Source organism: Heterodontus francisci, chromosome 15 (genome assembly GCF_036365525.1).
Source record: "Heterodontus francisci isolate sHetFra1 chromosome 15, sHetFra1.hap1, whole genome shotgun sequence".
NCBI classification, from domain to species: Eukaryota; Metazoa; Chordata; class Chondrichthyes; order Heterodontiformes; family Heterodontidae; genus Heterodontus; species Heterodontus francisci.
Window position 1 is genome coordinate 53,540,706 of NC_090385.1, and position 72,089 is coordinate 53,612,794.

The 72,089-nt window shown below is 41.9% G+C and overlaps 1 long non-coding RNA gene across 1 annotated transcript; it reads right to left on the reverse strand.

Annotated features, from left to right (window-relative positions):
• Positions 1-8,194: 8,194 nt before the first annotated feature.
• Positions 8,195-42,728, reverse strand: LOC137377889 (uncharacterized). The gene is made up of 3 exons (XR_010976506.1): positions 42,470-42,728; positions 26,542-26,707; positions 8,195-8,900 (listed from the first exon to the last, which is right to left on the reverse strand). It is a non-coding gene; the product is annotated as an uncharacterized lncRNA (long non-coding RNA).
• Positions 42,729-72,089: the final 29,361 nt, after the last annotated feature.

The window sequence follows — 72,089 nt, forward strand, 5'->3', positions numbered from 1 at the left end:
TGGCCACCACAATTTGCATTGTTACAACCGAGGCGGCAGGAGTGCACTGTTTATTCTAGTTTCACTTCTCCACAGGTCACAACATATATTTAAATTTTTTCCCACTTACCGATATAGTCAATCATAGACTCTATTTTTATTCCAGAATAAAAACACACCAACCAGGTGTCTTTAATAAACAACAAAATTATCATAAAACAAGTCTCAACCATTAATGAAGCAAAGCATAAAACACACAGATCAAAATATAAAAGTTCCCTTTTTACCACAGACACACTCACACCAGTTAACTGATTTACTCTTTAGAGCTCTTAAAAAACAGAAAAGAATACATTGGTCGAATACTTGCTAATTCTTGAAGAAAAAAACAGAAGATATGAAAAGACGGCAGAGTCCTTTTTGAGTTTGGCATCCAAAATACATATAGATGGCTGTCACTGGGATCTTCCTAGAACTGTTCTTGTCAGGCGATGTTGAAGATCAGTTTAGGCAAGGTTCTCAGAGAAAATGCAGTAACTGGGGTTTCAGGAAGTTTCTTACACTTGCTTCTCAGCTTCCCAAGAGATGGAAAACTGACAGGTTTTTTTAAAGTGCTGGAACAGACTGATCTGGGTGTTGCTGTCTTGGCAAGTTTTCTTCAACTGTCTTTTCAAACCATTGTCCATATCCCAACTCACTGTCCAAAGCGAAACCAAAAACGATGTCACAAGAGTCAAACCTCCTGACTGACCCCTATAAATCCTGACCTGATACTTCTTTGTACCATCTTTCCCCATGTCAAAAACCATCTCTGCTAGGTAAATATTTGAAGACAGGTCCTCCAGACAGGTCTTCCAAACCTCTCAGTGACCCTTGTAAAAAAAAATCCATGGACTCCTTTTCAGTTTTAAAACACAAATCTTACAAAATGTAACAAAAAAGGAATCACTCGTAACAGCATTGAACTACTTCACATTCCAGGCCATCAAATTGGAGACGCATGTCTAATGAGGTCCCATCCAGGACAATGCCTCATGAATTTGGAATCAGCTAACAGCTTCACATCTAATGGCAAAACATTCAAAGCCATCTTGGAACATTAACTGTGAAGAGAGATTGAGAATTCCTTGAAACTAATTAAATTGCAAATGAGGACACTGGACAATCATGTGACTGCCTCCCCAACTGTGAAGAACGAGCTGCTTTTTGCTACAAGGACACAAGCTGGTGAGACTTTGAAGAAAGGAGAACCCACAGAGGAATATCTCTCTCTCTCTCTCTCTCTCTCTCCAGGTGACCTTGGGGGGTGGGGTGGGGGGTTGCATTCGAAGCTTGTCTGCTGGCTGGAAAAGATCTAAGACAAAGACCCCTGGGAAGAAGACCACCTGCTCGACTGTCTCCAAAACCAAGAACTTCAGAACTCCAGATTCATCTGGAAGACAATTGAATTAACAGACCACCACAGACTGTATATTATCTTTATTTGTTCTGGCCTCTAATCCAACCCAAACTAATCCTTAGCACTCTGTAATCTATTTGTATATGTGATTCTCGTGTCTGTGTGTGTGACAGAGAGAAAGTGTAGCACAGTTTATTGTTTTATTTAGACCAGGTTTTTGGTTAAGTACAATAAACTCATCTCTTGTTTAACCTCAAGAAAACCTGTCCGATTGGTTCTTTTACGATCACAACAAATGTAAAAGGTTAAGCACTCACTGAAGTGGTAAGCACATCCACTGTTTAAAAAGGAATAAACCCTGCTGCGGTCAAACAAGGAGAAGGACAAGAGGGGAGACTTGTGACCCCTCCTCACCAGATTGTAACAATATTCGAAAGTAAAACATCTATCTATATCATTAAAAGTCTTATATCAAGACAGGATTTTGCATTTTGGGTCAACATCCCGAAGTCGGGTTCAAAAGGGGATCCCAACCCCACATTCTGTTAGAAGCAATCACCTGGCAGTGATTTTCCCTTGACTGGCCAGTTAATCACTAGAGAGTATGCTTGCCGTCCAGTTAAGGTCAGTGGGCAGGCTGTTGAAGCTAAAGGACCAATAGGAACCCCTGCAGCATGAAAGGAGCTGCAGCCTGCCATTGCAGGTTAACGTAAAACATAGAAAAATAGGAGCAGGAGTAGGCCATTTGGCCCTTCGAGCCTGCTGCGCCATTCAATACGATCATGGCTGATCATCCAAACTCAGTAACCTGTTCCCGCTTTCTCCCCGTATCCCTTGATCCCATTAGCCCTAAGAACTATATCTCTTTCTTGAATATATTTAATGATTTGGCCTCAACTGCTTTCCATGGTAGAGAATTCCACAGATTTACCACTCTCTGGGTAAAGAAATCTCTCCTCATCTCAGTCCTGAACGGCTTACCCCTTATCCTTAGACTGTGACCCCTGGTCTTGGACTCCCCCGCCATTGGGAACATCCTTCCTGCATCTAGTCTGTCCAGTCCTGTTAGAATTTTGTAGGTTTCTATGAGATCCCCTCTCATTCTTCGAAACTCTAGTGAATACAAGCCTAATCGACTCAATCTCTCATCATACGTCAGTCCCGTCATCCCAGGAATCAGTCTGGTGAACCTTCGCTGCACTCCCTCCATAGCAAGAACATCCTTCCTCAGATAAGGAGACCAAAACTGCACACAATACTCCAGATGTGATCTCATCAAGGCCTTGTATAGTTGCAGCAAGACGTCCTTGCTCCTGTACTCGAATCCTCTCGCTATGAAGGCCAACATACCATTTGCCTTTTTAACTGCCTGCTGCACCTGCATGCTTACTTTCAGCGACTGGTGCACAAGGACACCCAGTTCTCACGGCACCTCCCTCTTTCTCAATCTGTCGCCGTTCAGATAACAATCTGCCTTTCTGTTTTTGCCACCAAAGTGGATAATCTCACATTTATCCACATTATACTGCATCTGCCATGCATTTGCCCATTCACTCAACCTGTCCAAATCACACTGGAGCTTCTCTGCATCCTCCTCACAGCTCACACTCCCACCCAGCTTTGTTTGTCTGCAAACTTGGATATATTACATTTAATTCCCTCATCTATATCATTAATATATATTGTGAATAGCTGGGGTCCTAGCACTGATCCCTGCGGGACCCCACTTGTCACTGCCTGCCACTCGGAAAAATACCCGTTTATTCCTACTCTTTGTTTCCTGTCTGCCAACCAGTCCTCTATCCATGTCAGTATCTTACCCCCAATCCCATTGGCTTTAATTTTGTGCGCCAATCTCTTATGTGAGACCTTATCAAAAGCCTTCTGAAAGTCTAAATAAACCACATCCACAGGTTCTCCCTTATCTATTCTACTAGTTACATCCTCAAAAAATTCCAGTAGATTAGTCAAGCATGATGTCCCTTTCATAAATCCATGTTGACTTTGTCTGATCCTATCATTGTTTTCCAAGTGCTCTGCTATTACATCTTTTATAATGGACTCTAGCATTTTCCCCACTACTAATGTCAGGCTAACTGGTCTATAATTCCCTGTTTTCTCTCTACCTCCTTTTTCAAATAGTGGGGTTATATTAGTTACCCTCCAATCTGTTGGAACCGTTCCAGAGTCTCTAGAATTTTGAAAATTGACCAGCAATACATCTACTATTTCGAGGGCCATTTCATTAAGTACTCTGGGATGTAGATTATCAGGCCCTGGGGATTTATCGGCCTTCAATCCCATCAATTTCCCTAACACCATTTCCTTACTAATACTGATTTTATATAGTTCCTCCTTCTTACTAGACCCTATGTATTTCTGGGAGGTAATTTGTGTCCTCCTTTGTGAAGACAGAACCAAAGTATGTATTTAATTGGTCTGCCATTTCTTTGTTCCCCATTATAAATTCCCCTGTTTCTGACTGTAAGGGACCCACATTTGTCTTCACTAATCTTTTTCTTTCACATATCTATAGAAGCTTTTACAGTCAGTTTTTATGTTCTCTGCAAGCTTACTCTCATACTCTATTTTCCCCTTCCTAATCAATCCCTTTGTCCTCCTTTGCTGAATTCTAAACTGCTCCCAATTCTCAGGTTTCTCCTCCCTGGATCTAACACTATCCCTAATTTCTTTTGTAAGCCACATTTGTGCCACCCTTCCTGTTTTATTTTTGTACCGGACAGAAATGAACAATTGCTGTAATTCTTCTATGCGTTCTTTAAATGCTATCCATTGCCTATCCACTGTCAACCCTTTAAGTACCGTTCCCCAATCTATCATAGCCAACTCGTGCCTCATACCTTCATAGTTTCCTTTATTTAGATTCAGGACCCTTGTCTCGGAATCAACGCTTTCACTCTCTATCTTAATGAAGAATTCTATCATGTTATGGTCGCTCTTCCCCAAGGGACCCCGCACAGCAAGATTGTTAACTAATCCTCTCATTTACACAATACCCAGTCTAGGATAGCCTGTTCTCTAGTTGGTACCTCAATGTATTGGTCCAAAAAACCATCATGTACGCACTCCAGGAATTCCTCTACAGTATTATTGCTAATTTGGTTTGCCCAATCTATATGTAGATTAAAGTAACCCATAATTACAGTTGCACCCTTATTGCATATGTCTCTAATTTCCTGTTTAATGCTATCCTCTACATCACCACTGCTGTTTGGGAGTCTATATACAACCCCACCAATGTTTTCTGCCCCTTGGTGCTAAAGGGAGATGGTAGCCCATCTTGAAATGCTCTCTCAGCAACTTTAAAAAAACTAGAATAAAAAATGGCCACAGCTGCTGAGCTGCCATTATGGAGGGGAAACCCTTCCATGGGCAGCCTGTGACCAGAGCTGGGCTGTTCCCAACGCTGCAGGAGGCACCCCCAGACTGACTGTAAAATTCCAGTCGGCATCTGATAATTGGTCTTAACTGGCAATAAGCTTACTTTATGCAGCTACCGGCCACTTGTGCGTGGGTTGCTCTTCCATCCCCGATCCCGCCTCCAGGAAAATGGCTCGGGGGCGGGATAGAGCCGGCACACCGGTACGTCGGCTGGCGGCGCAAAATTATGCACCCGCCTAGCTTCGTTCTTGCCTCTATATGGGGGTGAAAACTCTGCCCCAGTGTCTCACTTTTCTCATCTACTGAAATAAACAACTTAACCATATTGAATTAAAGAACTATAGATCAGCAAAGATTCCACAGAACCCACATAAAGGCAACTACTGGAAAGGCTGTAGTTTCAGTCATGGCATTGTTGTTATTTTTTCGAAGTGGTTCCAGTCAGCAATTATATATCTAACCCAGCTGAATGTATAATTGTAAAAATAACAAATCTACATTAAAATAGTACAATTCCTCTCTAAGCATGAACTTTTCCCATACATCTGCCTCAATGGTATTTCACATTCCTATAACACTGTTCTTCCCAGAGACCTACTTATGTCTTAAGGGACCCAAGACTCACTTTTCCTCCCTATCTACATGCCTACTTGATTTCTTCCCTGGCCGTTGTTCCAGTTTTTTTCCCTTACAGTGGGCCCAACACACATGCCCAATTAGACTGAATCTTGGGCACTTTTCACTAATGTGTTCTTCCTGGCCCCAAAAAAACACGCTTGCCAGCTCAGAATCACTCTCCTCCACTTTACCTCCTCCTCACACATATGAGCCAGCTTAGTGTTGCAGCCAGCCAGAATCCATCAAGTCTTGACTAGCAAGCTGCATGGCAATCCCCAATTGGCATCTGGAACTCAGCAGTTTAATTCAAACGAGGCCTGATGTCAAATTTTAATCAGACCTTAGGATGGCATGGACCAGCACTCAAAATGAGCAGCTGCTGTCTGTTTTTGCTGCAAGTCCCATTTCCTGGCCCTCATGCCTGTATGCTATTTGGCATTTCCATCAACTCGAAGATCTCATTCCATTCCAAGGATTTAAAGAAACGCACACTTGTAATAAAATGATGAAGATGCCTACTTTACAGCCCTGGGTAAATGTACCATTTGGTATGCTACTGAGACTGACAGATCGAGAAGGTCTCAGGTTAAAACCCAGTTCTATGCTAACTCTTATTGTATGCTAACAATTATAAGGCAAAGAAATTAGCACAAACAGGCTTCCTTAGCTTTAAAGAAGAAAAGTGAAATTTATTAACTCTAATTCGGTTATTGCCTATGGAGACACGCCGTGCCCCACGCTAGCATGCACACGCGATACGCACATGCAAATAGAGACAGAAAAGAGCAGAAGAAAAATAAAGTGAAACGGTTTGAGGCATTCTGTGAAGGGGGTTTGTTACTGTGCTTCGAGCTCACTGTAGAGTCCTTGATTGTAGGTAGATCTTGCTTTTCGTTGGGGCCCAATATTCTTCTTAAACCTTGTTCATTGGAGGAGACTTTTCTCTCTTGGGGTTCATGTGTCTTCAGTGAGTCTTCAGTTCCATGAGAAAGAGATGGAAGCAGACAGGAGAGCGATGTTCTCAATCCAGGAGTCAGGAGCTTTCTATCTGCCAGTTTAAAACTCTATGGCAAGTTCAAATTAAAAAAACTCCTACAGTCAGTTAGTCATGCGACTAAACTGGTCTGACCATGTTTGTTTGTGTATTGGGGCAAACACTGTCTGTTAGTATATTTTTTAAAAAGTCTTTCCAGCCAGGGGCTTTTTTTTTCTTCCCAACAATAATTTTAAAATTTCATGTCTATGTGGCGAAATATATGTGCCACATTCTTGGCAGATGGGGGCCTGCATGACAATAATGAAAGTAATGTTTGGCCATGTACTTGCAATCTTTGAAAGCAGTTGTAATCATTGGAATATTCCACTTTTAGTGAATTACGTGTTGGAGAATCTTACAAGTTAGAGGATGATTATTGGTCACCTCTGCCTTTATTGATTTTCTTTTCCTTCAAAATGGAATAGTGTAGGTCAGATGGTTTCACAGGTCGGCGCAACATCGAGGGCTGAAGAGCCTGTACTGCGCTGTAATGTTCTATGTTCTATGTTCTTCACATTTGGAGAAACAATTGGTCTGAGGAAATTGCCCTGTGATGCAAAACAGTTCTATTCTCACTATGGGTGAAACAGCAGTTTCAGAGCATGGAATAGGCTGGTATAGTATGCTTCCTTCTGCTACTTCCTGTCTCTTAATGTGAGCGCAAAAAGAGAAAACAGAAATTTGAAGAGTCAGACCACAAAGCAGAAGGATGGGGAACAGACAGGTAATGCAGAAGAGGAATAAGAGGGAGAAATCATGTACGAAAGGGAAAGGGATGTTATTCAGCAGATTACAAATTAGCTTTGAATGAACAAGATCAATGGCACTTTTAATCTCATTCTTCCAGGGTAGTGTATGCCCGTTACAGCATCTGAGGGTTTCTTAAATATTTGGGACCAGTGTTTTGACCTCAACCACCTTTCCTGCTAACATGATCTAATCACATTGGAATGGATTCCTGTAATCATTTTTATAATTATCACATTGCAGTGAGGACAGTGCTGTGATGGAGGGCAGAGATGAGTAGTAAGCTCGCTGGCTGTGCCACAGGAGGCCAGGAGAGATTGTACATTTACAGATATAACTATGAAGGTCAGAGGTAAATCTCCTGCTCGATTTTAACAGTTAAAACACCTCCCCCACTTTAAAAAAAAATTCCAATAGATAAATCTTCCTTGAGGCTGAAACACCATGTTAAAACATTGCCCTTTAGTTCTGTGACCTGGGGGAAAAAAAAATCCAGCCCAGAGTTAGGTGAAAGATTTTCTCTCTCTCTCTCATTATGTACAAAGAGCAATAGTTGATGCAACACTGTCTTTTGTAACCTGGAATCAAATTTAGTCTCTCAATAGAAGTTCTCTGGTCTTTCTCTCATGTTCACATTAGGAGCTGAGCTATATCCTTTTTATAAAACACTGTCTTTTCTGCCTCTAAACTGTGATCTGCTTTAGCCCAAACAGAAAGGGATGAAGATTTCCTTCTTTCTCTCTGACCTCTGACAGTGGTTCACAGACATAAGCTAATGGAAACTGGCAACCTGATCTGCGTGCATTTTATGCGATTCACTGCTCCATGCACATTCATCACCTTTTTAAAAAAAATCCCTGAACTGTTGCCAACACTCAGCCCAGCACACACAAGAACTGCTGCCAAATGCAAAGCCCCTCGAACACATTGAACTGTGAGAACAACTAACTGTTGAGGAAAGTTATAGAAAAAAAATTCAGATACATGCAATCAGGCACCAAGGCTTTCTTCCATTTTCTTAAATAATTATATTCTTGTTTTATTTTCACAGGACTTGGGAGCCTCCCCTCCAAGGACAATATATTAGCAGCACGACTCCTTAATATAATAAAGTGAAGCATTTTATTTTAACAATTATTTCTAAGCCTTTTTTTTTTACAATAATTAGGATTAATTTGCACAACACAATCTTTATAAGAATAGACAAAACAGCTTATGCCACAAGCTACAGAAGAAATGTAATGTTCCAAAGAGCTAAGCATAAATTTATAATTTAGTAACAAAAATTAAAGTATTTACAGAATATCTTAAGAATTAGAATCTTTCTTGGCCCTACAGAATAATAATACATTTTCCAAATTTAATACATACGTATCAGCACATTTTTTGCATGTTTTTGTTTAACACCCTGAGATAGATGTGCTCTCCCAAAAGACACAACTGTGTTGTGTTAAGATAATATCTATGTGGACAGGCCCTTGAATCACGTGTTGCACAGTGCAGGGAGTGTCTGACAAGGTCGCAGGTCAGCCAAGCAAATGAAGTCCTGTTCCTTTTCACTTCTGGGAGACATTTGTCTTCATTGTAGACACGAAGATGCTTGTAAATGGAGACGTTGCTATGGTGAGGCGTGGGTGCTCCGCTTCTAGGGGCGGACTGGGTGACCTTGAGGTTTCAAAGGTAGAGGTGAGCTTGAAAGGAAAGAGAATTTCAGGATACCTGGGGGAAAAAAAAATCACAAGGCAAAACATAATGTTAATGAATTGAAGGATGTGGTATTTCATTTTTTTTTTGTTATTTCCTTCTTTAGGTCTGGTTTCCTTGTGCCTAATTGCATTTCCTGCCTGGCAGGATTGTCAGAACAACTGTCCCTATGCCACTGACAATGTTCCTCTGTACCAGAACAGCCCTAGTTGCCTTGTCCTCCAATTTCTCCATTCTTCTTAAAGTATACATAGAATTACGTACAATTTCATAGCACAGAAACAGGCCATTTGGCCCAACGGGTCTATGCTGGTGTTTATGCTCAGCAGCCTCCTTCCGCCCCTCTTCATCTAACCCTATAATCATATTCATTAATTCCCTTCTCCCTCATGTACCTACCTAGCTTTCCTTTAAATATATCTATGCTATTCACCTCAACTGCTCCATGTGGTATCAAGCTGCAAATTCTAACTATTCTCTGGGCAAAGACATTTCTCCATTATTTTAAGAAGACGGGAACATGAGCTTTAGCACAGTCTGCTGTGAGCATGGCAGTGCCAAGCATCAAACTGTTCCTTTTCTCCCATATCAGCCTGACTGTCCTTGAAGTCCGGCTGCTCTCTTATTTTGACTAGCACATTCCCCAGGCTGGTTTCTTCCTGCATGCAAACATCTCACCTTTGCTTGTAGCCACCCATGGCTGAGATAGAGAATATGTTGGCTACTGAATGTGTCATATAGACTCTAACCAGCCACTGTGTGGCACTGTCCATTCAAACACCAATGTTTGGAGCCGATAGGCAATATAACACTTCACATTGTTTCAGTGAGATAAAATTCCCTTTTGCTAAATATCATTTTAAACCAAGGATTAAAAAGTTTATTGATCCTTACTTCAATTTATATAGGGTTGATACCTTTTAAAAGGTCCAAATTGAAACAAAGGAGCAAAGTGGGCGGTACAGTGGCACAGTGGTTAGCACTGCAGCCTCACAGCTCCAGGGACTCGGGTTCGATTCTGGGTACTGCCTGTGCGGAGTTTGCAAGTTCTCCCTGTGACCGTGTGGGTTTTCGCCGGGTGCTCCGGTTTCCTCCCACCGCCAAAGACTTGCAGGTGCTAGGTAAATTGGCTGTTGTAAATTGCCCCTAGTGTAGGTAGGTGGTAGGGAATATGGGATTACTGTAGGGTTAGTATAAATGGGTGGTTGTTGGTCGGCACAGACTCGGTGGGCCGAAGGGCCTGTTTCAGTGCTGTATCTCTAAATAAAAAAAAAATAAGGACAGGACAGGAGGCATCAAGGCTTGAGTTCTGATATTTGCTTTTTAATTATAAAAACAGTTGAAACCTTAACAGCTATTGGGATAAATTTTAATCTTCACTGCCTGGGCAGTGGATTCTGCCTTTTATAGAACCAGCCTGATTTTATTCCCTTAAATTTCAATGGGCAGGTTTTATAAAGGACAAGTGATCTGTTCTGCCTGATTACTGTCTAGGCAGTGAAGATGAAAATCTACTATAAAGTGTCTACACCAGAAGATAAAGATGTAAGCGAAAAGCATAGACATCTACTTTAAAAAAAAATGCTGATGTGATTTTTTTGGGGGGAGATATTTCCAAACATTACAGTCAAAGACCAGATATAAAACCAGACAAAGCCACCCCATTGTCTCTTAGATTGGCCTACATGTATGTAATGGATACTTATTAAAGACTCTCCAAAAACCCTACTGTACAGACAGTTCAGATATTTTGAAAGCTGTAGAGCACTTTCTGAAACCAAGGGTTAACATGAAAGGAACAGAACAGCAAACAGTACAGGACTGACTCATAAAAGTATGTCACCAGCTCCTCCGCAAACTAAAATCAATTTTTTCTCTGGCAGCTTAAGCAGTCAGGTGCTTGACTCTAATCCAAATGGTCTTGAGTTGAAAACTTAAGGCTGCCTGTGTTAATCGTGACTGCTTCAGTCAGGTAAGTATCACCGTTACCCAACCTGCTTGCCAGGAAAAGCACTGCAGGTAAGCAAGATGCTCAATCGCAGGGATAAAAGTGAGGGAATCAAAATCGCCTGGCACACCCTGCCTGGGTCAGACTTCTTTCCTGCTAATCAAAGAACAGCATTTAATTTGGTCATGGGAACCATGCTATTCTCCCAGCTGAGAGCAAGGTCCCTGCCAAGAAAATAATGGAGGGAAAAAAAGGAACAAAAGGGGAAAAGGAAAGAGAATGGTATTTGGCTTTACTGTAGGATAACAAAATAGGAATGCAAACTAATCCTTAAAATATTGACTTCTCATTAGAATACATGTAAGGCTGCCTGTTGTGGTATAGTCTCCCATGAATGCCAGGCATAAATTACTGTTCATTTTTAATAAAGTGAAACTAAGTTCCCAGTCCAAGTTATTTATGTATATATATTCATAAATTCAAATATTCATTTTTCACTTTCTTCTACAAATGTTTTAAATGATATGAAATTAAATTTGATTTATACTTTGACGTTGGTGATTAAATAATCTGGAAAATATCTTGAGGTTGTTCTTGCCACGCCACTGTAGCAGATATTTGGAAGTCTGTGTGTGAGAGAAAACCTTGCTCTGAAGCCCCATTCCATCATCCGACAATACAGTGCTATACTATAATCCATTAGGTGATCATCAGGAGGAAAATGTTATCATCTCTTTCACGTGAATTGTATTTATGAGGTGAAAGAACAATGATCTAACTCATTATGGTTCCCATTTCTGCATCAGAGAAAAGAGCTTCATTATTTCTGTCCAAGTTGAATTTGAACCCACTGTTCTCAGTTGAAATGGCACTGTTATAATGTGGTTTCCCTCTGGCCTTCTAGTTTCCCATGTTGGGGCAGGTTCCAATTTTCAGAGCTAAGAGCCAGAATTTAATCACACTGGGTCACCCAGCTTAACATTAAATCAGCTTGATGAGAGTTCTTGTGTTGCCATTTTTAAAAGTTTAAAAGAGTTTGGATTTACCGAAGGAATATGGTTAAATTTTATATTTATTTATTTATTTTTAAAAGGGCCAGGCCATTTGGTATTGGTGCCAAATTGGCAGCTGTTAAGCTTTAATTTTGGCAGTTTGCTTAGCCCTAGATATGTTGTGATAGCTGGCATTGTTACCATGTAGTTTTATCACTTTCCAAGCATGTGGGAAGACATGCCTTGTGCATGGAGAGTGAAACCAGGAGTGCTAAAAGCAGCTCCAGTGATTAAACAACAGTAAGCAATTAAGTTCATACTCCTGTCTGCTAATAAGGCAGATTCCAGATATTATAAGAAAGCATGGAGAGAGGGGCAGGGCCAATACATATGATGTATCCAATCAACCAACTAAGCAAGAGAAACAAGATTAATTTGAAAGTATAGAAATTGAAGAGGGGGAACTTAACACTGCGTAGACATCAAATAAAAAGAGGGAGGGTTGTAGGAATGATGCTTGAATAAAAATGTCTGATGAGAGCTATGCACATGGTTAACACATTTCCAGTGCAAGTGATGAAGCTGCTCACCTCTAGACTAAGTGTTAAAAGGTTTAGGTGTTTTTGTTTGCAAGTTAATGGGAACAGGTTGGGATATATTTATGACATTAAACAGATGCTATTAAAGCAGTGTATACATTTTAAAGGAATTAATAGAAAATGGTCTGATGTTGTGAAATTCTGTTATAATCACATTTCAGTGCACCACTATAAAAATGAAATGTCCTATAAATAAGTTAAGCTTGTTATTTTAGATATTGGAATCTTTGTGACTGGAGGTTTGATATTTTTCAGCAAACACTTGTTTAAAAACAGCAGCCACCAATGTTGAGCACAACGCTGTCAATTAAGCAAGGCTAGATCCTCTGTTTCTCAGTTACAGAGTGCCAGATAGTTGGCATAATGGTGATTGACAGTATGGTGGTTGCTCAATGAACATAAAGCATGTGCGTCAGACATGGATTTTGGATACAAAAATGGATCAACTAACATAAATGAAAGAATCAATGAATATTGAATGTTTTCTTATGAAGTTGATCTTAAAAGAAAGTACTAAAAATTCAGTAGGATTAAGGACTACGGACCAAATGCAGAAAGGTGGGATTAGAATGGGTAGATGGTTTTTCGGCTGGCACAGGCACGATAGGCCAAGTGGCCTCTTTCTGTGCCTTAAACCTGCTACGATTCTATTAAAATTTCACCAGGAACTGTTTTCTTCAGTAAAACACTTTTAGCATTTCCTCCTTGGTAAATTGGACTTCTGAGACTTCAGTTATGTTTTGGACATATTTCCTTGACAAATATTGCTGCATAACCTTTCTTAAATTTGCTCTCCTTTCCTGAAAGCTGCCATTTTCAACAGGAAATGGCCCCACAGGTGCCGGTAGCCCTCTGTATCTCACTCAAGTACCCATTCTTTACATGAGTGCTGCCAGTGTCACCAGACTACTATGACAAGTGGATCAAACTGCAGCCAAGACCAATTCAGCTCTCTTTCCAGCTGTCCCTGGATAACAATTAGAAATGAGAAATTTGGCTATTTTCTTTCTCTCCTTCCTCAGCCTTGGGGTGCTGAAGCTAATTGTAGTGACCCATTTGTTGCCCAGCTGGGAATGGCTAAATCAGCACTATGTAACGTCTATTGGGATAGACTGTCACGGTAGCCTAAAGAATTAAATAAAATGGGATGTTATGAAGACATAACTTCAGCCTATAAAGCCATATTAATGATTTGAACCCTTTGGGGTTCCAACAGATTTGTGTGTGTCCAAGAATAACAAGATTAAAACGCTTAATATTTTTGCTTTTACAGGGTTCTGTTATACAGAACATGCTGGGCTTTTCAGAATGCCCTTGTAGAAAAAAAACAGAATGATGGACAGCACAGCTGTTTGTGAATCATTCTGTTAACAAGTTGCCAGTGTTGGAGACGTGTTGTTTGAAACATATCCCTGCTAGCCATAGATCTGGAAACATTTACTTTCCATAAAGTGGAATGTATGTCATTTTGATTTGTGTTTGGTGCATATTATCCCATGAAGATGTACAGAGCCTTGGCAGATAAGTGAAAAGTCACTTTAGTTTAATTTTCTTCATATGTTACAGACAAACGTATAATAAAAGAACAAACCTTAGCCTATATGGTGGATTATTGGGGAATAGTTCTTCACAGCAGCTAACTAAGCTGGAAAAGGGCCAGACTACAGTTAGCCCTGCAAGTAAGCTGTTGATCTAATAATAGGCAATTACCTGTCACACAGCTAGTGTTAGAAAAGCTGCCTCTGCATGAATTTGTAATGGGTTTAAACTTGTCAAAGTAGTATTATACCAGTGTGTCCAAATGACAGTATTTGAAAAACTAGAGCATTTTACTTGGACTTCTCCCAAAGTCCCAGTTCTGACATTTAGTTTCTACTTTTATTTGTAGTTATCTGTCATTTACGGAGTTTCATCTGAGTGAGCTGTTGTCCTCATCAGTCGCAATCATGCATTCATGTGCAGATACACATGTTGTACCAATGAACTTAAAGTCCTTAATCCCATAAACGGGTATAACTCCAATGCATTCTCTATTGTTCTTGACGTTTTACTATCTATTGCAAATTACGAAACTACATCCTCTAAGAGTGGAATCGGAGGTTAAATAACAGTGCGAAGTAGGACTGGGCAATAGTACTGAACAGAATCAGAAACACTGGGCTGAATTTTATAGAGCCCTCAACGTCGGGAACGGTGGTGGTGGGGGGGTGGTGGGGGGGTGGGCATGAAGATTGCCTCGGATGAGGCCCGCCACCAACCTTGTGCCGACAGAGCCCAGTCCGATCTCAACGGAGGCAGACAGGCCTCATCGTGGCCCCCCTGCCGCTCGACGACGGGACCACGATTTACATATTTAAATAAATTAACTGTCCTGAATTAATGAAGTTCCTGTTGCCTCCTAATTTGCCACTGTGATCTTCATCATGGCAGCCGGCAATGCCAGACCTTTGAATCACCATTTGGGGAAAACGAGGCACGACACCTGTGGGGGGGTGGGGGGAGGTACTTTTCCCAGTGCGGGAGGCAGGGGAGCGGGATCAAACCTACCTGATTGGTTGAGGGGGGGGGGGTGATGGGAAGGGGTAAAGGACAAAGATTGTAAACTTTGTGGGGGGAGGGGGTGGGATGGTAATATATTCAAAGTAGGTATTCCGGGGTGTTGGGGGGGGAGTGGGTGGGGCGTTGTTGCTGGTGGGAGGGGGGCTGGAAAGATTTTTCTAATTATTAATAATTTTTAATGTACTTTACCTTTAAAAATTTCAATTGTCATTTAGGGCTCTAACCCCTTTAAAAATAGCGCCGGCGCAGTGGTGCCGGACGCCATTGGCAGTGACAGACAGGCCGCACCCTCCATGTGAGCGGGGAGGGCAGCCTGCTGTGGCTATTTAAATGAGCCGCTGTGCTTGGGCATCGCAGCAGCCCTTTGGCGTGCATCCCAGGTGTGCGGGCCGCTATTTCTCTTGTCCGCCGCTAATTTCGGCAGCGGGCCTATAGAATCCAGCCCATTATTCACATGCTAGTTATTTTTCTTCTAAGTCTTTAATTCTTTTTGGTAAAATATATTTGAAAAACATTGGAAATTTAAAACAACTTTTTTTTCAGGGCAGCTCCAGCATCTTCCAAGAGTTTTAACTTTGTTCTGAATGTTTCCACTTTACTAAAGTTGTTAAAGAGAGAGGCACTTGTTCAAGTGAATGTGAACGATCACGTTGCCTATTCAAAAAAAAAAATGCAAGGACTTAGCCAATATTCTGCACTCAACTAAAAAATAGATTAAACAGTCAGTCATTCATCCTACTGCTGCTTGTGGGTTTTGAACGGCTGGTGTGTTTTGCCTACAGTAGTCATTGCACTTCAAAATAATTCAGTGTGTGAAGCGCTTTGCAAAGTTTCAATTCAAGTACGATATAAATTCATGCTTTTTGTGTACTTAAAAAGGATATTTTGTTTTGTTGTGTGTTTCTCCTTTATTTTGTGGCAATTAAACATTGTCCTAGTTTTATCCGGTGCATTATGTCCTCTGCATTACTCCTGAACCTTATTGGAGCATGCGACAGCTGTTTGACATGTCAGCTGAAGCTAGGCCTCAGAATCAATAACTTTGATTTAGACCTCAAAATTCTGATTCCTTGAAGCTAAAGTCCAGAAGACTCCATTAAAAATCAAGACTTATAATGTACCATTAAATTCAATATAAAAAGGTATCATGAATGAACCAGAGTTCTATCCCACTACTTGATGCAACATCAAGTTGAACTGACTTTTCACATTTTATCTGGTAATTCAAAATGTGGCACATATGTATGTGAAGAAAATGGCAAAATTGTGCCATGTAACAGAGAGGTTTCTTAAAATGATAATAGCCTGTAGTCAGTCAACTGATCTTAGCCAGGCTGCAGTATCCTTATTGGATGAGTACACCTGGGATAAGGAAGGAAAAACCATTAACCAGGTTTCCTGCTTGTGATTGTTATACTGTGATCCTTATGTGTCAGCATAAAATGTGAGAGCAAAGTGGGACTCAGCTATGATAACCCCTCTTCTCCCTTGCTTAAGTAATCTTAATACTCATTGTGAAGGTTTAAACAGGAGGAATGGACACTTAAGGCTGCTGGCACCGAATGAACCATACTTCAGTTTGAGTTATTGGCTTCAGCAGAAAAGAATAGCAAATCGGCATTAAGAATATTTTGGATGCATTTTTCACCAGGCGACTGGTCAAATTGAAAAAGTGTCTGGCAGCTGGATGGGAAAACCAGTGGCAGGAGGCCATGGCCATAGAGGTTCGAGGATGGTCCCTGGAAATCAGAAAGAGAATAGACCAGTGGTAGGGGCTTGAGATGTGGAAGAGATGGGCAAGACAGGACATCGAAGCATTTGGATGGGTGAGGTCAGCAATGAGGAGGTTGCAGGGAGGTGGGTGGTGATGGTGCGAGGCTGAAGGCTTCCTCGAGTTGCTAGGGAGTACTCCTGCTTCTCCTGGCCCACAAGGAGTGCTGGAAAAGGTAGTTATTTTGCGGAGCTTGCAGCTTCTGCCTTGCTATCACTGCTGGGCTTCCCTGCTCCGGGAAACTAGTGCAGCATCAGTGAATATTAAAAAATCAGTCTTCCAATTACACCATAGAGTCCCGATTTAAATATGTTAATGAAGCTTCACCCCTTTCTACGATAGGAAACCCGATCACCTCGAAACCCACCACTGCAAATATGGCAATGGGAGCATGCACGGCAGGTTAGGGTTGCATATAACATATATTTATTTGATGGCTGAACCAGCCCCATCAACTCTCTCCCACTCGTTCTGAGGGTCTAATAGTGGGTCCAATGGTTCTTTGCGGTGTGAGCCAATTACAATGATACCAGAGTATCAACGAAATCTTTCAGCCCTTAAAACTGAACCCAAATGCATTTACAAAGAATGCCTTCCCTTAAACAGTATATTAGATCCTATCTAACCTAAAGAAAGTGATTACAGTATGCTATTCAAGACTACAAGCATTGGCTGTGAATCAAAACATCTTTTGTTCCAAAGCCATTGTTCAGTGGGAAATAAAAATATTAAATACAAGTGATGTTGGAACCTGATGTTGGAGCAGTATGAATCCATTCAACATTCAAAATATCTAAATAGTTCAATAATAATAAACTAAATTAAACTTTTGAAGAGGCATACCTCCATCATAGGTGGTATTCTCAGCATTTATAGAACTTCCTGTCTGGATAACTTCCAAATTATATTGGAACATTTGGTGAATAGCCAAGACAATAATACAGAGCAACACCAAGGTTGTAAAGAATATAAAATAAGAAGGTGGTAAAAGAAGTAATGATTAAATGGTGAAAACTTGCATTTTAATAACCTTAGGTTGTAGAGGGAGCTAGAGTTTTGAAGACCTGGGGAAGGCTAAAAAGAAATTCCTGAGCCTGGTGGGAAAAATATATTTGAACAATGATATGTAATTTTTACAGGATTAATGCTCCCATTTGACCCACTAAGCATGATGGAACATCACAACCAGATTGAATTTGAATCATTTGGAAATAAATAGAGCAATGAAATAAATCCATGTATTTATATAACACCTTGTATCATGGAAATACTTCTAAGCACTTCACTCAATCTACTACTAATGGAGTGCAATGATGTGCCATGTAGGAGAAAGGAGAAAAAGCAAAACTAGTCAAAACTGCTAACATTCCATGGAAAATTTATGTTATCAGCAGAATATATTGGTGGGTAATGCAAAATAAAAAAAGTGTGATCTTTTTGGCCTACTCGCTCAATGAATGTGTTTTCATTCAGTTATTTGATGCCCACATTGCATTGTATATTAGTATGTGCACAAATTGACATTGTATATTACTGTCAGCACTGATTGATGTTCTATATCAGCATGTATATTACTGTCTGCAACAATTCCAACGTGACACTGTTCAGCAAACAATTACAAAAAATTATATTAAGCACCAAAGGATTGGTTTGACTTGGGATGATTTGGGTTAATCATTTATCATTTATACGTGGTATGAACGTGCAAAATAAAAAACATGTGAACAGGTCAGTACCATCTCAGATTTAGAACAAGGATGTTGCAGCTAAAATCTAAACCCTAAAACCTGGAAGCTGGGGGAAAAAACTACACACAAATATAAAAAACTAAATCAAATTTCATAAATTCAAAAATTGGAATTCCAAAACAGATTCTGAATTCTCCTTCACCGTAATATCTATTTCCAGTAAAGTTACCTTCAAATCTAGAACAGACTTATAGATAATATAGGAATCCATCAGAAAATCCTGGGAAAATCTCATACTTTTACAAACGCTTTCACATGATATTTAGGACAGATGACAAGAAGCTCTTCACACAAAAACTCCTGTGCAAGGTAAGGCAATAGAGGCAAAAACTCTGAGGAATGGTTAGATACCATAGTAATTGAGTATTTATTTGTGTTCAGGTGGTGGGTATTAACTGAGGATTTGTTTGTGTTCCTATATATAGCAACAGACTGAAATTGTGATGGCGAGGTTAGGAATTGTAATGTGTATCTCTAAATAAAAGCGAATAAGTGTGTAACGATTAGGCTGCATTTCTATCCTTTGCTGCCTGACTTTATGGAATATAACATGATAACAGAATGGTTGCCTAAAAGTGAAGGTTGGAAACTAAGAAAAATGTTTCAGGCAGAAAGCTCAAATCCTAGTGACCATTATGGAAAATGGCAGAAAGGAAGTTTAAATTGTTTGGACATGATTATCCTCCAATGTTCTGGGAGTCTGAACTGTATGGCCAATGGAAGAATGAACTGGATATGTGGACATGGGTTACAACCCTATCAAAAAGAAAACAAAGTATGGACTTAGCATTGTCATTTCCTACAAGAAGTAATATCAAATATTTTGTGAGATGAATGCCCATCAGTTGGATAGTGAAGGAGGTTTGGACCTTCTATTAGAGTTTCTGGATGAAATCTACAAGAAAGATGATCTGTTAAATGCCTATGAAGCATGAGCAGAATCTGAAATTTCGGAAAAGAGATGAGCATTCCATGGAAGACTATAACATGGATTTTAATATTGTATAAAAGGTTGAAAAAGTTCAATTTGGGGATCCCTGGATCAGTACCAATGCTCAAATTACTGAATTGTGCTAATATGTATCATATGGACAGGGAACTGGTTCCTCTTATTGGTCAGCTCTCAGAGAAGGAGACTTTGTTGAATCAGATGTCTGCTACCTTGAAAGAATTCCTGGAGAAACACAATAGTTTCCTTATTCCTTCATGGAACAAATGAGACCTTCCACTGTGGCACAAAGAACAGAAGACTCAATAATCACCAGAATACAAAATAGTCCAGATACCAGATGCAGGCACCAATACAATGGAAGGATTAAAGATAGGCAGAATGAGGATGAAACCACCTTTAGCAGATCTGGCTATTACAGAAGACAAAAAATTGGAGCAATAATAATGGGCAAATGAATGCCAGAATCCCAGGAATACCTAAGAAATAGTTATGCGGTGAACTACCCAAAGCAAAGAGGCAGGGTCCTCAAAATGACACATGTAGAGAATTCCGAGGAAGATAACAATGAATCAGAACAAATTATACTGGTCACAAACAGTTTTAGTCCTGTGCTGAATGTGTTAGTCATAGACTCATTTAATTGTGCAGTATTACATAGTGCTTGTACTTCAACAGTATGTGGGTCAGGTTGGCTAAAATGTTGTTATCTGGAGTCACTAAATAGTTTTTCTTTTTTTTAAATTTGTACATGGGATGTGAGTGTTGCTGGCAAGGCCAACAATTATTGACCATCCCTAATTGCCTTTGAGAAGGTGGTGGGGAGCTGCCTTCTTGAACCGCTGCAGCCCATGTGGTGTAGGTACACCCACAGTGCTGTTAGGGAGGGAGTTCCAATATTTTGACCCAGTGACAGTGAAGGGAGGGGTGGTATTCCCAAGTGCCCGCTGCCCTTGTCCTTCTAGGTGGTAGAGGTCGCAGGCTTGGAAGATACTATCAAAGGAGCCTTGGCGAGTTGCTGCACTGCATTTTGTAGATGGTACACACTGCTGCCACTGTGCCAGTGGTGAAGGGAGTGAATATTTAAGGTGATGGATTGGGTGTTGATCAAGTGATGTGCTTTGTCCTGGATGATGTTGAGCTTCTTGAATGTTGTTGGAATTGCACTCATCCAGGCAAGTGGGGAGCATTCCATCACACTCATTAGCAAATGCAACTCCATTGTCAGTCAGAAACGTCACTAGTGTCCCAAGTCCAGTTAAGTGAGGAATGATGCAAGGATAAGGAATGTAAATGTATTACCTGCTTTAGGTTTGATGACAGCACATTGGAGGTCGCTAAAGGAAGTTGTAATTCTATGCAAAATAGCTGGAGTAAACCACTTTATCAGTACTCATGTTGTCTCTAGTGAGATACCTAAGCTGTTGAATAAACCTCTGAAAAAGGCACAAATGAAACTTGTGTTCAGAGATAGGTGTGAAACCGTGAATATGATGGTCATAAATACAGCAGCTGAGAATCATTTTAGTAATGGGCTTAGTGAAAGGAATCATGATGTGATCAATGAAATGGTGCTTAAAATTTTAGCTGATCAACCAGACTATAAATTGACAACCTCCCTGGCATGGGCAGTTCGTGCAAAGAATTCTCTCCAGATGATTGGAAGATGTAGCCTTCTATGGGTGAAATCCAAAATTGCCTTCGCTTCTTTGTGACATTCTTCCTGTTGTAGAATTATTTCTTATTTTTTCTACAACATTTTTGAATGCTTTGCATGCAGGGATATAGGCTTTTATCAAGGCTGAGATCTCAAAAAATTTGTGGATCACGGAGACAATGTATTGGACTATCTGAGACAGAGTTCAATTCAGGAGATTTGGTACATTATAAAAGAATAAACTAATAAGAGAGGCAAACTAAAAGGAGCTAGTTGGGGAGAGTTTGGACTTTATTTTGGAGGTACCAGATAAGGGTAACCAGCCTGGTCACATAAGTGGATTTGTACTGAAAGAGTCCTTGCAGATCTGACTTGTAAAGGCTAAGGTAATGCTAGTTGCTACAGGTTTTGAAAAGTGATTGGATGATACAAATGTTACAGTGGACTCTCCTACAGCTGGAAAAGCAATCATAAAAATCTTTTTAGCTCTTTTGGCCACATGTTCATAGGAGTATTGGACAAATCGACATAAAAGCCACATTTCTGCAGGAAGATTCTTTTCAGAGAGACGGGTTTATGAAACTGCCTAAAGAGATAACAGATGCAGAAGGAAAACTATGGAAACTAAACAAATGCATCTATGGCTGAATGATGCTTCCAGAATATGGTATCTTTTGGTGAGATCTGTTTTGCTGAAAATAGGTTGCATTCAACGAAAAGCAGATCCCGCAATATTTTATTGGTACCATACAGGAACAATTTCAGGCATCATGATGCATGTTGATGATTTCTTAGGGGGTGGTACTGTGGAAGTTGAAAAATGTGCTATTAATAAGCTTAGAGTGGAATTTAAGATTGGGAGTTAGGTTTAGAGGGCTTTTAAATATATTGTTTTAGATATTAAGCAAAGTAGGTCTGGAATAAACTTTAAATCAACAATCCTATTTAGGGAGAGCGTTACTCCCATCCTGGCTAACCGTACTAGGCCATCACAGAAAGATGATGTTATACTTGGAGCAATTGCAAAGCTTGAATTGTCTGTTGAACTGGTTCTGCACTCAGACTAGACCAGATGTAAGTTTTGACGTGTTGAAGTTAAGCACTACGGTGAAAGGCCCTAAAGTAGAAAATGTTTTAAGTGGAACTAAAACATTAAGAAAATTAAATCTGAATCAATGCATATTTAAATTCTCATCCTTAGCTGACCCAAAGAACATGAAGCTATTCATTGTTAGCAATGCTTCATATGATAATCTTCCTGATGGGCATTCCAGTGCAGCTGGTTTCATAATATTTCTTTTGTGAGAATGGGAAATGTTGTTCTTTGGCTTGGGAAGCTAAGAAAATAAAAAGGGTTTTTAAACATACTCTGGCTGCTGAAACACTGGCTCTTGTGGAGACAGAGGAGATGGGATTCTATTTGTCAAATACTTTAAGTGAGATTCTGTACAATGGGCATACTGAAGATATAATATCCATTAAATGTTCTGTAGATAATTCGTTCATTGTAGGATAAAGTACACTTTATGAAAAGTGCGAGTGAGAAAAGGTTACAGATTGACCTCACTGGCTTAAAACATATACTAAAAATAAAATAAATTTCCAAAATTAAATGGGTGGATGCAAGTCATCAACTGTCAGATTGTTTTACAAAAAGAAATGCATGTACAAAGAAATTATTAATGGGTCCTTGAGGAGCATCTTGTAATGTAATACTTTGTACAGAATATGGAAGTCTTGGATTTAATATTTAATTTAATTTTTGGGTTTATATATAAATACTCTAATTTTTTTTTTAAGACATTCGGCCCAACATGTCTGCACCGGCTCTCCGAACGAACAATCCACCAAGTGCCATTCCCCTGCCTTCTCCCCATAAACCTGCACATTCTTCCTTTTCATACAACAGTCTAATTCCCTTTTGAATATTGAAATTGGAGACGGTAGAAGGATGCTGTATGGGTTTCCTCATCTACTCGAGTAAGAACAGGAAAACTATTTATGTTCAATGTCGCAAGAAACAAGGGGTTGATGCAATTCTGACAGCTGCACATTAGAGACAGTCCTTCTGTATAAAACTTGTAGTTTCATTTAAGATAATGTAAATTGGTGCTGTAAAGCTCAATCCTTGCACATTACTCTTAGGAATCTATATTGGTGCTAAAAGGTACTGAGACCAAAAATGCTAAAGACTTCCTGGTTATGTATGTTATATCCTTTGTATCCAATCAGAATGGTTATATAATTCAGGATTACAACAGCCTGTTTGATATATAGTAGATGTTTATTTCTAGGGCAATATAATGTTCTTATTTATCTCATATATATCTCATTGGATATATTTTTCTGTTTTTCATTATCATTGTTTTCCCCTCCATGTGAAATTCTACATCTTTGGCTTTTGGAAGAGTTTTGCAATCACCATCTTTCCCAATGAAGGGGCCATGCTGTCTTTGCCTGGCGATCAATATCCAGCAGCCTGGTAAACAACTATCAAGCCTCAGTCTACTAACGTACGAGAGTGTGAGCGACAGGCTCATTCCTTCCTGGAAGAGACAGTCAGAACATCAAACACTTGTGTTACTGGGGTCCCCCCACAATGCAGCATTTGTAAAAGAAAAATAGTTCAAGAAAAAAATTGGAAGAAAAAGAATTAGAAGTTCAGTTATTGGAGTCATAAGAGTTATTATATATTAAATTTATATTTAATGCAAATAATAGAACTAGTCAGTCTCTTTATTTTTGGAGGTCACTGAGCATTAAGGGAATTTGAATTATTTGATGTGGCTTTAATTTTTAATATTTTAAAATTAAATTTGAATTACATATTCAAAAGAGATCCCTATGTTTCTCGATTAATTCTGAAGACACTGCTGTGGGGATTAGGTGGTGATAAATCTGGTTACCACTGCAGACTGAGTAGTTTATGATGTCTGTCTTCGTTGGATTAGAAAATCTTCAAGCTCAATATCAGCCAACGCACAGCATACACTTGCCAAACAATGTATGCAAGTTCAGGATGACTAGTTTAGGCACCACATGCTTCACACTCTGAAAACCAAAGGACTTATTTTTGCTTTTTAATGATGTCTTAGAGGCAATGACTACCTCTGCTTGACAGTCTGCTTGCATTAGCAACAGAGTCTGAGAACAGCTGTAATATATTGCCTTAGTGGATTAAATCTGGCAATATTATACCTTTTTAGAAGAAGGATGGATCTGAATTAACATTTAAAGAAATATCTATAAGTAACTTAAGAATTTTTTCCCTTGTCTTTAAAATATAGATAAGCTGCATGAGTGAGTCATATTGTGTATGCCAAAATGTTTGATTTCCTATCCATTTAAAGCTGAATTAGGAAGACTCAGGTTCGCAACTGGCACAGATCAGACATAAGTGATATCAAATTGGAGACATGACATTACTGTGCTATCCAACATGTGTAGCCACATAAGTGAATCTTAGAAATCAGAGTTCTCAAAAGAGTTAACCCAATTGCCTTGTGCGTAAAGGCACTACTTAACACAGCACACAGCAAAAGCCGTAAATTCAGGATTCAATCCCTGCTCTGTTGAGTTAACTGAACTTAGCCAGGATAGCAGCTGGGATACGACAATTGTCCTCAGAATCCCTGGATTAGAGATGGAGGAAAATCAGTTAAGGTCCCTACTTCCGATTGCTATTTACTGATTGCTACTGGAAAGTTTGCAGGTGTACATATCAAGTGGGAACAGACTGAACCGATTGGCAATGCCTCTACACCCCATGCTCACACATTAAGAATGACTGCTTAGACAAGATATAGGAGGGTTGCTGACTCAAATATCATCATATCCCAGAAGGAATCAATGGCTAGAGCAGAGGGGTAAAGTTGGGAGATTTCTATAAGCCAGCATTTCCTAAGTTAAATTAAACCAAATATAGAAACAGGAGTAGGCCATTCAGCCCCTTGGGCCTGTTCTGCCAATCAGATCATGGCTGATCTGTTTCTCAACTCCATTTACCTGCCTTTGATCCATATACCAGGATACCTTTGCCTTAAAAAAACCTGTTGATTGGAGACTTGAACATTTCAATTGACCTAGGGTCCACAGCCTTTTGGCTGGAGAGAATTCCAGATTTCCTCTCCCTCTTGTGTGAAAATATGCATCTTGATTTAATTTCTCAATGACCTAGCGATAATATTAAAATTATGCCTCCTTGTTCTCGATACCCCCTCTGGGGCAAATAGTTTCTCTGCAGCTACCCTATTGAATCCTCAATTAGATCACCCTCAACCTTCTAACTTCAAGGGAATACCAGCAAACCTATCCTCATAACTTCTCTCTTTAAGCCCCGGTATAAGTTAGATGAAACCCTCTGAAGCGAACATATTCTTCTTGACGTACAGTGGCCAAAACTGAACACAATACACCAGGTGGGGTCTGACTAGGGCTCTGTACAGCTGAAGCACAATTTCCCCCCAGAGTCAAATGGGCTATTAAAAAATATGGGTGCTCTGCAAGGGTTTCATTTAACAAAAGGAACCACACTGAGCTCTCTTACCAGAAAGATTCTACTGATTAGGTTTCTTCCTGAAAAGAAAGTTCCTCTGTCAGGGCAAAGGTTTCAGAATGGCATCAGTCTTTTGAGATTATCAGTGTAAGGAATGCGAGACATTGTGGCTTAATCTATAGTACTCTTAACGAATGGCAGGGCATGTTAATTCTTAGCAAGTGGAAAAACACTTCACTCTGGAGATCGGATTAACTCATTCAAGGACATAGCTGCTCTCGTGCTGATCGTTCAAACATTAGATCAATTATAACTATGTTAGAAATTGTGGCAACCATTTCAAAATAATGTTTCTAGTTGCAAGTGAAATTATAGCCCATAATGGAGCTTGGACCATTTGATTTAATTTTATTTTTTTTAAAAGACCTTCCTAGTCGTTCTGCAATGCAGAGTACTCAATGGGAGAGCAGCTCCTGACATTTTCATTGTGTGTTTATGTGCCATTATGGACAGTTGCTGTGGGATTCATCTCGTAGAACCAGGAACAAATGGTTGGCTCCCAAACAATGTATTCCAATTAGCGCGCAAGGTATTTGTATCTTTTTATTTCATTCCTATTGTGTGTGATTGCAAAGCTTTAATGATTGCATTTGTTAAACTGCATTTCAGACTGCCCTCCTGTTCTGCCTGGATAAATAAATGAGGGCATTGTGCAAACCGTTCGGGGACCACCCATACCGCAAGGCATGAAATCATTTATTGCACCACAGCCACAGAACAAAAACTGTGTGATCATTACATGAAATAACATTAGATACAGAGGATTTGTGGCAAGGGATTGAAATATGAGCAGTTGATAATTTGTGCATGTTTCTATCAATACACAAAGCTCATGTAAAAGGGCACCTTTGCCCGTGTTAAGTTGCCTCTTCACTTACCCGACTCAAAAAGGCATGGGTCCTTTGTGTGAGAGCCGGGGTCTCAGCCGCCTATATTTCTTCGTCGGTACTTGTCTTTGACTGGGACGTCTGCCTACTTTTTGTACATAGGTCCTGATGCCACCCTCATCCAATGCTGACCCCTCTGACAGGACAGCAACTGGCCCTGGGAATGCAATAAACAGAGTTAGTAATGGATCAGTGTGAGGATGCAGCAAATTGGGAGTGTGCATTTTTGGAATTAATTGATGTAAACTGTAACAGCCAGAACATGTTTGTAATAATTCTCCACAGTAAACGGAAACTGATTTTTAAACCACTCTTTGACACACAAAATGTTATTTTGTCGAACAGAAACTTTCAACTTGCAAATCATAGATTCCTAATGGCACAGGATTTTTAATGAGAATGAGTCAGTGCTACATTTGAGGACTAATAATTATTCAGAAAAAATAAACAGTGGTGAGCAGCAACCAGAAATCAGTATTTCCTCTGATGCTTGCTGCCTCCAGGTAAATCATTTATATTTCACTTTGAAAGATCTGTTTCTCATTATTGCTGGGAATAAAATGTAAATTCATTTATAATCTGTCACAGTATGTTTTGGTTGAAATGAGTACTTTTTACAATCCAAACATACTGTCTATAAAAAGATCTCTTTTTGAATGTGTTAAAGACGACACTAAGTATACTCTCAAAAGAATATCTGGTTCCTCACAACATACAAAAACAGTAATTTTGTTATTAGATGTTAATCTCCCTGTTAACATAAAATATTCATTGTCCACCGAGTAACGTTCTTCGCAACAGTTGCCTAGTTGCTCCCTAACCATTATATATTAATATTCATGCTAAGATATAAAAAAAATTCTGCTAAAATCTAAAATGCACTCCTTGCTCATTCAGTATTAAATGTTTTGCTCATCTCCTGTCTGTTTCAGTCACAATTTTGTCATGCCTACGTTTGTCATATTTAATACGTGTCACGTGAGTTTTGCTTTTAATGTATAGATTAAAAATTACATCTGCGCCCAATTCCTGTCTGCATCACTAGATTTCTTGCAGTAATGTTTTTTGTGTCAACTATAAATGCTATCAGATTTATATGGGTTTTGCCTGTGTAAACTTGTCACTCCTATCCTGACAATGAAGACGTCAACCTGTGGCCCGATCGTCATTGGGCTTCAGGCCTCACCTATGTGAAACCAGTCAGCTACAGACACCAATTGGATCTCCTGATGCAGCTTGTAGGCTGGGATCCAACCAATTCCAGCTGGCTCCCACACCAAACTGGCATGGAGAAAGGCTCTGCTGCAGCTTGCCCTGGCTCCACAAAAACTATTAAAAAAGTTTTCTCACCTCTTTTGGAGTGACTTCTAGCTTTAAGTTTACAGTTACACAAGTTCCCAATTTCCATCCATTTGTTGACCCTGATATACAAGACGCTTAATGCATGTTTCAGCTGGGTGCCCCGCAAACCTGTAAGTCACCAAAATCCAATCTGGTAGTCAGTGCTCTCCAAGAAAAAAAAAAATCGGTCTCGGAAGTCTTGACATGAAATGCAGCTCACAGGGGTAGACATTCATCTCAGGTAGCGGCACAAAACAGGTGATATCAGAAAAAATTGGCCGCCTGTTATATGCAGCGCTGAATATTTGATTCTATTGCAGTTATTACAGGCAGCCAATTCAATATCGCCCATTTTGCACCAATTGCCAAGACAAAATTCTACCCCTCAATGTGAATTTAATGTTCAAAAAACATATGCAACAGTTTTGAATTTTTCCTCCTAAATTTCTTAAATCTTTGTGTAGTTGCTGCTAACTTATTTTGTTATAACTTCCTATGTCCACAATGTAATATAAGGGTCCGAAAGGGTTAATGTTGAGAAAGTGTAAAGAATACCTCCTACCATGACAACGTAAGAGATCACCTGTGTGAGAGAGAGAGAGACTTGAAGAGAGATGCAGGGTGGCTTCAGAAGAGTGACAGACTGGTGTGTAGCTGCAGCTGGTGTATAACAGTTATAATGTAATAAAGGTTAATGTTCTAATTACTCAAGACTAAAAGGAATCTCTCTAAGCTAGAATAACTAAACATATTAAAAAGGTGGTAGCATACCAACCAAACAAACACACAAGCCTCTGTAGTTACCACAAGGGAGAGGCGGGCAACAATAGAAGGTAGTATAACTACGCAATTTTAGTCACTATCTGGAATAGTAATATTGGGTAGTATACCCATTGTTTTTATATATATGTCATCCAGAAATGAAGGAACAGCTTAGCAAGGTTAAGGTAGTAATTGAGTGCCCCATCACAACAACTAAGTTCATGAATAGCTAGTCATTCTGCTTGTTCCAATGTCCTTGGCTTTGTCTGAAGTGGATACAAATTCAGTAGAGTAATTTGAGAAATTTACATCCACATCTCACAGAAGAAATCAACAGTGAATAAAATAAAAATATCTTATGATATGAGTCAAGGTCTCTCACTGGTTTTCTGTGTCATGGATGATAACTCAGAATATATCCCCCAATGGTTTTCCATGTTACTTGTGGGAAGGGTGTGGTCTTCACTTACCACAATCCTTCCCTCGTCTCTCTTTCCCACCCCCTGCCATGACCTGTTAAAACTAGGAACTTTGAGTGAAATCACAATTTCAAACATATCTTACATGGTATATGTCTGGGACAGCATCTTGGTGCAACTATAATCCTGCCCTGTTTGTCCACCATACAAGTCAGAAAACTGAAAAAGATTATTGCACTCCTCCTTCATGAGTGTAGTGCTTGGTGCAAACTGTTAACTTTCAATGTGTATTTGTCGCTCTCCCTCTATCTCTCGACATACAGATGCCCAAGTACATTTACTTCATCCAAGGACAATGCTAATCCATGAATGCAACTTTTTGGCCAACTAGGTACAGCAGAATCAGAATAAAAATGCAATGGGAATATAGGGTAGACTGCAGTGTTCAATGAGAGAAACAATCATTTATGACAGATAAACTCATTTGTACAATGATCTGCTATGATTCAGTGTGACCAGTAATATATTCTCTTTCTGCATTCAATGATAATACACTAAAGGTATCAATACTAATCTGAGCACCATGTTGATATAATATTAAGATCCACATGTATCTTGACAAGCCTTTATGGAATTTGCAAAAAGAATGTAAGTTTTGCAAAGATGTCAATATGTTTGTATGGACAGTATTTGTCATTATATGGAACTCTAATTGTTGGCAGCCTATCTTGTATTGATATATTACCTAGAAGTGAGGGACCAGGTTGGCCAAGGTTAACTAGATGCAGTTACTATCTGCCCTAACTCAATGGTACAGTGATGAATGGCTAGTACGAGTCATAAGTAGATCAAATTCTGATGCTTACAGATTTGTCTTAAGTGGACACAAATCCAATTGAGTAAAGCTGCCAATTTGAGCACTTTACACTTCTATCTCACAGAAGGAATTGACAGTGGAAAATTGTCTTATCATCTTTCTGGGTCAAGGTGCTTTATCTGAAAATCCAGTTAAAACTGCAGTCCCTTTATCAATCTAATCAAAAACTCCATTAAATTCGCCAGATGCAAATTGCATTTAACAAATCTGTGCTAGCTGTCCTTAACTCCTGCTTTTCTAAATGTTCACTAATTTTACCTCAAATTATGGATTATAAGAGTTTTTCTGTAACCCATGTGAGACCAATTAGTCTTTGTTTACCTAGTCTATCATTCTCTCTCTTCTGAGTAAGGCACTTAGATTGGATCGGCTTCAGTCTCACAAAATAAGTCACATATTTAAGGAGGATTTTAAAAAACATTGGCCACGGCCTTTGTTCAGAAACAAGTTAACAGAGGCTCTGGCTACAGTTTTTTTTTAAATCCTCTTTAAATATGCTAAATTCTTTCAATAGCCTGGGTGCATGATGTCAGGGCTTGGTTATTTACCCATCTTGTATTGTTATTTTTTTCAGAACCATTTCTTTTTCTATCAATCGTTCCTTATTCTCCTCTAGTACACATAAGTGCTCACTTTCACCATCATTTGAAATAACTGATAAAAAAAAATTCTCTGCCAGACCTAAAATGTCACAATTTTTGCTCCCTTCTTCATACCTGAGCAGTCCTACCCTCTATTTATCAATTCTTTTACTTTTTATATGTTTAGAAAGGTTAGTATTACTAGCCTTAACTTTATCATGTATTTTAAGTTTCAGTTTTTTGGGCCTGATTTTAATTCACTCAAAACCCATTCAGTTACAGAGTTAAAATCAGGCCCTTTAACTCTGTACTTAGCCAAGGGATTATACTCTTTGGTGCACCCACTTTTTGCCTTACAGAAATATTTATTTTGTATTTGAAGATTTCCCAATACTGATCTATTGATCGGTTTGCTAGCTCTTCTGCCCAGTTAATTTGGGCCAGATCTCTTATCTTAACTGAACTTTGCCTTCTTATAGTCCAGCACTCTTATCTTTGACTCTTCATTATGCTTTCATATTCTGACATTGTGGTTCTATTCCCCAATTATTCTCCTACTCTCAGTTATTTGCTTCACTCCATTTCCCAGAACTATATCAAGCATATTTTCTTACTGCAGTAGAAACATATTGATCAAAGAAACAATCCTGCATTCTTAAAAGGCTCCAGACATGCATTACCTTTGTTTCAGTCCACCTTGGGATAACAAAAATTTACCAGATATTATTGCCCTGCTGTTTTTGTATATCCCTGAAATGTCTGCAGATCTCCACTATCTCATAACTGGCCTGTAATGCACACTTAAAAATGTATAATTTCCCTTCCTATTTCTTAACACAACCACCGCCCCACCCCCCCCACATCCTTACACTGATTGAATCCTTTACTAACGTTGCCATCTCACCCTCTTATTACCACTCCCAACTCTGCTGAAAGTGTTGTAACTGAAAATATTAAGTTCTCATTCCAATGCAAACCTGAGACATGTCTCTGTTAAAGCTATTAAAATCATATCCTTCCATAGATATTGTGTGCAACTAGAATATGCTGTGTTCACATATGTCAATTCTGACCTCCAATTTTTGGGGGATGTTGGCTCTTGTCCTTTTTTTGTTTATATCATTTAATTTTTAATCCATTGTCATCTCTACAAGTGTTCTTACCTATCACTAACTCACAACCTTTTTATTTGCCTTTCTTTACAGATCATATTTTCTCACTATTTCTGTTAAAGCTTTTTGCTTCAACTCCAGCACTTTGTTTCTTTCTCTCCCTCTGTCATCTTAAACTTAGGCCACTCATCCTGCTTTATTAGCTTAAACCCTCCCCTACTGCTGTTTACCCTTTCTGCAAGGACATTGGTGCTGTTTCAGTTCAGGTGAAGGACATCATTTCAGTATAATCTTTCAGAAATCACTCCAATGCCTCAAGAATGTGAATCCTTCACCCTTGCCCAGCTCTGTAGGCACACATTGACCTACAAAGAGAAGTAGAAAAGCAAGTTGTGAGGAGGACACAAAGAGTCTGCAAAGCACTGTAGATAGGTTAAGCGAGTGAGCCAAAAATTTGGCAGATGGCGTATAATGTGGGAAAATATGAGGTTGTCCACCTTGGTGGGAAGAATAGAAAAGCAGAACATTATTTAAATGGAAGCAATAAAATAAAAGCAAAATACTGCGGATGCTGGAAATCTGAAATAAAAACAAGAAATGCTGGAACCACTCAGCAGGTCTGGCAGCATCTGTGGAAAGAGAAGCAGAGTTAACGTTTCGGGTCAGTGACCGAAGAAGGAAAGGTTGAGTGGGTTGGGCCTATACTCATTGGAGTTTAGAAGAATGAGAGGTGATCTTATTGAAATATACAATATTCTGAGGGGGCTTGACAGGGTAGATGCTGAGAGGATATTTCCCCTTGTGGGGGAATCTAGAACTAGGAGAAACAGTTTCAAGATAAGGGGTTTCCCATTTAAGACAGTGATGAGGAGGAATTTCTTCTCAGTTGTTAATCTTTGGAATTCTTTCAAGCAGTGGAGGCTGGGTCATTCAATATATTTAAGGCTAAGTTAGATAGATTTTTAATCTGCAAGGGAGTCAAGGGTTACCAGGTTGGGGGGGGGGGGGGGGGGGTGGAAAAACAGGCAGGAGAGTGGAGCTAAGGCCACAATCAGATCAGCCATGATATATTATTAAATGGCAAAGAAGACTCGAGAGGCTGAATGGCCTACTCCTGCTCCTTATGATCTTCCTAATCTTTTCTTTAACCTGTCCAGGTGCGTGGCACAGGAAGCAATCTGGACATCACCATCCTTGAAGTCTTATTTTCTTAATGCCTAATTTCTTAAACTCCCCCTGCATGACACAAACACACTTGATAGATGTCAGTAATTTCAACATGAAGCAAGACTTTTGGCTGGTCACCCTCTCTTCCCAGAGGTTCTCCACCCATTCCATGATACCCTTCACTCTACTACTAGGAAGACAATATACTATATGGGATTCCCAGTATGGAGTGCAAAAAAGGTTGTCTATTCCCACGACAATTGAATTTCTCACTACCACCCCTATCCTATCTTATAATCTACTTGCTGCTTACCTCCTCGAGTAACCTTTGCTCCACAGTGCTACAGTGTAATTCAGGACCACAATGCTCTGAATCAGTATGCACCATTATTTATCAATTAGGTGGTTCCAGTAATCCAAGGGTTCCCTGCACTGAGGAGTCCTGTCTCCTCCCCTTGCCCCTGCAGACCTACTTCTCTATTTTTACTCTATCCCTCTGTTCTGAACTGTCTAACATGGTCTCTTATTTAGAGATACAGCACTGAAACAGGCCCTTCGGCCCACCGAGTCTGTGCCGACCATCAACCACCCATTTATACTAATCCTACACTAATTCCATATTTCTACCGCATCCCCATCCTTATATTTCCCCACCACCTACCTATACCAGGGGCAATTTATAATGGCCAATTTACCTAACAACCTGCAAGTCTTTGGCATATGGGAGGAAACCGGAGCACCCGGAGGAAACCCACGCAGACACAGGGAGAACTTGCAAACTCCACACAGACAGTACCCAGAATTGAACCCGGGTCGCTGGAGCTGTGAGGCTGCGGTGCTAACCACTGCGCCACTGTGCCGGCCATCTCTTAGATGACCACATTCTGAGATTACCATCTAGAAACTCCTGATCTCTCTGCCACTGCAGATTTTGGCCAATTCCATCTCAAGCAGAGATTTTCTGTTCCAGACACTAAATTTTCTGACAATTAAAGCAAACACACTGTCTCAGGATACACTGAGAAACACCAAGATCAATCTATTTGCCGGTTCTACAGAAAACCATACTACAGCCCAATCATTGCCTGAATTCTGCCTTTTACAGACAGATATGTGAATGAATAAAATATCCTGTTTTTAATTCAAGTCTTGCGGATTCTGCAAAAATAGCAACGCTGCATTCTCTTAATCCACCAGTTGCAAATAATTATTTTTTTTTTAAACCTGCAAAAAATGAGACAGAATTACTGGTGTAAGGAAAATGCTTCAAATATTTGCATAATCCTTGGAGGACTGCAGGAACCATTCTGCATAAAAATGAGATTATAAATTAATAATTATTTATAGCCTTTTCCATTCTATTCATTTCTCGAATTGTAATTCAGAATATTCATCAATAAGACATTATGGAAGAGCTCTGTTTAACTGCTATCCAGCAGAAGATGCATCCGAAAGCTGCTAAGGACACTCAGCACTCAGAGCGGTAACACTTACCTTCCCCTCTTCATAGAACAGACACACGGACTGTCTGATTCTCTTCACATTGTAAAATAGCAGAACCACCTAGTACTGTAACAGTATCCATAGATACTGGACAATGAGCTGTAAAAGGGTAAAATCCCTCCCCAAATCGCTATGGCCATTGCACAGCTTAGTGTGACCACCTATCCAGCTTTGAAGCAGATAGTCCAAGTTTGGAAGGGGGAGATGACTGTTCCCACCGCCTACCCACCCCAGCTGCCATTATACCAGCAGTGGGGTAAGGTGGCAAACAGCCCACCTACCACAGGCCAATTGATGCCCTTAAGTGGCCAATAACTGCCACTTAAGGGCCTCCTCCTGCCATAGCTGCTTTTTTTTTTAAAACCAGTGGCAGCTGGGCACTTTGCCATCTGGGGAGGCCACCTCCTTGCGGGCTGGGGGGGCGGGGGGGGGGGGGTGGAAAAGTGACCCTCCTGATTGCGGGGCACCCTGTGCCCCACAGAGAGTCCACCCACAGCACAAGCCACCCCCACTGAAGCAACACCCCCCCCCCCCCGCCGCCGTCCTCCTAATCGGCCCCCACTCCCCTTGCCAGGCCTAGCCGATTATCCCCGATGGGGCCTGAAACCCCACTCACCTTTCGTTACCGGTGTCCATGGTCATCTTCTGGCAGGGTGTAGTCCCAGCAGCAGCCACCTCTCCTGCTGGCGCTGCTGGGACCGGGGAGCTGCCAGCCCATTGATTGGCTGGCAGCTCTTCGAGGATGGACATCCTGCCTCAGCAGGGCGGAGGTCCTGCCCGGGGCCAATTAAGGGCCTAAACCACGCAAAAATCGCTGCATGGCTTTCAGGCCCGGTGGAGGCAGGCTCGGCCCCGACTTTTCAGCCAGTGGACGGGGCCTCCAACACAATGTAAAATTCTGATCTCTGACCAGTTTTTATCTTGCTAGAAGCTACATACATTCCTACGCAGGGACCTGTCCTCTGCAGGACAAAAAACATGTCTAGGCTTTGTGCCTTTCTTGAATTAAACAAAAGCACGGGGGACAATAATTCCCTCGTACATTCTCCATGGCAGTGCCTCGACCAAAGTCGACTTGCCAACCAATCAACGCCCTTTTGTCATGCAATATAAATTGTTGCTCCCTTTGAAATTTGGCATTCTTGCATCTGTCCTGATGAGTGCAAGATGAAAAGCTGCGCCATCATATCTCTTTTTCAGCAATACTCATGTTCTGTACTACCAAGTGACTATCAATGAGTATTATTTGACAAGCTTTTGGTCATCTGACCCAATATCTCCTTATATGGCTCAGTGTCATATTTTGTTTTATAATGGTCCTGTAATGCAGCTTGGGACGTTTTATTACATTAAAAGTGCTATATAAGTTGTTGTTACTTAACTTAGCATCGATCAGGAAGATCAAAGGATCTTCTTGATCTATTCAGCTCATTGGATCAACATGGGGGAGCCACTGCTCTGGTTTAATACTGATTCAACTGCTCTCAAAATTTCCATAAGTAATGCTTCTGACGTTCAAACTCTCAAAAAAATTCCAATCAGTTTAATTTGGCTAGCATCAGCTTGATGATATTTTTGTAAATGTAACAGCAAGGATCGTATCCCTTGTAGCTAATCTGTTATTGTTGACTACATGTACTGCACGCAACCCTTGTTTAAAAATAATTCTATGAAAAATGAATGACTGGTTCTCATGCCGCATGTGAGGTACCGAACCAAAACCACAGCGTCTATGTTCAGACCTAATGAAGTGGTTCCTATAGTTAGTGAGAGGATGTAAAGAATACGAATAACATTGTACACACTTGGCACCGTCCTCTGAGAAAATTACAGGTCAAAGTAGCCACATATTCAAGGTGAAACACAAAAACTAATTATAGAATATATTACCCTGTGCCAAATATATAGATACATACACACAAAAATATAAATATCTATATATGCATTGTTACAATTAAGGATACTTCCCAATATTATTTACTCATATTCCCTGAAAAGTCAGTTTCTGCAGGCAAACCTGTGTCTACTATAAACTGAGATGTGAGCACATCCACAAATATCTGGGACAGTAGGCCAGAGGCTGAATCTTTTATAATTGGAAGGATGCCCCATGTATTCTATATGATGCCACCTAATCTCCTGATCTTTTTGAACTGACAGAAAAATACTACACTGATAAACCCAATAGTTAGCTACACAGGTTATTAAAAAGAGTATAGAAGCAAAAGTAAATTGTTAGACCAAATAAGCAGTATATTAGTTAACTTTCTAAATGCATGAATGTGTTCTGTGAATCTTACACAGTGAATCATTGAGATTGAGTATTCTTTTGACCATGTAAGCAAAGTATGGGCTCCAAGCACCATAGCAAATGGGTTCATTGCTGCAACAGTTGAGTTAAATGAACTAAAGCAGTTACTAGAAGCGGTCATATTTATTTGCAGGTTCAAGCAGTTTCTGGTGACCAAACTGTCAACCAAAAACAGAACAAAGAGACAATAGGCTGCATTTTAAGAATCGTCGCCGAAGTATGCAGCGGACGTAAAAAATTGCAGCCCGTGTGCATGGCCACCACGTCACGATGCTGCCACAATTTCATAAACGGCAGCTCATTTGCATGGAGACGGTGCTGCCCCCCCCCCCCCGCCCCGCCCCGCGATGATGTGGCGGGGGCAGATGAGCTATCACAGACAACGATGTCCAGCGCCAATGCGCTGGCGCCATTTTTAAAGGGCTTACAGCTCAATGCACATTTAAAATTTAGAGGGACAGGTAAGTTTAAGTTTCCTTAAAACAAAATAAAATAAACTTACCACGCACTCTCCCACGCCAACGCCACCCCCCCTCCCACCCCCACCCTTCCCAGCAATGGCAAATCTCAACATTCCTGCCCTTTTAGCTCCCAGAATACAGATATTTAAAATTTGACCTTTCCCCACCCTCCCAAAGTTCAGCACCTTTGCCCTTTATCCCTTCCCAACAGCACCTCCTCTCCCAACCAAATCACAGCGTTTTAACCCCACTCCCCCACAGAGAAAAAAAATCCTTCTCCCCCTCCCCACAGGTGTCGCACCATGATTCCGCGAACGGGGATTTGAAGGCGCGGCATTGTCAGCCGCCTGAATGAAGATCGGTGTGGCAATTAAGGAGGCGACAGGACCCTCATAAAATCAGGTATGTAAATTAATTTACATATTGAAATGGCCATCCCCTCGCTGAGCAGCAGGGTGGCCACCGAGGCCTCGCTGCCACGGAGTTCGGCACGGGCCCTGCTGCCGTCGGGGTCAGTGGCGGGCCTACGCCACACCGATTCTCATTGCCCCCCCCCCACCACTGTTCCCAAGGGTGGAGGGGCTTTAAAATCCAGCCCAATGGGTGTACTTATAGCACAAACTGGGTGGAATGAGAGTTAAAACCACGTGGTACATTGTCGCTCACATACCACCCTGCGAATGTTTTAATGCCTCACTCCCCCCATAAATATATGCAAATCAGGCTCTCAATCAGATAGGATCCTGGCGGTGATTCTAACAACCTACTTGGTGGAGTGTTCACTCTGTCCACTAAAACATGCTGAAGCAGAAGCAGCAGGCCCTAAAGGTAGGTACAAAACTTAGCTTTGTGGTGACAGACGGAACAGGAATGGTGCTCTGGACACTGTTAAGGAAAGGTAGGCCTCTGTCAATCCAGGAACTGCCCCCACCCTCCCAACCAGCAAAACTTTTTTGAACAATACTAGGCAAATTTGCTGAATACTGGCGAATGGTCTCTGGTCCACCTGGTCTCCTGAGATTTGCAGCTAACCACCTAACTCTTTCCAGCTGTTTAGGGTGGGGCAGCTAGCCAGCAAACTGTTAATGAGGCCCGTCTATTAAAATTTACTAGGCCTCCTACAGCAACTCCTGGGCAGGAGGAACAATGCCTCTCCTCAGCTTTTCTTCCAACAGTTTAAATCTTCACTAATGTGTGTCTGCCCCTCTTATAGCAACATCTCTTTACCTGATCAATTAACAGATCATATAATCTGGTCTGCTGTCCAACAGCAACAGGATTTGTTCTCACCTGGTGGCCTTGAGAGAAGAAAAACACAACTTTCATTTTAACACTTGCTACTTTAGAAAAGTTATTTGCCTAATATGAAATTAAAGCATAAAAAGGAAGACAAATACCAGAATCTTTAATTGAAACAAAGATGGATGTTGTTGAATTACGATATTAAATCACACCACTTGCAGCTTCCGAAATTGTTCAGTAATTAAATTCACAATGCGGCATGGTACTGAGCCGTACAGATCAGGAAGACCCCAGATTTTATTTCAAATCTACACTGATCTCATCTGAATTGGAAGTTGGAGCTTTACTTGGCTTTATACCTCTGATCTAGATAAGGGGAAAAAAATTACGCAGGGTTCCCTGCTGAGAACTGTGCATGCGTGGATGACATTTACAGACAAGATTGGGGCATTACGTAGAGCCCAATGTTTGAATGACCTGCTGGGAATCACTGTTTGGGCTGACACTTGGGTGAGGTACAGGAGGATTGCCAGTGTACATAGAATCACATAGTAAGTAAAGGAGAGGAGAAACGTGAAGACTTCGAGGAGACATTATACTAAAAATGTGCAAAAATTAAAAAAAAAATCAGAGTTCCCAATTTTTTCAAGAGTTATTCTGCTGAGTCGTGTTACACAGATCCTATGGGGGGGCCAATGGGGTTCATTCAGTATTGACTTTGTAGGAGTGATTGGAAAGGCTGCATCAAGGCCTTAATGTTTTAGATTAAATTAGATCTCACCACACCATAGCACATCCTATAAATGATACATGTTGTCCTACTACCATGCCTTGATTCGACTACCATGCCTTGACACTATCTTGAGTGTTTTGCCTCTGTCCCTATTCAATTGCATTTTATTTTACATATCTAACGTAGGAAACACTATTTGAGGTTACTCAAGTTTACAGCATTAGACTACAAAGCTGTTTCTAATTACAGCAAGTTCCGGCATTAATAGACAGTGATGCCAAGAGCGTCATAGAGCAAGTGGTGTCCAGACTTGTGAAACATTGGTTCATCGTGTGACAACCTTATAAGCACTAAATTTTGTGAAGTTATTTTCATTAAAAAGACAGTACTCTATGGGTTTCTCATATTTTTGTATTGGCACAACCTAATATTTACATTGGAACACAATATCTTCAATTTATCAACTAGTTGCAAGTTATCATTGACATTTTCCTCAGTAATTGTTGTAACCAAGTTCCATTTTATGAATAAGGGAACTCAAATTCAATCTAAAAAAAAACAAGTTAATGGAATTATTTCCAAAAATAAACAAAATAAAATTGGCTCAGCTTGATGAATATTTATTCAGACTCTCTCTACTCCTCATGGGTAAAGGTGATTACAAGTATTCCTTGAAGTTCTTGATAAAACTTATTACATAAATCAGAAATCAGAATCCAAGGTTAAATTTATCCCTGATGGCGATTCAACCAAAGAATCAAGTACTGTCAATTTATGCTCACTACTCAGTGGCAACATCTAACCCCTTCCAATACTGATCACAACAAGAAGCGTGCTTTAGTGTGAAAGCAATTTGTCTTTTTCTCCTCACTGCCAATGAAAAACGTTTCACCTAGAAGACCAACTGTGAAAAACTAGGACAACCACAGAGGCTAGTCAATCAAGAGTCTTAGTAAAGGCTAGGGCCGGAATTTTACGCCACCCCACCAAGCCGGATGGTGGTGGGGGAGTGGCATAAAATGGAGCAGGAGGCTCCGGGAGGCCTTCCTGAGCTGCTCCCGCCTCCGCCCCACTTTACGTAGGGCTGTGGGGGGGTGAAAAATGGGCCGCCCGCCCCAGGCCAATCAAGGCCCTTTAGTTGCCAATTAATAGCCACTTAAGGGCCTTTGCCCACTTCCACGCAGATTGTGTGTGTGGCAAACGGGTGTCCTGGAGCTGGGAAAGGCCGCCCGATGGAAGGTAGCCCCCACTTCCGCAACCCCGCCCCTTGCCTCGCCGGGGCCTGACCGATGAGCCCCAACAAGGCAACCCAAACTTACCTGGACTCCTGGCTCCACGTCCTCAGCTGGGCTGAAGTTCCAGCAGTGGCCACCGCTCCCAGTGGCGCTGCTGGGACTAAGAACTGCCAGCCTGCTGATTGGCCGACAGCTCAATGAGGTCCTGCATCAGAACATTTAAAGCCTGGGGACCCGTAAAATACGGGACGGATCCCCAGGCTAGGCGGAAGCGGGCTCGCCACTGACTTTTACATTAGTGGCCAGTTCCTGTCTGCCCACCATAAAATCCAGCCCCAGGCGTAAGCTGATCTCTCAGAGGGCAGATTCTTCCTGGTCCCGCGGGGGCATGCATGAAGGCAGGGAAGGTGGGACTGGGAGGAAACAAATTTGAATAATTAACTGCCCCTTTCTGGGCTGATTAGGGATGCCGCCAGGATCTTGGCCCAACCCCACTGAGGGCCAAGCCCGGCAGGTGCCTCGAGGCAGCTTGTTGGCAGCTGGCCAGGAGGGGGCCCGCAAGGTCTCTGTTCCTATAGCCCACTCATTCCCCAACAGAGCAGCGTTGATCAGTGGGGCAGAGCTGTGGTCGCCAGCCACAGGGGTGGCCTAGCAGCTGCGGCCAGAGTTTATTTTAAGAAATTCAAACCTCTTCAGAGGATGCCCCAAGATGATGGTAACCTTGCAGTCCCTATCCTGCAGTGGCAGCACCCACCTCTGACGGTGGGGCTGCCATCTCTGAATCAGCCTGCAGCCTCAGGAACCCGCCTATTCTTAACTGGACCAGGAGGAGGCCTCCTAATTGGCTGCCTCTGGGAAGATCTCCCAGGCAGGCGCACTGACAGCAAGTGTGGGGTTGGGACCCAGAAATTCATTTCCATTCTTTCATGGGATGTGAGCGTTGCTGGCAAGATCAGCATTTGTTGCCCATCCCTAACTGCCCTTGAGAAGGTGGTGGTGAGTCACCTTCTTGAACCATTGCAGGCCATCTGGTGTGGATACACCCACAGTGCTGTTAGGGAGTTCCAGGTTTTTGACGCAGCAAGTGGTCCCACTCCCCGATTTTATTTTTTAAAAGGGAAGAAGATTCCACCCTGAATGGCAGTCTAGCACTCAACCACTACTACTGGCGGATATGAATTTTACTATGCTTCACAGAGAAGATGGCATTGGTCCCATTGTGTCAGTATTGATATTAGTTCCACGATGGAGCTATCTGCTCTTATTTTATTTCCCTGCCGTTTCCCTATATCACCCTACCCTAAGTCATATTTAACAGACAAAAATCTTATTTTGCTTTTGTCTTAATACAATCCTGGTGTAATAATTGTTTTTGTATAATTGGCTTTTATCAGATTTAATATTACATTCGCAGTGTGAGGACAATATTGACATGTCCTACAAAAACAACATTCACATGCGATTGACAGCCAGTTGAGATTTCCCCAGCCAGTGAATGTTAGGGTTTACCAAGTGAAACCAAAAACATTAGGTTTTTTTGCAGGGTAATCATTGGATTTTTTAAAATCAGACTTTATTTCTGAAAAAGACTGCCAGTGACAAAGCTGAAAATTAGAGGTGTTATTTGTAAAGCACCCAGTTTAAGGAACAATATTTTCTCATTTATGAATTATACAAAACAGTTCACATTTTTAAAATCGAGTTGAATAATCACTATTCTCCCACAGGGGAGGTTCCACAGAATGATGCAGTGAAGTCCATGATTTGAATGTGACTCAAATCAGACAATGTAGTGTAAAATAAAGTATAACTATATACAATATTTTTTATAAATCTCAAGTTTTTATGTGGTCCAATAACTGTTATATCCACAAAACAAGTGTGAGACATCATTTCTATTTTTGACATACATTTATAATGGTAAGCTTTGGACTTGCATGCAGAGTTTCAAAAATAATCTATTTTTAAATGTCACACATTAATTACTAAGTCCAATTATGCCTGATAAAGTTAATTGCAAATAGAAATTATCAAATGTTTTTATTTATCCTGTACATATAATTACTAACAGGTGTTCTTCCAGTAAATGTCTTTTATTGATGAAGCATGTCACTGATTAACTTTACTTCAGCTTCTTGCAGAAAATATTACTGAAACAGTTAATAAATGCCTTACCTCCAGATACAAGGGTCAGAGAGACAAAGAGGACCAAAAGGACGAGTGTGTGGAACTTGACGTTCATATTCTTTGCGCTGTGCCTTCAGTATGAACTTGCAGTTGCTATAGAGTGATCAGTCGCTGTGAGAGGAGGCGTGTGCGTGCCTCAGTGCTCACTGAATGGCTGTTCAGTTCTCGGTAGCTGGGAGTCTTTGTGGGAAGCTCTGTCTTAAATGGATAAGAGCTCAGCTGATCATGTGGCTGACGTCTAATACCTCAGCATTCCGTAGGTCGTGCAGGAGGGGCTAGCTTTCCCTCCACCCACATTGTGAGCTGTAAAATTGTAAAACTACCAGCCTGTCCTCTATGATAAACCAGAGGTTATTATAACAAAACAGTCAAACAAACACTTTGTGAGGGTTGGGATACTGCCAGGTTTGTGGTGGAAGTCATTAACCCTCGTAGTGCCGGATTTCCTGCATGTTTGAAGGGGGAAGTCATTAACCCTTGTACTGCCTGGTTTCCTGTACAGCTGCTTTCCACCAAATTTAATCTTGGAATTTTTATTTTCTTTGGAGTTTTTCGAGACACTTTCTGATGAAAATTAACATGATATTGCACTGCCTTTGTCAGTTAAATGTAAAGGCTGCCTTTGGGAAAACAAAAAGTAAACATTTTGAGGGCCTGTCAACTTGAAGTTCCAATAGAAAAATTGTGAATGCTGGTCATTTGAAATGTGAACATAACATTTTGGAAATACACGGCAATTTGTCAGAATCTGAAAAAAGAAAAAATAGGTTAATGGTTCATGTGGAGACTCTTTTGTCTCTGTTCTGGTGAAGGAACTAGATCCAAAATGTTAAAAAAGTCTTTTTCCTCCATTGATGCTGACGGACTTGCTGTGCATTTCCAGCATTTTCAGTTTTTTTTGCTAATCCTTACCTAGTTTAAAATGGTTTACTTTTAGTGATGTAAGTGAGCAGGACAAGGATGAGAATATAAAGAAACAAAGGAGGGCACACTGCTTATTATAGAAATCATCAAAACAATATATATGAGTCCAATATCACCATCCATAAAATTTAGACAGAGATAAAAATACATCTAACTGCTCAGTTGGTGCCAGGTAGAATATAAATATTGCAGAGCAGGTTTTAGTATTTTGATTCCTTTAAAGCTTGAATTTAACTTTGAAAATCCATGTCGATCCCTTATTACTGCAGATCTAGCGCATGATGCACTGTTCACTTATCATTTCAAAAATTTGTTTTGGTATCTAGTAAACTGCGCTCCATGATTTTTGTTTACATGACAAAGACTGTAGTAAACAGGGATAAGCATGAAAAAGGAATGCAAGGTTAAAGAACATAGAATTAATGCAGTGTTGCTGCTTGAACATTGGTATAACAATAGTCCTGTGATGTGTCTTAGTTAACTGCCCTATCATAATGCCTGTTCCACAAAGTCGAAAAATGGTTGTAAAAAAAAACATTAAATATATTTGCACTCACTATTTAAGATAAGAAGTATGCCATTGAATCAACAGTAATCAATATTAGAGGAAAATAAATTCCAAAACTGAAATATTGCATTGAAGAAAACACACAAATACCATCATAGATGTGAAACTAGGTCCCTAGCATCATCAGTCATTTACAGTATCCTCCATTTGGCTTGTAAATTTAGTACAATAATAAGATGCAACTGTGACAGTAGTTTACTGCTAAAACATTCATGTAACAACACTGAATCTATTGGAGGTGGTTAATGGAGATGCCAAGGCATCCTTTAACTGAAGTGACTAACTGCAACAGCCTTTACAGTGTTCTTTGCAGTGTTTTTACACAGATTCTGGATGGCTGCCACTGTCTGGGGACTTTGGGGACTGCAGCAGAATTTCTGCACTAACATAAAAGTAACAACAAATGGTTCCATTTATAAAGGTAGAGTACACAGGACAGAAATCATCTGTGGATTTTCTCCTGTACTGCAGTTTCTAATTTACAACCATCAGCATTTTGTGTAGTTTGTAAGCACTATTTCAGGGTTAAAGGTCTCAAAATTAGGAGCTGGCTTTATACTGAATAGCTTTTTCTGTATCTGGCTAATTTTATACTCTCAAACGTATAAAATTAACTTATAGATTACCAAATAGATTTATCGATGATTTTGATGACTTTCCCCCTTAATTTCTCCATTAACTTTTCCAGGGTAACCCTCTGTACCTATAAAGAAAAGGCTTGTATTGAAATTGTACTGTTTTTGTACTCAAGAAAGTGAGAAGATTTTGCCTGCAATCATTTTCGTTGCTGTCAGGTCAACTAGCTGAGAGGCATGTTTGAATGGTGCAGGACAGAAATCTCTCCCTCACTGGTTTACTCTTAATGAGGAGACGTCATGTTGAGACAGTCAAGCTTGTTCTCTTTAGGAAGTCTAAATGTAAATGCTAGTCAACACTGTGATTAGAACTCAGGCCTTCCAGCATAAGAAGGCCAGCTTTCTATGATTGCAACCACTAGGCCTTATCTTTGATGGCATATTTTAGAATATATGCTTTAAAGGCCACTTTTTTGAATATTCTTACTTCTATACACAATTGTTATCTTTTTTCATTTTCCATTAGTTTCTCCTCATGGCATACACCAGACTGCTAATCTGTTGTGCAACCGGACATGAGAACATGTCACCCAGTACCATGGTTGACTCTCACTTTTGTTTTCTTTTACTCCCTGTGCTGGTCAAGCCAAGATTGGAATTCCCTTCTCAAAGAATGCCATCTGTCATGCAGATATATTTCTTTGTGTCAAACCATTTTGTGGCACTACCCTTTGTGTCAAACTATTTTTTTGGCACAGACCTTTAGTAAGCTAGTGTGCTGCATGTCAATCTATGAAAATCAAATTTGAATAAAACCCAACACTGTTTTATTTCTTTACTTTTGAGGTATTGCTTTTGTTTAAATCATTTACCCATTAAGAATGTGAACTTATACAGTTTGATACAGTGCCACACAACAGACTTGTGAGAAAACTTATAGCTCGTGGAATAAAAGGGACGGTAGCAACACAGATATGAAATTGGCTGAGTGACAGGAAACAGAGTCTAGTGGTTAATGGATGTTTTTTGGGCTGGAGGAAGGTTTGTAGTGGAGTTCCCCAGGGGTCAGTGTTGGGACCCTTGTTTTTTCAGATATATATTAATGACCTAGATCTTGGTGTACAGAGCACAGTTTCAAAGTTTGCAGATAATACGAAACTTGGAAGCATTGTGAACTGTGAGGAGGGTAGTGTAGAACTCCAAAAGGACATAGATAAGTTGGTGGAATGGGCGGACAGGTGGCAGATGAAGTTCAATGCAGAGAAATGTGAAGTGATTCATTTGGTAGGAAGAACATGGAGAGACAATATAAAATAAAGGGTACAATTCTTAACAGGGTGCAGGAGCAGAGGGACCTGGGTGCACAAGTCATTGAAGGTGACAGGACAAGTTGAGAGAGCAGTTAATAAAGCATACAGTATCCTGGGATTTATTAATAGGGACATAGAGTACAGGAGCAAGGAGGTTATGTTGAACTTGTATAAGACACTAGTTCGGCCTCAGCTGGAGTATTGCGTCCAGTTCTGGGCACCGCACTTTAGGAAAGACGTGAGGGCATTGGAGAGAGTACAGAAAAGATTCACAAGAGTGGTTCCAGGGACGAAGAACTTAAGTTATGAAGATAGATTGGAGAAGTTGGGACTGTTTTCCTTGGAGAAGAGAAGGCTGAGAGGTGATTTGATAGAGGTATTCAAAATCATGAGGGATCTGGAAAGAGTAGATAGAGAGAAACTGTTCCCATTCATGAAAGGATCGAGAACGAGAGGGCACAGATTTAAAGTATTTGGTAAGAGAAGCAAAAGTGACATGAGGAAAAACTTTTTCACAAAGTGAGTGGTTAAGGTCTGGAATGTGCTGCCTGAGACTGTGGTGGAGGCAGGTTCAATTGAAGCATTCAAAAGGGAATTAGATTGTTATATGAAAAGGAAGAATGTGCAGGGTTACGGGGAGAAGGCAGGAGAATGGAACTGAGTGAATTGCTCTTTCGGAGAGTTAGTGCAGACACGATGGGCTGAATGGGCTCCTTCTGCATTGTACCGATTCTGTGATTCTACAAACTTTGAACTGCTTATTGTAAGCATGAGCGATTCTCTAACAGCTTCCCAGCCTTCTTTATTTACTTAGGACAGCAATGAACATAATAATTCCAAGTCAAAATGTTTGTGTCCAATTATTTTGGTACCATTGTGGTAAAACAAAACCTGTATTCTTCAACAATTGACTTGGCAGCCATTAATGAGAGACCATTTGAGTGCCACAACAACAGTTCTTTCCTAGAGGAAAATCCTTTTGGGCCTCCTTATCTCGAGAGACAATGGATACGCGCCTGGAGGTGGTCAGTGGTTTGTGAAGCAGCGCCTGGAGTGGCTATAAAGGCCAATTCTGGAGTGACAGGCTCTTCCACAGGTGCTGCAGAGAAATTTGTTTGTTGGGGCTGTTGCACAGTAGGCTCTCCCCTTGCGCCTCTGTCTTTTTTCCTGCCAACTACTAAGTCTCTTCGACTCGCCACAATTTAGCCCTGTCTTTATGGCTGCCCGCCAGCTCTGGCGAATGCTGGCAACTGACTCCCACGACTTGTGATCAATGTCACACGATTTCATGTCGCGTTTGCAGACGTCTTTATAACGGAGACATGGACGGCCGGTGGGTCTGATACCAGTGGCGAGCTCGCTGTACAATGTGTCTTTGGGGATCCTGCCATCTTCCATGCGGCTCACATGGCCAAGCCATCTCAAGCGCCGCTGACTCAGTAGTGTGTATAAGCTGGGGGTGTTGGCCGCTTCAAGGACTTCTGTGTTGGAGATATAGTCCTGCCACCTGATGCCAAGTATTCTCCGAAGGCAGCGAAGATGGAATGAATTGAGACGTCGCTCTTGGCTGGCATACGTTGTCCAGGCCTCGCTGCCGTAGAGCAAGGTACTGAGGACACAGGCCTGATACACTCGGACTTTTGTGTTCCGTGTCAGTGCGCCATTTTCCCACACTCTCTTGGCCAGTCTGGACATAGCAGTGGAAGCCTTACCCATGCGCTTGTTGATTTCTGCATCTAGAGACAGGTTACTGGTGATAGTTGAGCCTAGGTAGGTGAACTCTTGAACCACTTCCAGAGCGTGGTCGCCAATATTGATGGATGGAGCATTTCTGACATCCTGCCCCATGATGTTCGTTTTCTTGAGGCTGATGGTTAGGCCAAATTCATTGCAGGCAGACGCAAACCTGTCGATGAGACTCTGCAGGCATTCTTCAGTGTGAGATGTTAAAGCAGCATCGTCAGCAAAGAGGAGTTCTCTGATGAGGACTTTCCGTACTTTGGACTTCGCTCTTAGACGGGCAAGGTTGAACAACCTGCCCCCTGATCTTGTGTGGAGGAAAATTCCTTCTTCAGAGGATTTGAACGCATGTGAAAGCAGCAGGGAGAAGAAAATCCCAAAAAGTGTGGGTGCGAGAACACAGCCCTGTTTCACACCACTCAGGATAGGAAAGGGCTCTGATGAGGAGCCACCATGTTGAATTGTGCCTTTCATATTGTCATGGAATGAGGTGATGATACTTAGTAGCTTTGGTGGACATCCGATCTTTTCTAGTAGTCTGAAGAGACCACGTCTGCTGACGAGGTCAAAGGCTTTGGTGAGATCAATGAAAGCAATGTAGAGGGGCATCTGTTGTTCACGGCATTTCTCCTGTATCTGACGAAGGGAGAACAGCATGTCAATAGTCGATCTCTCTGCACGAAAGCCACACTGTGCCTCAGGGTAGACGCGCTCGGCCAGCTTCTGGAGCCTGTTCAGAGCGACTCGAGCAAAGACTTTCCCCACTATGCTGAGCAGGGAGATTCCACGGTAGTTGTTGCAGTCACCGCGGTCACCTTTGTTTTTATAGAGGGTGATGATGTTGGCATCGCGCATGTCCTGGGGTACTGCTCCCTCGTCCCAGCACAGGCATAGCAGTTCATGTAGTGCTGAGAGTATAGCAGGCTTGGCACTCTTGAGGAAAATAGAAATAGTAAATCAAGGGTGATCTTGTTATGAAAGTGCTTCCATTTTTTAATATCTTTTGAGGACTCATGTTTAAAAATTGTGGTAATTGATTCATTTGAAAGACTGAAGAGATTCCTTGAATGTTGGACTTAGTTTTTTTTTTAAAGAAAAAGGTCACTGGAAGGACTTGGGGACTTCCTTACTGGAAGTCAAATGTCTAATGCTAAGTAAACAGCAGGAGCCTTGGTGACCAAGGGAGTTGTTAACAGAGAAATGGCATGTCATGATTTATGGTGATCAAGAGTTGTTTTTGTTTTTGGATATTGTTTTGAGTCAGTTGGGGGTAAGCCTGCTAAGAGAGAAGCCAGCAGCTCATCCTTTTTCCACCTCTGAGAATCCAGTGTGATAGTTGAAACCCCTGATGCCACATTTCTCCTGGAAATCCTGCCAGACTAATCCTCGACATCACCTGAAAAAAACTGCTCCGAAAAGATCCCAGTGACATCCATCTACGCGTATTTTATTTCCATAATTAAGGACCAGCTGGAACATACCATATCTTACCTGTTTCCTTCAAGAATTAACAAGTATTTGGCCAAAGTAATTTTTGTCTTTTTTGTAAAGAGATCTCTGCAGGGAAAATTGCTTTATTTTTCTTTAACCAGTGTGTTTGTGTCTGTGTGTGTGTATGCACCTGTGTGTTGGGTAATTTAGAAGGGAACGTTCATATTTCAACCTTCAATAAGCTTTACGTCTTTATTGAATTCATCTTGTTTTATAATATATTAATAATTTGGTTGTTTTTTAAAGAAACCTGGTTGGTGGATTTTATTCTGAAACTAAACTAGTTAAAGTATATAGCTTGCCATATTGGAAACTGGGTAAAACATTTAAATATATGTTGTGACCCATGGAACAGTGGAACTAAAGACAGTGCACTCCTCCAGCCTCGGTCGTAACATATGGCACTTTGGTGTACTAATGGATTTCATCAAAGGCTGTACAGACATGGTTGTCAGGCCCTATCTACTCAAATAGTAAGTTCATGGTCTTCACCAAGCTGTCAGAGTGGGGGAGAGTTAAAAGCAGAGGAAAGGATCATCCCCACTGAAAGAGACAGAAACTCAAGAAGATGGGTCATCCAAGATGGCTCTTAAAGGTCTCCCAACAGAAAGAACTTGCATTTATATTGTGCCTTTCATGACCACAGGATGCTTCAAAGTGCTTCACAGCCAATGAAATACTTTTGAAGTACAGTCACTATTGTAATATAGGGAACACAGCTACCAATTTGCCAAGAGTGAGGTTCCACAAAGAGAACTGAAGTGAGTGAATAGACCACCAGTTTTGTTAATGTTGGTTGAGGGATAAATGTTGGCCTGGACACTGGGAGAACTGCCCTCCTGTTCTTCAAATAATACCTCAGGATCTTTCATGTCCACCTATGGGGACAGACGGGGCCTCGGGGGGTTTAATCTCTTATCTGAAAGACAGCAGCTCTGACAGTGCAGCACTCCCTCAGTACTGCATTGAAGTGTCAGCACAAGAAAACAATAAATAGGAGCAGGAGTAGACCATATGGCCCTTCGAGCCTGCTGTGGCGTTCAATACAGTCGTGGCAAATCTTAAGCTTCGACTCCACTTTCCCGCCCACTCGCCATACTCTTTGATTCCCTGAGAGACCAAAAATCTGTCCATCCTAGCCTTAACTTTGTTTAATGATGGAGCATCCACAACCCTTTGGGGTAGAGAATTCCAAAGATTCACAAGCCTTTGAGTGAAGTAATTTTTTATATATTCATTCATGGGATGTGGGCATTGCTGACTATGCTAGCATTTATTGCCCATTCCTAATTGCCCGTGAGAAGATGGTGGTGAGCTGCCTTCTTGAACCGCTGCAGTCCATGTGGGGTAGGTACACCCACAGCGCTGTTAGGAAGGGAGTTCCAGGATTTTGACCCAGCAACAGTGAAGGAACAGCGATATAGTTCCAAGACAGGATGGTGTGTGGCTTGGAGGGAAACTTGCAGGTGGTGGTATTCCCATGCAACTTCTACCCTTGTCCTTCTAGGCGGGAGAGGTCGCGGGTTTGGAAGGTGCTGTATAAGGAGCCTTGGTGCATTGTTGCAGTATATCTTGTAGATGGTACACACTGCTGCCACTGTGCATTGGTGGTGGAGGGAGTGAATATTTGTGGATGGGGTGCCAATCAAATGGGCTGCTTTGGCCTGGATGGTGTCGAGCTTCTTGAGTGTTGTTGGAGCCGCACCCATCCAGGCAAGTCGAGAGTTTTCCATCACACTCTTGACTTATAGGACACTCATAGGAAGATAGGAACAGGAGTAGGCTATTCAGCCCCTCGAGCCTGTCCCGCCATTCAATGACATCATGGCTCATCCGTGGCCTAACTCCATATACCTGCCTTTAGCCCATATCCCTTAATATCTTTGCTTAACAAAAATCTATCTATCTCAGATTTAAAATTAACAACTGTTCTAGCTTCAACTGCTGTCTGTGGGAGAGAGTTACAAACCTCTACCATCCTTTGCGTGAAGAAGTGCTTCCTATCATCTCTCCTGAATGGTCTACTCCTAATTTTTAGACTATGCCCACTAGCTTTAGAATCTCCAACCAGTGGAAATCGTTTATCTTTATCTAGCCTGTCTTTTCCTGTTAATATCTTGAAGACTTCAATCAGATCACCCCTTAACCTTCTAAATTCTAGCGAAAACAGGTCTAATTTGTGTAATCTCTCCTCGTAACTTAACCCCTGTAGTCCGGGTATCATTCTTGTAAACCTACGTTGCACTCCCTCCAAGGCCAATATATCCTTCCTAAGGTGTGGTGCCCAGAACTGCTCACAGTACTCCAAGTGGGGTCTAACCAGGGTTTTGTACAGCTGCAGCATAACCTCTGTGTCTTTATACTCCAATCCTCTAAAATATAAAGGCTAGCATTCCATTAGCCTTTTTGATTATTTTCTGCACTTGCTCGTGGCATTTTAAAGATCTATGCACCCGAACCCCCAAGTCCAAAATGGGTAACCTCACACTTGCCCGCATTGAAATCCATCTGCCACAGTTTTGCCCACTCACCCAGTCTGTCAACATCTCTTTGCAATGTTATGCTATCATCTAGACTGTCTACATTGCTGCCTAACTTTGGATCATCAGCAAATTTGGATATATGACTTACTATGCCATCATCCAAGTCATTAATGAATAATGTGAATAATTGAGGTCCCAACACAGATCCCTGTGGGACACCACTAGTTACATCCTGCCAATCGGAGTACTTACCTATTATCCCCACTCCCTGTTGCCTACCACTCAACCAACTTTCTAACCATGTCAATAATTTGCCCTCAAGTCCATGGGCTTCTAACTTAGTTAACAGTCTCTTATGTGGGACTTTATCAAATGCCTTCTGGAAGTCCATATAAATAACATACATAGACATTCCCCTGTCCGCTACCATAGTCACCTCTTCAAAAAATTCAATGTGATTTGTCAGGCATGACCTTCCCGTCATGAATCCATGCTGGCTGTCCCTGATTAACTGAAATTTTTCGAGGTGTTCAGTCACCCTATCCGTGATTATAGACTCCAGCAACTTGCCCACCACAGATGTTAGGCTAACTGGTCTGTAATTTCCTTGGTTCCCCCTTTCACCCTTCTTAAAAAGTGGAGTGACATGTGCAACTTTCCAATCCAGAGGGACCATTCCTGAATCTAGGGAACTCTAAAAGACTATAGTTAAGGCTTGTACCTTGAAGATGGTGGACAGGCTTTTGGGAGTCAGGAGGTGAGTTACATGCCACAGGATTCCTAGCCTCTAACCTTGTAGCATATTTATATGGCTACTCCAGTTCAGTTTCTGGATAACCCCCAGGATGTTGATAGTGGGGGGATTCAGTGATCATAATGCCATTGAATGTCAGAGGGAGATGGTTAGATTCTCTCTTGTTTGAAATAGTCATTGCCTGGCACTTGTGTGGCGCGAATGTTACTTGCCACTTGTGAGCCCAAGCCTGGATATTGTCCAGGCCTTGCTGCATTTCTGCACGGACTGCTTCAGTATCTGAGGAGTCGCGTTTGGTGCTGAACATTGTGCAATCATCAGTGAACATTCCCACTTCTGACCTTATGATTGAAGGAAGGTCATTGATGAAGCAGCTGAAGATGGTTGGGCCTATGACACTACCCTGACAAACTCCTGCAGTGATGTCCTGGAGCTGAGATGATTGACCTCCAACAGCCACAACTATCTTCCTTTGTGCTAGGTATGACTCCAAGAAGCTGAGTGTTTTCCCCTTGATTCCCATTGACTCCAGTTTTGCTAGGGCTATTGGGGCTTGGTCAAATACTGCCTTGATATCAAAGACAGTCACTCACACCTCATTTTTCCTCATCTCAGTCCTAAATGATTGGCCCCTTATCCTGAGACTGTGCCCCTGTGTTTTAAAGCAGCAGAAACAAACTCTGTGCCTACCCTATCCAGCCCCTTCAGAATCTTGTATGTTTCAATGAGATCACCTCTCATTCTTCTAAACCCCAGAGAATATAGGCCCAATTAACTCATCCTTTCATCATAGGACCACCCTCTCATCCCAGGGACCAATTTAATGAACCTTCACTGTACTGCCTCCAATGCAAGTATATCCTTTCTTAAATGTGGAGACCAAAACTGCAAACAGTACTCCAGATGTGGTCTCACCAAAACCCTGTACAACTGTAGAAAGACCTCTTTATTCCTGTACTCCAATTCCCTTGCAATAAAGACCTACATGCCATTTGCCCTCCTAATTGCTTGCTGTACTTGCATGCTAACTTTTTGTGTTCCTTGTACGAGCACACACAAGTCTCTTTGAACAGCAACACTTACAAATTTCACAGCCTAGGTTACGTGCTCATGTCTCTGAAGTGGAAGTTGACCTTCTGACTGAGAGGCAACGGTGCTACACTGAGTCATGGCTGATGATAGTTGTGCAAAATGTATTAAAGAAATAAAAGAAGAAAATATGATTAAATGTGCCATGACTGGATCAGGAATATTTTTTAAAGATTATTTTTTGAGCTGCAGATGTGGTTGGGTCTTAATATTTTAAAATTAATTTATCGTGCATTTGGGCAGGGTAGGTGAAGAGTTGGGCCAGACTTATTGCAGTCAGGACCACAGTTTGAGGACAGAACTCTGAGGAGCAGTGATGCACTCAGAAGATTTTACAGACAGTAGTGGGGTTTAGAAGCAGGCGTGGGCAAAAGATATTAAGAAATGATGCTTGAGTTGGGAGAGTGGCAGCTGGGTAGTTTTTTGTGTGGTTGGGAGTGGGATCATGCTGGGAGTTAGGGATACCTTGTGAATTATAGCTCTCGATGTCCATTGCTTCTTGTCAATTAATATTATCTTTCCTTACCTAATATCACACTGTTGCACAACATTCCTTTTGCTGCCATCCGGATTTATAATGTCTGCCTATGGCTGCAGAAAGTTATCACCCACCCCTTTGAGCATTTAACATCATAATTACAATTTTCCTATGGTTTGATGTTCTTATAGCAAATAAAAAGATGGCTACTTTCAAAATATTCATCTGCATTAATCATGTCTTTTCTGAATTTTTGTGTTGTAAGTTTTTTTTTAAACCAGCGAGATTATAGAAACTGGAGCACTTTTTATGAGACCAAGATGGCACAGTGGTGCAGTGGTTAGCACTGCAGCCTCAGCTCCAGTGACCTGGGTTCGGTTCTGGGTACTGCCCGTGCAGAGTTTGCAAGTTCTCCCTGTGACTGTGTGGTATTCCGCTGGGTGCTCTTGTTTCCTCCCACAGCCAAAGACTTGCAGGTTGGTAAGTAAATTAGCCATTGTAAATTGCCCCTAGTGTAGGTAGGTGGTAGGGAATGTGGGATTGATGTAGGATCAGTATAAATGGGTGGTTGAAAGGGTGGCGCAGTGGTTAGCATCACAGCTCCAGTGACCCAGGTTTAGTTCTGGGTACTGCCTGTGCGGAGTTTGCAAGTTCTCCCTGTGACTGTGTGGGTTTCTGCCGGGTGCTCCAGTTTCCTCCCACAGCCAAAGACTTGCAGGTTGATAGGTAAATTGGCCATTGCAAATTGCCCCTAGTGTAGGTAGGTGGTCGGAGAATTCAGGGAAGGTGGGGATGTGAGAGGGAATATGGGATTAATGTAGGATTAGTATAAATGGGTGGTTGATGGTTGGCACAGACTCAGTGGGCTGAAGGGCCTGTTTCAGTGTTGTATCTCAATATGACTCTCTCTCTAAGGAAAGTCAATGTAACATCCAGAGATGTAGGTTTGATAAAGTAAATTGGGAAAAACTATTTCCACTGATTGATGAGTCAGTAACCACAGCACATAAAATAAAGATCACAGCCAAAATAATAAAGGAAGAGTTTTGGAATTATTTTTTAATACAGCAAGCTATGAGGAATGGAATGCCCTACCAGAAACAATGGTGGAAGCAAAATCTTTAATAGTTTTTAAAAAGTAAGTGGATGAATATTTGAAAAGGAAAAACTTAAAATAGGATGGGCAAAGGGCAGGGGAATGGGTGCTCTGGCCAAACAGATAGCTCCTTTAGGCATAATAGGACAAATGACTTCATTCTGTGCTATAAAATTCACAGATTCTATGTTTGCCAGACAAGAAAGGGAGTGGTCAAGGCTTATACATCCCAAGTGTTAGCATGATTTGCAAATGGCAACTCTTGCTGTTAATCACAAAAGAATGATGTATTATTCCTTCCTCTCAAATTTGTTGAATGATTGACTCAAAACATTTTGAGTCAGTGAGAGTTTTTCTTTATAATTGACAGTAACATTGGACATGCATAGAGCATGCCACAATTATTCATTTGCAGGCACTGCATGCGTCCATTAGATTTAGGCCATGGCAGTTTTCAGTTATATTCTTGGAGTTAATAGAGGCGTTATCGTCCAGCACAATGTTGCACAGAGTGATAGCAGTGCATGATAGGAATTGGAGTCTGTTACCTCATTCAGATTTTTCACTCAGTGAAGGCCCAAGGGACACAATGGTGGTTCTGTGGATGAACTAAGCTCAAGTTCTAGGTCCTGGAGAAGGAGACAGTTATGTGGGAAGATACATTGTGGCAAGAGTTTCCAAAACAACTGTGTGCAGAAATTAATTATTTTTTTGAATGCTTCAATTCTACATGTGTTTGTTATACAGTTAATTTTTAAACAAATAGAGTAGATTTTCATTTTCACTGCCCGAGTGATTACCTGGTGAAGCAAATTAGCTTTGCTTTAAAGAACGTAACTTGTTTTTGTTCCTTCAGTGGAAGTGAAAATTGTGAGGGTTAGGACTATATAAAGGGTGGACAATCCACTCTGCGGGATTGCTGCCCATGGGATGAAGACCAAAATCTACTATATTCTAGGCTCAGTGGATTGCTGCTGAAATCAGTTGAAAAGATGCTTTAAGGAATTGAACTGTTTTCTTCATGATTGCCAATTGTTAATGGGTAAGTTCTTGGTGCCTGCTACTTCCTCATTTTGCAGCTTATCCATAGTTTTACAACCTACTTAGTCTTACTGAAGGCAAGTTGCATCATTTTGTAAAAAAAATATTTATTGCGATTTGGAACTTTATTTACTTGAACCAAAAGAAGAATATTTCTCTTACAGGTAAATAAAAATTATTACATCAAATGTGCCAAGAGGGGCAGAGGATATAAATTGGAAATTAATGAAAAGGAGTTTTAGAGCAGAGGTTAGGAAAAACATCTTTATAGGAAGAATAATAAATGACTGAGAATAATCTACCAAACAAGAAAACAGAGCCAGAAAACTGTGGGCTTCTTCAAATTACAATTAGATGCTTTGATGGCAAAGTCAATGTATGAAAGTGATGAGTGTCAATGGGCTGAATGACCTAGTCTTATCCAAAACTTTTTTTGTGTTTTACAGGCGGCTTTGTGGGAGATAAACAAGAACATTTTACTGAGACGGTTAAAAGAGGAACGAGAGCCAGACTATACTTAGGCCTGACACTCATTCACACGCTACGCCATCCCTCACTTGGCTAAGTCTCAATCCCAAATTATACACAACCACTATTGCAAAGCTATATTATGGTAATCAGTTCTGCTCTCAATACAAACTATTTAAAAAGAAAAGTTTGGTCTTCCTGCTGACAGAACTGGAAATCAGTATCACACTCACATTTGCTGCTATTCACTGTTTGTCAGAAAATCCTTTCCTGTTGTCTGTCAATATTAGATACAGCCACATACGCCAAAAGTGTTCAAGACATGGCCTGTGAGCCAGCGTGGCCCACAAGTTCCTTTGATCTAGCCTTAAAAGAGCCTATTAATTCCATGTACAAAGCTGTTTTCAACTTTCAGTTCCTGGATCTGCAAGAGTAGAAAAAGCTGCTCCCTGTTGGTGGATTTTGACCAGTCAGGGAGCAGCCTTGAGAGATGATCACGCCTGGGAATTTTAAAGAGCTGAAGCTTCGAACTTAACAGGTTTCAGCAGAGATGCAAGATGGTGAAAAGGGTAACATGGAGGCCTCACATTTTCTGTATATAAATGGATCTCACCTTTTTATATTTAAGATATTGTTCTTCATTTGCATAGGGTTCTCATTACTGAGTAAACATATGTGGCTAAATTAAGAGTATTAGAATTAGAATTAGAACATTACAGCGCAGTACAGGCCCTTCGGCCCTCGATGTTGCACCGACCTGTGAAACCATCTGACCTACACTATTCCATTTTCATCCATATGTCTATCCAATGACCACTTAAATGCCCTTAAAGTTGGCGAGTCTACTACTGCTGCAGGCAGGGCGTTCCACGCCCCTACTACTCTCTGAGTAAAGAAACTACCTCTGACATCTGTCCTACATCTATCACCCCTCAACTTAAAGCTATGTCCCCTCATGTTTGCCATCACCATCCGAGGAAAAAGACTCTCACTATCCACCCTATCTAACCCTCTGATTATCTTATATGTCTCTATTAAGTCACCTCTCCTCCTCCTTCTCTCCAACGAAAACAACCTCAAGTCCCTCAGCCTTTCCTCGTAAGACCTTCCCTCCATACCAGGCAACATCCTAGTAAATCTCCTCTGCACCCTTTCCAAAGCTTCCACATCCTTCCTATAATGCAGTGACCAGAACTGCACGCAATACTCCAGGTGCGGTCTCACCAGAGTTTTGTACAGCTGCAGCATGACCTCGTGGCTCCGAAACTCGATCCCCCTACTAATAAAAGCTAACACACCATATGCCTTCTTAACAGCCCTATTAACCTGGGTAGCAACCTTCAGGGATTTATGCACCTGGACACCAAGATCTCTCTGTTCATCTACACTACCAAGAATCTTCCCATTAGCCCAGTACTCTGCATTCCTGTTACTCCTTCCAAAGTGAATCACCTCGCACTTATCCGCATTAAACTCCATTTGCCATCTCTCAGCCCAGCTCTGCAGCCTATCTATGTCCCTCTGTACCCTACAACATCCACAACTCCACCGACCTTAGTGCCATCCGCAAATTTACTAACCCACCCTTCTACACCCTCTTCCAGGTCATTTATAAAAATGACAAACAGCAGTGGCCCCAAAACAGATCCTTGCGGTACACCACTAGTAACTAAACTCCAGGATGAACATTTGCCATCAACCACCACCCTCTGTCATCCTTCAGCTAGCCAATTTCTGATCCAAAGCTCTAAATCACCTTCAACCCCATACTTCCGTATTTTCTGCAATAGCCTACCGTGGGGAACCTTATCAAACGCCTTACTGAAATCCATATACACCACATCCACTGCTTTACCCTCATCCACCTGTTTGGTCACCTTCTCGAAAAACTCAATAAGGTTTGTGAGGCACGACCTACCCATCACAAAACCGTGCTGACTATCGCTAATGAACTTATTCTTTTCAAGATGATTATAAATCCTGTCTCTTATAACCTTTTCCAACATTTTACCCACAACCGAAGTAAGGCTCACAGGTCTATAATTACCAGGGCTGTCTCTACTCCCCTTCTTGAACAAGGGTACAACATTTGCTATCCTCCAGTCTTCCGGCAGTATTCCTGTCGACAATGACGACATAAAGATCAAGGACAAAGGCTCTGCAATCTCCTCCCTAGCTTCCCAGAGAATCCTAGGATAAATCCCATCTGGCCCAGGGGACTTATCTATTTTCACACTTTCCAAAATTGATAACACCTCCTCCTTGCGAACCTCAATCCCATCTAGCCTAGTAGCCTGAATCTCAGTATTCTCCTCGACAACATTTTCTTTCTCTACTGTAAATACTGACGAAAAATATTCATTTAACACTTCCCCTATCTCCTCTGATTCCACACACAACTTCCCACTACTATCCTTGATTGGCCCTAATCTAACTCTAGTCATTCTTTTATTCCTGATATACCTATAGAAAGCCTTAGGGTTTTCCCTGATCCTATCCGCCAATGACTTCTCGTGTCCTCTCCTTGCTCTTCTTAGCTCTCCCTTTAGATCCTTCCTGGCTAGCTTGTAACTCTCAAGCACCCGAACTGAGCCGTCACGTCTCATCCTAACATAAGCCTTCTTCTTCCTCTTGACAAGCGCTTCAACTTCTTTTGTAAACCACGGCTCCCTCGCTCGACAACTTCCTCCCTGCCTCGCAGGTACATACTTATCAAGGACACGCAGTAGCTGCTCCTTGAATAAGCTCCACATTTCGATTGTTCCCATCCCCTGCAGTTTCCTTCCCCATCCTATGCATCCGAAATCTTGCCTAATCGCATCATAATTTCCTTTCCCCCAGCTATAATTTTTGCCCTGCGGTATATACCTGTCCCTGCCCATCGCTAAGGTAAACCTAACCGAATTGTGATCACTATCACCAAAGTGCTCACCTACATCTAAATCTAACACCTGGCCGGGTTCATTCCCCAGTACCAAATCCAATGTGGCATCGCCCCTGGTTGGCCTGTCTACATACTGTGTCAGAAAACCCTCCTGCACACACTGGACAAAAACTGACCCATCTAAAGTACTCGAACTATAGTATTTCCAGTCGATATTTGGAAAGTTAAAGTCCCCCATAACAACTACCCTGTTACTCTCGCCCCTGTCGAGAATCATCTTCGCTATCCTTTCCTCTACATCTCTGGAACTATTTGGAGGTCTATAAAAGACTCCCAACAGGGTGACCTCACCTCTCCTGTTTCTAACCTCGGCCCATACTACCTCAGTAGACGAGTCCTCAAACGTCCTTTCTGTCGCTGTAATACTCTCCTTGATTAACAATGCCACACACCCCCCCTCTTTTACCATCTTCTCTGTTCTTACTGAAACATCTAAATCCCGGAACCTGCAACATCCATTCCTGCCCCTGCTCTACCCATGTCTCCGAAATGGCCACTACATCGAGATCCCAGGTACCAACCCATGCTGCAAGCTCACCCACCTTATTCCGGATGCTCCTGGCATTGAAGTAGACACACTTTAAACCAGGTTCTTGCTTGCCAGTGCCCTCTTGCGTCCTTGTAACCTTATCCCTGACCTCACTACTCTCAACATCCTGTACACTGGCACTACAATTTAGGTTCCCATTCCCCTGCTGAATTAGTTTAAACCCCCCCAGGATATTGGTACCCCTCTGGTTCAGGTGAAGGCCATCCTGTTTGTAGAGGTCCCACCTACCCCAGAAAGAGCCCCAATTATCCAGGAAACCAAAACCCTCCCTCCTGCACCATCCCTGCAGCCACGTGTTCAACTCCTCTCTTTCCCTATTCCTCGCTTCGCTATCACGTGGCACGGGCAACAACCCAGAGATAACAACTCTGTTTGTTCTCGCTCTAAGCTTCCACCCTAGCTCCCTGAATTTCTGCCTTAAATCCCCATCTCTCTTCCTACCTATGTCGTTGGTGCCTATGTGGACCACGACTTGGGGCTGCTCCCCCTCCCCCTTAAGGATCCCAAAAACACGATCCGAGACATCACGAACCCTGGCACCTGGGAGGCAACATACCAACCGTGAGTCTCTCTCGTTCCCACAGAACCTCCTATCTGTTCCCCTAACTATGGAGTCCCCAATGACTAATGCTCTGCTCCTCTTCCCCCTTCCCTTCTGAGCAACAGGGACAGACTCTGTGCCAGAGACCTGTACCCCATTGCTTACCCCTGGTAAGTCGTCCCCCGCAACAGTATCCAAAACGGTATACCTGTTGTTGAGGGAAACGGCCACAGGGGATCCTTGCACTGCCTGCTGGTTCCCTCTCCTTCCCCTGACGGTAACCCATCTACCTACTTCTTTTACCTGAGGTGTGACTACCTCCCCATAACTCCTCTCAATAACCCCCTCCGCCTCCCGAATGATCCGAAGTTCATCCAGCTCCAGCTCCAGTTCCCTAATGCGGTTCTCGAGGAGCTGGAGTTGGGTGCACTTCCCGCAGATGCAGTCAGCAGGGACACTCTTGGTAGTAAAGACTCAATTCTGTCCACCGCCTATGCTACTGACCACTACAAACAGAGTAGTAAGGCCACAATTCCATCCTCAATTTGTGTTAATCCCAGCTGGTGTGCTCCTAACCACACACAGAATAGTAAAGACCTAATTCTATTCCTCGTTTATGTTCTTCCCCCTGGTGTGCCACTAGAAACCACACACATAGTAGTCAAGGCCCAATTCGATCCCCAGTTTGTGTAATCCCATGTGGTGTCCTACTGACCACCACACACAGAGTAGTAAAAGGCCAATTCTATCCCTGGCCTGTGTTAATCCACCTTGTGTCCCACTGAACACCACACACAGAATATGAAAACCCAATTCTATTCCCAGCCTGTGGTAATCCCATCTAGCGTTTGACTGACCACCACACACAGTGTAGTAAAGGCCCAATTCTATCTCAGGCCTGTGTTAATTCCACTTGGTGTGCTACTGACAACCACACACAGCATATTAAAGACTCAATTCTACACCCAGTTTGTTTTAATCCCACCTGGTGTGTAACTGGAGTAAGAGGCGCACAAAATGGAGACTTTGTCTGTATGACACTTAGTCAGAGTGTGAAGGTGGGAATTTCGTTCACGTGGCAAGTTCTGGTAAGTTTTTCTCAAGTTCCATTTCGATTAAGAGTCTGGCTTTGGCACAAAACTTTCAAATGCCAAGTTAGTTAACTTGCCTTGTTAAACAGACAGCTGCCTGGCAGTGGCAGTTACCTGTCAATCAGCTGAAAGTAGTTGGTTCAATCGGTGTTAATTACTGTAGCAGCTAGCTAGTGGCTCATCAGAGGCTCTATCGAAGCAGTCAGGTTTTCAAACCACACAGAGTAAGAAGTGCATGGTGTGGAGACTTCGCCAGAGAGGGTCATGATCAAAGTGTGAAGTTGGGGATTTGGCTCACATGGGAATTAGATGTGAAGGGGGAAAGAGGAATTGATGTATGACGTTACAGCAAAGAAGATAGGTGACTGGTTGATGAACATTTTCTCTTTTTCTCTTATCTAAACTAAGGAATTTTAATTGGTTAGTGTAACATTATTTGGAATAATAACAATAAGAATCTGCTGAGACTCAGGTAATTTATTAGTAAGGTTTTATTAGTGGTAATAAGTCTTTCCATCAGTAGTAAAGCTTATTAAGAGTGAGGCTTAGTAGTACTGGGGTTTATTAATTATAAATTAATCAATCAAACGCTGCAAACATGACATGAAGTCCTGTGACATTGTTCACAAGTTGTGGGAGTCAGTTGCCAGTGATCGCCAGAGCTGGTGGACAGCTATAAAGGCGGGGCTAAAGAGTGGCGAGTCGAAGAGACCTAGCAGTTGGCAGGAAAAAAGACAGAAGCGCAAGGAGAGAGCCAACTGTGTAAAAGCCCCGATAACCAATTCTATCTGCAGCACCTGTGGAAGAGCCTGTCACTCTAGAATTGGCCTTTATAGCCACTCCAGGCGCTGCTTCACAAACCACTGACCACCTCCAGGCGCTTACCCGTTGTCCCACGAGACAAGGAGGCCAAAGAAGAGAAGAATCAATCAAATAGTTAATTAAAACACAATAAAAATGGCACAGCAGGTGATGTGTTGCGGCTTTGCATGTGGGAGCTGCTGGACACCAATGAGATCCACAGCAACCACGTCTGCAGTAAGTATCTGTGGCTCAAGTAGCTTCAGATCAGAGTGGATGAGCTGGAGGTCAAGCTACAGACACTGCAATGCATCAGGGAGGGGGAAAGTTACCTGGACAATTTGTTCCAAAAGGCAGTCACATCCCATAAGATAGCGTCTTGCGATTTGGTGAGTGGCCAGGGTCAGGAGGGTGTGATTGTGAGTGAGGCAGGTAAGGGGATCGAGAAGGCAGAAGTAGGGGAGCCTCAGCCCTTGTAATTGTCCAACAAGTTCGAGTTTCCTGCAGCTTGTATGGATTAGAGCGAGGGCTGCAAGGTGGATAAGCAAACTGGCCATGACACCATGGTACAGGAAACCATTCAAGCAGAGGGAGTAAATAGGAATGTAGTGGTAGTATGGGACAGTATAGTCAGGGGGATAGACACAGTTATCTGCAGGCAAGAGCGAGAGTCCAGAAGGCTGTGTTGCCTGCCCAGTGCCGGGGTTCGGGACATCTGCTCAGGGCTGCAGAGGAACTTGCAGAGGAGGGGGATGATCCAGTTGCCATGGCCACATGGGTACCAATGACATAGATGGGACTAAGAAAGAGGTCTTGCATAGAGAGTATGAGCAGCTAGGGGCTAAATTAAAAAGCAGAACCTCAAAGGTAATAATCTCTAGATTATTACCTAAGCCACAAGCAAATTGGAGTAGGATAAATAAGATAAGAGAATTAAATGCGTGGCTCAAAGATCGGTGTGGGAGAAATAGGTTTTGATTCATGGGGCGCTGGCACCAGTACTGGGGAACGTGGGAGCTGTACCATTGGGACAATCGTCACCTGAACTATCCTGGGACCAATGTTCTGGTGAGTCGTATAACTAGGCCTGTAGAGGGGGTTTTAAACTAAATAGTGGTGGCAAGGGATCAAGTGAGGGAAGAGGTGATAATTCAGAGAGAAAGGAGAAGGAAAGACAACAAGGTAGCAATAAGGGAATTGATAATCTGATATAATAAAAGCAAAATACTGCAGATGCTGGAAATCTGAAATAAAAACAAAAAGTGCTGGAAAATACTCAGCAGCATCTGTGGAAGAGAAGCAGAGTTGATGTTTCAGGTCAGTGACCTTTCACCAGAACTGGCAAAGGTTAGAAATGTAATAGATTTAAAGCAAATATAGTGGGGGTGGGGCAAAAGAGAACACAATGCAAGGTGTAGTTAGGACATAGGGTCACAGAGAATAACTGACCAGGAGATCATGGGGCAAAGCCAAAGGCAAAAAGTGTGTTAATAGTGTGGTGAAAGACAAAGCGTTAGTGCAGAGAGGGTGTTAAATGACAGAATAATGAAAGCCCTAGCCAAAATCACAAACATGAAAAAAAAGTGGGCAGGCACATGGTAAAAAAATTGAATGATGAAGCAAACTAAAATAAAATGAAATTAAAAAAAAGTAAAACTAAAAATAAAACGGAGGGGAGGGCAGTCATGTTCTGAAATTATTGAACTCAATGTTCAGTCCAGCAGGCTGTAGCGTGCCTAATTGGTAAATGAGGTGCTGTTCTTTGAGCTGGCATTGATGTTCACTGGAACACTGCAGCAAGCCCAGGACAGAGATGAGAGCAGGGAGGTGTGTTGAAATGGCAAGCGACAGGAAGCTCGGGGTCATATTTTCGGACTGAGTGGAATCTGAGTTTGGTCTCTCCAATGTAGAGGAGACCACATTGTGAGCAACGAATACAGTATACTATGTTAAAAGAAGTACAAGTAAATTGCTGCTGCACCTGAACGGAATGTTTGGGGCCTTGGATAGTGAGGAGAGAGGAGGTAAATGTGCAGGTATTACACCTCCTGCGACTGCATGGGAAGGTGTCATGGGAAGGGGACGAGGTGTCAGCAGTAATGGAGAAGTGGACCAGGGTGTTTTGGAGGGAATAATCCCTTCGGAATGCTGACAGGAGAGGGGAGGGGAAGATGCATTTGGTAGTGGTATCACGCTGAATGTGGTGGAAATGGCGGAGTTGGGGGAGGGAGCCTGAGTAGGACTGGAACAAGGATGTGGAGGCTGGTGGGGTGGAAAGGGGAACCCTGTCATTGTTTTGGGAGGGAGGGGAAGGGGTGAGGGGAGGGGAGGGGAAGGGGTGAGGGTAGAGGTGCGGGAAATAGGCCAGACACTGTTGAGGGCCCTGTCAACCACAGTGAGGGGGAGTCCTTGTTTAAGGAAAAAGGAAGACATATCAGAAGCGCTGTTGTGGAAGGTTGCATCATCAGAGCAGATACATCGGAGATGGAGAAACTGGGAGAATGGAATAGAGTCCTTGCAGGAGGCTGTGTGTGAGGAAGTGTAGTTAAGGTAGCCATGGGCTTATAATGAATATTAGTAGACAGTCTATCCCCAGAGATGGAGACAGAGAAGTCGACGAAGGGAAGGGAAGTGTTGGAGATGGACCATGTAAAGGTGAAAGAAAGGTGGAAATTGGAAGCAAAGTTGATAGTTTTCCAGTTCGGGGGGGAGCAGGAAACGGCACCGATAGAGTCATCAATGTAACGGAAAAAGAGTTGGGGGAGGGGGCCTGAGTAGGACTGGAACAAGGAATGTTCGACATATCCCACAAAACGACAGGCATAACGGGTACCCATAGCAACATCTTTTACTTGAAGGAAGTGAGTAGAGTTGAAGGAGAAGTTGTTCAATGTGAGAACAAGTTCAGCCAGGCAGAGGAGGGTGATGGTAGATGGGGACTGGTTGGGCCTCTGTTCAAGGAAGAAGCCGTCCAGGTGGGGGATGGAGGTGTAGAGAGATTGAATGTCCATAGTCAAGAGGAGGTGGTTAGGGTCAGGAAACTGGAAATTGTCAAAATGACATAGGACATCAGAAGAGTCACGGATGTAGGTGGGAAGAGACTGGACCAGGAGAGAAAAGATAGTCAAGATAGGAAGAAATAAGTTCAGTGTGGCAGGAACAGGCTGAAATGATGGGTCTGCCAGGACAGTCCTGTTTGTGTATTTTAGGAAGGAGGTAGAAGTGGGCTGTCCGGGGTTGCGGGACTATGAGGTTGGAAGCTGTAGATGGAAGATCTCTGGAGGTGATGAGGTCAGTGACAGTCCTGTGGACAGTAGCTTGATGTTCGGTGATGGGGTCATGGTTCAGGAGAAGAAGTGACTGAGAGTTGGCGATCAGCCTCTGCAAGGTAGAGGTCGGTACGCTAGACAACAACAGCACCACCCTTGTCAGCAGGTTTGATCACAATGTCGGGGTTGGACCTGAGAGAATGGAGTGCAGAAAGTTCAGAGGGAGACAGGTTAGAGTGAGTGGGGGCAGTGGAGAAATTGAGACAGCCGATGTCTCTCCGACAGTTCTCAATGAAAAGATCAAGAGCAGGTAAGAGGCCAGAGGGAGGGGTCCAAGTGCAGGGAGAATGCTGGGGGAGGGTAAAAGGGTCTGCTGGTGGGGAGAAGACTCCTGGTCAAAGAGGTGAGCCCAGAGGTGAAGATGACAGAAGGAGAGCTCAATGCGAAATCCATTGAGGTGGGGGCATAAGGAGATACAATTGAGTCCTGCTGTTCTCGCCGCATCTTGAGATCCACACTCAGTGTCATGCACCGCCACATGTATACACTGGACTTCACTGTCCAGAAGCACCACCTCATCTTATCTCAAAGCTGTTCTACTCCGCAGTTTCATTTCATCCTTCGTCTTATCCGATGCATTAACAAGAAACTTTTTTTCTTCCTTTCAGGTGTTAAGGAATGCAAGCTCCAGAAGCTTGTGGGTACCAATGCCCCTCCAGATCCTTCTTCCCCTTCACTTCCCTCTGACCCCATCCCTTCTGATCTGACCCCTTGCTGTGTATTCACTATACCCTCTGAACTTCCCATCTCTGATGCTGAACGATCTGTACTCAGGAAAGGACCCCGTTTTATCCCCTTATGCCCCCACCTCAATGAATTTCACACGGCGTGACGTTGAGCTCTTCTTCTGTCACCTTCGCCTCTGTGCTCACTTCTTTGACCAGGAGTCCTCCCCCCGACCAGCAGACCCAACAAGAATAAATTCCAACAAGAGCGTTCTTATGGTGTATTTATCAGGTGAAAACAGCATCTAATATAGTTTACTGCATAAATCAATGGGTTGGATGGAGAACCCGAGAGACTGATGTCCAAATTCAAAGCAAATATTAAATTAGGAGGCATAGTAAATAATTCTGAGGGCAAAAGGAATCTTCAAACAGCTATTGACAAGATGATGGAATGAGCAAAAAAACAACAGATGGAAACCAAGGGCTGGATTGGTGGCGAGCTCAAAATGGCAGACCGTACAGTAAACAGCTGCCATGATCTTAAGCGCTGTGGCTCATTTAAATAGTTGGGGCGGCCCAATCCCGCACCCCCCCCAACCCCCAATCACGTGGAAGGGGCAGGCTATCCGACCCCAGCAATGGTGTCAGCTGCCTGTGTGCAGGTGCTAATGCCATTTTTAAAGGGCAGTCAGCCCTGCCAGCTTATTTAAATATTTAAAGACATATTCAATAAAATTAAATAAATTCATTTCTTTTGCCTGTCTCCCCGCACCCCCCCCCCCCGATAACAATTACATGAACTATTTGCCCTTTCCCCCCAAAAAACACTTACCTTTAACATCTGACCTACCCCCCCAAAACTGCACAAAGTTTAAAGCACAGTCCTCTCCACCATCCCCGACACCCATGACGTTTATTTGACCTCGCCTCCCCCACACACCCCCCCCCATACTGATAAACTTACCTCCTCCCCCCTCCCCACCAGTGTGGCGCTTTGTTTCCCAGGACGGGGATCCGAAGGCGTGGGAGTGCCGGCTGCCGCACTGAAGATCGCAGTGGGCCCTCAAGATCTAAAGAAAGTATACGTAAATGCATTAATTTTATTAATTTGAATATGGTGGTTGTGGCCCCGTCACCAAGCAGCAGGTGCGGGTGTGGGGTGCTGCCACAGTGCCTCGCCACCGCCAGAAGGATCGGGCCAGGGCTTCATCTGGAGCCATCTTCAGGCCCCCCCTGCCACGGATCTCGACATGGAGGGTTGCTTAAAATCCAGCCTCAAGTGTGAGATGAGATGATACATTTTGTTAAAAGATTATAAGTATACTTTGGGAAAAGGTTGAGTGATGTGGAAGAGCAAAGGTATTTGAGGGTCTATGCTCGCAAGACATTAAATGTAGCACCTTTAGTGGAAAAAGCAATAAAAACTAATGCAATACTAATTTTTGTGTCAAGTTATAAAATATACAAGTTGTGATGTAATGGCGAGTATGTATATGAAACTTTAATGAGACCACAATCAGGGTATTGTGTGGTGTTTTAGGCTCCATATTCTAAGAACAATGTTGAGGTAATTGAGAGGGTACAGCATAGATTCACTAGGATGCTGCTAGGTATGAGAAAATACAAATACCAAGAAAAAAAATTATAATTTGGGGCTGTTTTTGTTAGGACAGAAAAGATTATGGAGCGATTTGTTAGCGGTGTTTACAATTATGAACGGATAAGACAAGGTAGATAGAACCAAGGTAGATGTGACCCGAAACGTTAACTCTGCTTCTCTTTCCACAGATGCTGCCAGACCTGCTGAGTGAATCCAGCATTTCTTGTTTTTGTTTCAGATTTCCAGCATCCGCAGTATTTTGCTTTTATTATAGATAGAACCAGATTGTTTTCAGTGGTTGAGGGGCCCAGAGCTAGGGGACATAGATGTTAAATTAATGGATAGAGGGGAAACACTAACACAGATTGGCTGGGCTGAACATTTTGACATTTTTATATAATTTTATGTAATCTGCTAATTTATTTAACAATTAACTGGAAAAGCAATCCTAACATGAACTTCAGATGGTTTGAGCATATACATGGTGTGTTCCTTAAGCCAATCACAGTCTGAGCATAAATATGCACATTTTGCAAAGTGGCACATCAAATATGGATAACTTCTTTCTAAAAGAGGACTACCTTTGGGTCAACAACAATGTGCATTTATATAGTGCCTTTAATGTAGTTAAATGTCCCAAGGCACTTCACAGGAACATTATCAAACAAAATTTCAAGAAGATATTAGGACAGGTGACCAAAAGCTTGATCAAAAAGTTAAGTTTTAAAGCTTGTCTTAAAGGAGGAGAGAGAGGTTGAGAGGCAGAGAGCTTTAGGGAGGGAATTCCAGAGCTTAGCACCAAGGCAGCTGAAGGCATGGCCGCCAGTGGTGAAATGATTAAAATCAGGATGTGCAAGAGTCCAGAATTGGAGGAGCACGGAGATTATAGGGATTATAGGGCTGAAGGAGGTTACAGAGATAGGGAGAGGTGAGGGATTTGAAAACAAGGATGAGAATTTTAAAATTGAGGTGTTGCTGGATGGGAAACCAATGCAAATCAGTCAGCACTGAGCTTATCGGTGAACAGGACTTGGTGCGAGTTAAGATACAGGCAGCAGAGTTTTGGGTGGCCTCAGGTTTATGAAGCGTGGAAGATGGGAGACTGGTGAGGAGAGTATTGGAATAGTCAAGGTTAGAGATCATAAAGGACAACGCATAAAGCATGCAACAACATGCCTTCAGGTATAACACATCTCCAAAATCTGGAGGATCTTGTTGCACACATTTGTTTGACCCGAATCAGAATAAAATAGGTTTTATGAAGAATTTTATAATGAGCTCCCCCAATGGCTTCATGAGGAAAGACACCGCTTAGGAAAACACCAAGCCATACAGCCGAGTTCAATATCTGTTTACCAAAGAGTTAGCTGATGTCAGCCAAAGCAGGTGGGGCTCTACCAGTTGCCCTCACAGCCCTGTGTTAGGACAAGAAAAAATTATCCCTGAGCTGTGTATAATTAATATCCAGTAATGCTGCTGGGAATTCCTTGAGTGTGGATGGCAGATGCAAACAGGGATAGGCTTAGCTGTGGTGCCCTCCATGACAAAATAGCTTGCATCAATCTTGGTTTAGTGGAAGTACTCCTGTCTCTGAGTCAGAAGGCTGTGGATTCTGGAGAGTTAAGAATCTAATCCAGTCTGACACTTCAGTGCTGTACAGAGGGATTGTTGCATTGCTGGAAGTGCTGTCCTTCAGATGCAATGTTAAACGCATGTCCTACCTGCTCCAGTGGATGTAAAAGATCCCATGTAATCATTCAAAGAACAGCAGGGAGCTTGCCCTGGTATATTGACCATCATTTATCCCTCAGTTAAAACAGATTATTTGTTTATTTAGTTGCCTGCTCTGTATAAATTAGCATTTGCCGACATTACAACAATGACCACACTTCAAAAGAATTTACTTGGCTGTGAATCACTTTGGAATGGCTCGAGGACATGGCACTTTACAGATGCAAGTTCTTTCTTTCATGCCGATGTTCTGTCTAAACTCAGATTAAAACTGGTCAATTGGGTGTTCTATTAGAAGGTGGTATTGGAAGGCAGCGAGTCGAAGAGACTTAGCAGTTGGCAGGAAAAAAGACAGAAGCGCAAGGGGAGAGCCAACTGTGTAACAGCCCCGACAACCAATTTTTTCTGCAGCACCTGTGGAAGAGTCTATCACTCTAGTATTGGCCTTTATAGCCACTCCAGGCGCTGCTCCACAAACCACTGACCACCTCCAGGCGCTTACCCATTGTCTCCCGAGACAAGGAGGCCAAAGAAAAAAAAAAGAAAAATTGGAAGGCAGCATTAAGGAACCAAACACCAGCAAAAGTCAGGATCCTAGATTTTCTAATCAGTCTTATTTCATACTGATATTCATCCATTTAAAATTATTGGTTTAAAGAACAGTATAAAAATGTTGTTGATTACAAAATCAAGGTTTCATCTCCTGAAGCAAGGAGAAAAGAGTAAGAATGGCACAAGAAAATTATTGGGGCAACAAAGGGTTGCTGCTGATTGTGGTTGAACCTAACTAGGCCCTTACCCCAAGGTGAGTAAAGAACAATTTACTGGCCCCTCGTCTACATACCATCCTGTAAAATGGGGTCCGGAAGAGAGGTTCCAGAGAACCCAAATCTGGTCATCTTACCCAATGAAAAATATAGTGGTATATTGTTAAGTATGCATGAATTTTAAGAATATAAGGAAATTGGAATCTCACATAGTGGGATTGGAGGCTTGGATTCTTGTTTGTGAATAACTTTGGATGTCCAAAAATCAAATTCAGCTCCTACTATTCATTCCATTTTTATTGTGAAAGTGCCATCAAATATATACTTTCAACCATTGGGTTACATTACACTAATTTTAAACTCAGAACTCATTTCTTCCAACTTTAACTCTTGCATTAAAACAAAAGGTGATTAAGATGATGGTGTACCTTTAATAATGTTGATAGGCTTCTTTGACTTTGGTTTCTAGAGTCGCTTTCACATTTCTCAGATTATGATGTTATTTTTGCTTTAATCAACCAAAGTTCAGTTGTTTGTAATTGCCAAAGTATTGTAATGTTCAACCATTCTGGAAATGTACTCAGCTCCAGACTCCATTACAGCTTTGTCCAAATATAGACATAAGAGCTAAATTCCAGAGGTGAGGTGAGAGTGACTGCCCTTGACGTCAAAGTGGCATTTGACTGTCTGGCACCTAGGAGACCTAGTAAAACTGAAGTTCATGGGGATCGGTCAGAAAGTTCTCCAGTGGCTGGAGTCAAACTTGGCAAACCTGTTAAAGGAAAACCATCTCAACCCCAGAACTTGTTCTATGAGTTCTTCAGAGCAGTGCCCTAGGCCCAAATATCTTCAGCTGCTTCAATAATGACCTTCTCTCCATGATAAGGTCAGAAGTGGAGCTGTTGACTGATGAATGCACAACGTTCAGCACCATTTGCGATTTCTCAGATACTGAAGTAGTCCATGCTGGCATGCTGCAAGACCTGGACAACCTCCAAACATGAGCTGATAAATAGCAAGGAACATTTGCACTGTACAAGTGCCAGGCAATAACCATTTCCAAAAAGCGAGCTTAACCACCTCTCCTTAACATTCAATGACATTCTCTCACCATCAATATTCACAGGTCTCCATTGACCAGAAACTCAGCTGGACCAGACACGTAAATGCCATGGCTACTAGAACAGGTCACAGGCTGGGTATTCAGCGGTGTGGATCCTCTCCTCATCCCCCAAAGTCTTTCCAGTACCTACAAAGCACAAGTCAGAAGTGTGATGGAATACTCTCAACTTACCTGGATGAGTGCAATTCCAACAACACTGAAGAAGTGCAACACCACCCAGGACAAAGCAGCCGCTTGATCGGCATGTTATCCACTAGCGTAACCATGCACCCCTCCAATCACCAGCATAACTGTGGCTGCAGTATGTATGATCTACTATCTAGCACTCTACAAGAAGGTCTTGCTGTTTTCCCTTGCCCTCTCCCCTCTCCTCACCAATCCAAAGTATTAGTCTAATTTTCCCCATCTGTTCTCATCCAAGACTACTGCTCCCAAACTCCTAACTG